Consider the following 72089-nt stretch of genomic DNA (forward strand, 5'->3'; position numbering starts at 1 on the left):
ACAATCTCACATTGACGTCGGCTTCAGTCAGTCTGAGAGTATCGGAGAATTTCTCACCCCAAAGACAATGATGTTATCCCTCGTTCACCTGGGAACCAATGACGTTCAAGCCCTCAAGATGATGCAAAAAATCACACAACAAACCATGTACATTCTCTCGTTAAATGAACTTTATTAATTTTTTACAGGCATTAAACATCTTGTGTTTTTTCACTCAGGTGGTGACGTCGTCGTTTTTACAAATGCTTGCTAAGCCAACTCTTCTCTGTTGTCACTGCTGCTCCTCCACTCTTTCCATCCGGCCTCAAAACTCTCATGCATCCTTGTCAAATTCACTTCATCACGTCATCGGCCAGCTTCGTCATTTCTTTATTCAAGATGTAATCCGTACTGTCACGAACCACACGAGTCATAATCGATCCAAGAATACTATCCTCCACAACCGCAAACACTCTCTTAACATTTTCCGGCAAGTCTTCTTTCGTGGTAAGCTCCACCGTCGTCTTCGTCTTTTTCTCCGATGCCATCTTCTAGGATCTCTCGAAAAATGAGTCGAACTCTACACCTCACAACCTTTTATCCACACCCTAATCATCTCTCATTGGTTCTCGCCTCATTTGGACATGCGCGATGACGTCATCGCCCTCTTCTGCGCATGCGCGTTTTCAATGCGCCATCTTGGATTTTAAATTTTAAAAGAATGTATGGGAATATTCAGGTCACGTGGTATCATCCCTGGCTCCTGATTGGTTACGCCCCCTATAAGCGTCTATTACTACTAATGCCGTCCTTTGTCACATGACATGACATAAAATATTGCATGGAAAGATAGTGTATAACACTAACGATGCTAGAAGGCATGCGTCTTACATGTTGAGTTCTACCATAAGGAAAACTACTCAATATTTGTGCGTGATTCCGTATGCAATGTATCCTTCACCTAATATAGAAGCCATGAACGGTAACTAATCTACGCATGCGTTTAGAGCAAATTAGTTTTGTTCTAAGGAGAATGGTACCACAAGGAGAGCAAGAGGTTACCTGAAACCAATATATAGCTTTGCGATGTTCAAACCCAAGTGACGGCCATGGAATGTGTTTTGCGTAGAGTACACATGTACCTTTCCCACCCCACCCCCACTACTTCCTTACCACTAGACTAGTTAATTAATTGAAATTAATTAAACAAACATTAAAGTTTACACCTTAGCGCCATAGTGTCTTAGTTCTTTAGTGCCAGGCAGCTCCCATAACCATCCCAATAGTGTACTCTGCACTAACTAGTGAGACAATCTCAGATAGTGAAAATATCCCGTTCATTTGGATACTACTAACTCACGAACTGTTTCAAACCTCAAGGCTCATCTCGTTCATTTAACTAAAATCCTCAGCCTAACCCACAGAAAATGTCGAAGTAAACCCAATATATGAATACTTCCTCCTCTTTTATAGAAGAATAAATATGGCCGTTCTGAACTCTATCGGGATCAAATCTTCTCACATACCATTTACCTTTACAACAAGAAATTTGATTGGCTGTCTATAGTAGATCCAATCTGATTGGTATGACATACATACATCTCTCACTCACTCACTCACTGACTCATCCATTGAACCGTCCATAACATACCCGACGCGCCGACTAAGAGGTATTTTTTTTACAAAAAAATAACTCAAAATAGAAAGAAAGGAATAAACCTCTCTGACACGTTGAAAGTCTGATTTAATTAAATGCACTTTAACTTGACGCCACGCAGTCTTCAAAGAACATTTGAACAGTTTTCATATTTTTTACCTTTAAAAATATCGGACTAAAATGAATGTCATCAAATAAAACTATTAAACTGCTACTGCAGAGACGTAAAAACACTCTAGAAATGAAAGCTTCTTTTTGTTTTATATCCTGGGAACAATAACTTGTAAACTCTAATTGAATTTACTCCCATATGAAAAACAAAAGTGTCGAGTTACCATTTGTAACTAAAAATAGCAAACATCTCGTGGGAACAAGCCGCGACGATTCGTCAGCTCTAATTGAATTTACTACCTTGTGAAAAACAAGAGTGTCAAATTACCCATTGTAACTAATAAAATTAAAATATCTCGTTATATTTGCATGCAATAAGAACAAAACGATCGTTACCTGCACTTACTATTATAAACGCTGGAACTGCTTCAAATCTAAATAGTCTCGTCTCCTCTAAAACATGTCCTAAGAACTTGAACCGACGATTCGTGACCTCTAATTGAATTAACTCCTTGTGAAAAACAAAAGTGTCAAGTTACCCTTTGTAATTAAAAATATAAATATCTCGTGCCATTTGCCTACTAACTCATGAACTGCTTCAAAACTCAAGACGCATCCGTTCATAACTAGCCACCATTACACTGAAAATTATGCACTCTAAAACAACCCAATGTACGTATGTAACTGTCACACTCCCCTCCAAACCGGACTAAAAATCACAAACCGGCAACATACACGTCACTCTTTATTTTTCAATTACCAAAGTCCTTGTGTTTATACATACCTTGTGTTTCTCACATACCATTTACCTTTACAACAAGAAATGTGATTGGCTGTTCATAGTAGATCCAATCTGATTGGTGTGACGTACATACATCTCTCACTCACTCACTCACTCACTCACTCACCCATTGACCCGTCCATAACATACCCGACGCGCCGACTAAGAGGTATGTTTTTTTTACAAAAAAATAACTCAAAACTGTCCGAAGATGTTAACTTCTTTTTTGTTTAATATCCTGGAAATAAGAGGCGATAAGTAGTCAGCTCTAATTGAATTTACTCCCATGTAAAAAAACAAGTGTTAAGTTACCATTTTTAACTAAAATTAGCAATATCTTGTTTTGTTTGTTCAAACATTTCATGGGAACAAGTGGTGACGATTCGTCAGCTCTAATTGAATTTACTCCCTTGTGAAAAACAAAAGTGTCAAGTTACCATTTGTAACTGAAAATAGCAAACATCTCGTGGGAACAAGTGGTGACGATTTGTCAGCTCTAATTGAATTTACTCCTTGTGAAAAACAAAAGTATCAAGTTACACTTTGTAACTAAAAATAAAAGTATCTTGTGCCATTTGCCTACTAACTCATGAACCGCTTCAAAACTCAAGACTCATCTCGTTCATAACTAGCTACCATTACACTGAACATTATGCACTCTAAAACAACCCAATGTATGTATCTAACTGTCACACTCCGCTCCAAACCGGACTAAAAATCACAAACCGGCAACATACACGTCAGTCTTTATTTTTCAATTACCAAAGTCCTTGTCAGTTAATACAATAAAACGCCCAAGACTTCATGTACCTCACTAAAGTTATCATGAACGAAAACAATTTCCTTTTTCTCCTACTGCAATTCGTGCTGGCTATTAATGTGAAAAAGCGAAAACCCTGATAACATTGAAGAGAAAAGATTTAGTTTCATTTCAAACGTATCTTCTCATTCCAGGGGTAAACAAGAACCATTATAATTGTAAAATCGTCACAGAATGATATCTTTTTGTTCTGTTGACCAAATTAATTGTAGTCTCTTCGCTTTTCACAGCGAAACTTGTCAATGGATGCTGACATTAACAACACGCCCCGAACGCTTATAACGAACTCTGCAGCAATATTTAGGTTTCAATACAACATGCAAACGATTTGAACCTGGTCGCAACCTCATCAAATTCCCAGTAGTGCATTCCGCTCCCCTAAAATACAATTGTTCTTATCATTCAAATCTTAAACCTAGTAGCAGAGCGGCTAAGACTCATTTAATTGAAAACTTTAGCTAATGGGAAAAGCTCACCCTTCATTGCATGCTCGTAGTTATATGCCAAACACTATGTTTCTTTGACTGATTATCTAATTGCAAATGTTTATCAAACCCGCCCACAAAATCCTCGCCTCAGAAGATGTCGAAATAAGCCCGTACATGAATAATTCCTCCTCTTTTATAGAAGAATAAATATGGCCGTTCTGAAATGTATCGGGATCAAATCTCCTCACATACTATTTACCTTCACAACAAGAAATTTGATTGGCTGTTTATAGTAGATCCAATCTGATTGGTGTGACATACATACATCTCTCACTCACCCATTGACCCGTAACATACCCGACGCGCCGACTAAGAGGTTTTTTTACAAAAAGATAACCCAAAAATTTATCGTGCCATTTGCATACCACTTACTCATGAACTGTTTCAAAACTCAAGGCTCATCTCGTTCATAACTAGCCACCATCACACTGGAACATTATGCACTCTAAAACAACTCAATCCATGTATGTAACTGTCACACTCCGCTCCAAACCGGACTAAAAATCACAAACCGGCAACATACACATTGGTCTTTATTTTTCAATTACCAAAGTCCTTGTGTTTACTACAATAAAACGCTTAAGACTTCATATACCTCACTTAAGTTATCTTGAGCAAAAATAATTTCCTTTTTCTTCAACTACAATTCGTGTTGGTTATTAATGTGAACAAGCGAAAACCCTGATAACATTGAAGAGAAAAGATTTTGTTTCATTAAAACGTATCTTCTCATTCCAGTAGTAAACAAGACTCATTAAAATTGTAAAATCGTCACAAAATATCTTTTTGTTCTGTTGACCAAAAATTAATCGTAGTCTCTTCGCTTTTCACACTGAAACTTATCAATGGATGCTGAAATTAACGACACGCCCGGAACACTCATTACGAACTCTCCAGTAATACTTAGGTTTCAATATACAACACGCAAACGATTTGAACCTGGTCACCTCTTCATATTCCCAGTAGTGCATTCCGTCCGCCTAAGATACAATTGATCCTATCATAGAAACCACTTCAACTTGTTTTTCATTCACATCTTAAAACCTAGTAATAGAGCGGCTCAAGACTCAATTCAAAAACTTATCTAGTGGGAAAAGCTCACCCTTCATTGCATGCTCGTAGTTATATGCCAAACACTATGTTTCTTTGACTGATTATCCAGTTGCAAATGATTATCAAACTCGCCGACATAATCCTCAGCCTAACCCACAGAAAATGTCGAAGTAAACCCAATATATGAATACTTCCTCCTCTTTTATAGAGGCCGGAGAATAAATATGGCCGTTCTGAACTGTATCGGGATCAAATCCTCTCACAAACCATTTACCTTTACAACAAGAAATTTGATTGGCTGTTTATAGTAGATCCAATCTGATTGGTGTGACATACATACCTCTCTCACTCACTCACTCATCCATTGACCCGTCCATAACATACCCCGACGCGCCGACTAAGAGGAATTTTTTTTTACAAAAATCTCGAATGACACCACACTTACATTTGAACAGTTTTCATACTTTTTACCTTTAAAGATATCGGACTAAAATGAATGTCATCAAATAAAACTATCAAACTGCTACTGCAGAGACGTAAAAACACTCTAGAAATGAAAGCTTCTTTTTTGTTTAATATCCTAGGAACAATAGCCGATAACTTGTAAGCTCTAATTGAATTTACTCCCATACTAAAAATAGCAAACATCTGGTGGGAACAAGTGTTGACGATTCGTCAGCTCTAATTGAATTTACTACCTTGTGAAAAACAAGAGTGTCAAATTACCCATTGTAACTAAAAAATAAAAATATCTCGTCATATTTGCATGCAACAAGAACAAAACGATCGTTACCTGCACTTACTATTGTAAGCGTTAGAACTGCTTCAAATCTAAATAGTCTCGTCTCCTCTAAAACATGTCCTAAGAACTAGAACCGACGATTCGTGACCTCTAATTGAATTAACTCCTTGTGAAAAACAAAAGTGTCAAGTTACCCTTTGTAATTAAAAATATAAATATCTCGTGCCATTTGCCTAACTCATGAACTGCTTCAAAACTCACGACGCATCCGTTCATTACTAGCCACCATTACACTGAAAATTATGCACTCTAAAACAACCCAATGTACGTATGTAACTGTCACACTCCCCTCCAAACCGGACTAAAAATCACAAACCGGCAACATACACGTCACTCTTTATTTTTCAATTACCAAAGTCCTTGTGTTTATACATACCTTGTGTTTCTCACATACCATTTACCTTTACAACTAGAAATGTGATTGGCTGTTCATAGTAGATCCAATCTGATTGGTGTGACGTACATACATCGCTCACTCACTCACTCACTCACTCACCCATTGACCCGTCCATAACATACCCGACGCGCCGACTAAGAGGTATTTTTTTTTACAAAAAAATAACTCAAAAATCACGAACAAGCGCTAGATCTTAAGAAAGTGTCAAGTAAATTCAACTGCCTGATCTACGAAATGCTCTTTATAAAGGAGCTGTACTTATATAATATTATGTATATTTCATTCGCTTTTTCTACAACTTGAAAATGATCTCAGGGAGATCGAAACGACGTTTTTTATCGCTAGTTTTTATTCCAAAATGTGTTTCGAAAAAAACTACTTATAAGACTATTACATTTTCAAATGAATATAAGTCAATCATATTGTAAATTATTGCTTGTATTTCATCTTCTGTGCTCCATGAACACATGGCCTGAAAAGGAAAAAGGTGCAGTCAATACTACATGCCTGATGCGTGTTACACTAGACTTCACCCTTGTATAATTCATAGCCTTTTTGTGTACAAATTAAAGATTTCTCCTATTTTGTTTTCTTTTTGTTCTGTTTTCTGGACTCGTACTATCAAAACAACAATTTATGTCTTGTTGACACAGTAGAGCCAGATGCACAGTCCTCTACGCTCATGCATTACAAATAATGAAAAATAGAATTATGAGAGAGCGCGTGTTGGCCCTACTGGTCGAATTGGAATTTGGAGTGTTTTTTGTGGAGGAAAACCGGAGAACCTGGATAAAACACCTCGGAGAAAGGCAAGAACCAACAACAAACTCAAGCCACCTATGGCACCTTAATGGAATCAAACCCGGGCCACATTGGTGGGAGGCGAGCGTTCTCATCATTGCATCAACCCTGCTGCCCAAATTTTGGATGTGTCATATTAATAGCAAAAATAATTGAAAGTATTTAAACAGGGTAGCTAGTTCAAGAATGGACAAGTAACCAGGATAAGACATAATTAAAATTTAAAAACGTTCTCTGGTTAAAATAGTTTAAAACTAGTATACCTAAATGGTAATAATGCTGCCGAAGGGGAGGACGATATTAAGTATGCTAACAGTAACCTTATGAACTGTACTACGTCATCTGCTTGGAACGGTGAAGAATTGATCTCTACAAAAAGCCATATTTGAATCGTTATGAAGGGAAACCAATTTAAATTTTTATGGGGTTGAGTGCTTCGTGGGATTTAATAATAATAATAATAGATAGTGTGTGCAAAATACAAGAGCCCTTTTCTTCATTGGAATTTCTCCCTGGCTCTATTAGTGTTCATAAATATTTGATATTACGCCCCCTCTCTCCCCCCCCCCCCCCCCGTCAAAAAAAAAGGAGGAAAAAAAAAATAATGGCAATTACAAAAAACTCATTTAGCTGAAGATGGTACATAAAGGAGGGGGATATTTTAGTAACCCCTCCCCCATTACAGTGCAAATGTTTTTGCATGGGTCCGGTTCCCCCTTTAAAGCCAACTGTTTGGCACGACCCCCTGTAAAATATCACCAGTCCCTGCTTTCCTCTCTTTAATAAATCTTTAAAATGGACATTTTGTAAACAAGTTGTTTTGTGTGCTGCACCTTCACTGCAAATGTTTTTTGCATGATCCTCCCTTTGAAGGCAAATTTATTGGCACGCCTCCCCCCCGCTCTAAAACATCAGTCTACCCCCGTCCCCCTCAGAAAATGAATGGTCCCTACGAATCAACATTGTGCAATGGACACTTCTGAAAAAACTCTTTAATAAAACTATAAAATAAACATTTTGTTAACAACTATAAACTTTGTAACATCAACATTTCGGTGTTGAAAAATCAAATACCTCTTGAACAGCAACTATCAATGTTGTAAAATCAACTATAAACTATCATTATGAATTTGACATTGCAGTAACATCATATACCCTACCAAACAGTTAATTTTTTATCAGGAGCCATAATCGGGGACGGAGACCGTAAGTCTCGGGATTCGCGCGCACCTATGATATGGGACAATTTTTCTTCTTTTAGAACAAATTGCACATCCTGACGTCATATATCCGCGCGGATTCACGCACATGTCGGGGGCTCTCACGTGGGTGTTGTCACGTTGCGCGATCAAATGGTGAGAGTTGAGAGATTCTCTTGCGTATTTTTCACAGCGATGGCAGGGAATAAGGCAGGGAATACGAACCAGGGCGCTTATATGTAGTTTTATGCTCTGAGCTAACGGAAAAGGTGGGTTTTTCAGGGTCGAAAACAAGACTTCAATCTCGCGCTGGGAATGAATAATAAGATCTGCTCACGCTAGTTGTAAGCTTACGCGTATGTTTCTGCATTTGTTCTGATTTAAGAATATAGCAAGAAAACTCTCTTCTCTGGTATCGAGTTAATTTGTGAGTTTCTCAGACAATGGTTCATCATAACCAAAACCTGTTTTGACGGTTTCTTATTGTTTCTGCTTGTTCAGTCCGGAATATCCCGATAAATTAGGACATCTGTGATGTCACGAAACTCACGTTTCAACCAATGAGAATGCGTGTTTTGATTGGAGTGTTGTGTTTCACAACAAACCAAGAGATTGAAGATGGCGGACAAAGAGAGTCGCGAATACTTTCCAATACCATGAATGCGGGCCTTTAGGAGGATTATATTTATCTCGAATTTAGTTAAATACTGTCCAGATTATAAAATAAAAGGAAAGTTTGTGTTCGCGTTCCATGTCACAGACAATTCTGCCCAGATAACGATTATCCTCGGACCAAAGGAAGCACCACAGAACGCAGTGCGCGCCACGTTTGACGAGCTGCTGTTATCATTCTTTGGAAAGAGACCGTACAATCGGTAAGCATCTTTACTCTGCATTTTTCTAAGCACAGAAATGATCGATATGAGAATTGAGGCTTTCCTCTTATCTAGGGATTATCGGGCCGAAATCGACAGCACGCGCGTGTTCTTATATGCCAGCAAAGATAAATTGTAGATGTCCAAAATGTTATACGTTTTGGCTAAATCGAGGAAATGAAATCATCATTAAAACAGAATTTTCAATAACGCATACGAGTGAGAAATTCTTGTTCTTTTATACAAAATAAACTAAGCTAGAAAAAATGTACCCAAAATTTTAGTGTTGTTGGATGCAGGGATAGTCAAAAATTCTGGTAATATATTTTTTGTAAATCTGAAATTTCTCCATTTTGGTATTTATTTCAAATATTTCTTGTATCTATTTGTTACTGTGCTAAAAGATATCACGTCTGATTTCCACATTTAAATTATGAAAACTTACATATAATTGCTGACTTTCACAAGTTATTTACCCAAAAATATCAAAATATAATTCCTGGACAGGTTGACAAGGGAGCATTCACAATCCATCCACATGTCCCAAGGTTTTATTATATATTTATTTAAAGTATACAAAACAAATTCAGTCTTGAAAGTGAAATCCATTTTATTTTATTCACTCTTTAGGTACTCCCGACCTTGAATTTGCCTCTTAGCAGAATGCAGGACCTGAAACAAAGCACAAACGCTTGGAAGATTATTACATTGCTTACAGATGCCAATATTATTACAAATGTATTTTTCGTTTTAACATATGAATTTATTTTGAATGTAGTTACCACATTAGTCTCACTAAATGAGAGATTGCCCTCAAGTGGTCTGATAACTCTTATGTTTTCTATTTTTTATTACATATTCTTAACCAAACTGATATGTTTCCTGTTCACAACCAATTAATGTTTTGCATTAGTTTCACAATTAGTAATGTTCAACACTCGACACTACATTATAAACTCTCGTACCTTTTCAGTCTTTGCGTTCATAAAAATTATTTTGCAAAAACATTACTTTCTGGTACATTCAAGCTTCATGGGGAAGTGAAAAGAATCATCATCTACTGGGAACAGCTGCAACTTACTTGTTTGCATGGCCCTCGACGTCTGGTAAATGAGCACAAGCAATCTCTCTACCCTTTGTGCCATTCCTTGGGATACTGATAGCATCCATTTACAGGGAATCACTGCAGAACCCCAAGCCTGTCTGCTTCGCTGCCACTTCTGTGCTGCAGGTGGTTTTCAACAGGCTGCTGGCTCTCCAGTGATAAAACTGGGGTGCACATTCGGTGAATCCACCAAAACAGAGACCTCCCAAATTTGTTTAATTTCGTCCGCGTACTTAGCGACGTCTTATTTCCTCTCTTTTCCCTTTGTTTTTTCCCCAAAAATTCGGCAAAGTGCCTCGAGCAGTCGAGTATGCTCTTCCATGTACTTAAGAGAGAGAAATTGAAAACAACTGTCATAAAAATGAAGGAACGATGCTTACTCAGGCCTTGTAACAACAGCGGTTCAGGTACACTTGTAACGCCTCAAATTCAAAGAGAGTTTACAAAATATCGAAGTTGTTTACAACCATGTAATTTGGCATGATAAAACTCTAGCAACACTAGAACCAGTAAAAAATATACACAGCTCAATGAAAAATACGTGAATACTAAAAAATAACGCGTACACTTTACTAACCTTAATATTTGACCACAAAATCGCGTCTACATCGTCGCTTGACACCAAAAAAACTCAATGATTAGAAGACATTCAACGTTCTCCCACTACCAAAATGGCCGCTTATTCTCCTTCTCGACGTTTGGTCGCAAAAAGTCCTGGATAATGCTGGCCAGACTCTATGCGAGACTGGAAACAACATATTTTCTTGGTCCGCATAAAAGGTCCGCCATTTTCCCTGCAAACAATAGCTTGATGACGTCATGACTGTCCTAATTTATCGGGATATTCCGGACTGTTGTTTGGTGAGTTTGGAAAAGTTTTTGAAAGGAAAGTCTGACGCGTACAATTAGCTCATTTGCATAGTGCAGCGCGTGCACTTTCAAGTCAAAGTCGGTGTTTCCAATCGTCAACAAATCTTGACAAAGATTTCTTTCGTTATCTTTTGTGCTGAGATGCTGTAACAAATTTCACGAACGCAAAAAAGGCTACTAACATCATGTGTGTTTCTTCAACATAAGCATAGTGAATTTTGCACCGCGAAAATGAAAATAGACAAGGAGATTTGATAACTCGATCAACAAATCGAAATCGTTATTCCAAGTTGATTAAAGAAAGCGTCATCGTAACTTTGCTGATTATTTCTGCTTTATTCACATATTTTCAGCTTAGCTTTTAACATATTCTCAAACATTTATCAATCTTAATCATATTTAAAAACTATAGAGTTATTGTTTGAGTTCGATGTACGCTTTCACACGACAGTGCGGCAGAAGTACAATTTGTCATGTACAAAACACACATCGGCGGGCGCTCTCATTCATCGACAACAGAGAATTCACTGGATTTTTACACGAATAAAACTGAGCAATATCTACGGACGTTAAGTTATTGGGCCTTGATGAAACATCAAGCGTTGCTTGCAATTCAGGCGAAACTCAAACTGACCAAACTAGTAATTATTTTGTTTCACTTTTCAGTCGCGATAGACTGGCAAATTCCTCGCAAGCGTGTGGCAAGAGGAGCTAGGAAACTATGAAGTCCTGAAGCTCTGCCATATCTAAATATATCCAGCTAGTTTTTCGCTGTGTAATGGAAAAGCTGTTAATCTTCAACATATGTGAAATTTAAAGTGGAGTAATGTACAGCAGCTCATGTAAAAGAAGCATGCGTCGAAACACAACTTGGTCAGCGATATATATAACCTTACAGCGGAACATACCTAAATTCGACACTGTCTTACTTCACTCAAACTGGAGCAGCTTACGACGAAAATACTTAAGCAAAATTCCAACAGACGTAAACGCGTTGAGTTGTGGGCCAAAAACATGAAACATTTCGGGAATTTCGGACGCAGTATGTACGCGCGTGTGCCGCAGGCCATGGCGCAATTTGTCCTAAAAATAGAATTATTGTCCCATATCATGGGGACAACCCCAATACTAGAAATGGCGCGCGCTTACGGTCTCCGTCCGCGATTATGGCTTCTGTTTTTATCAAAAACTTTATACGTTCTAACAGCAACATTTTGTTGTTGAAATAATAATTATATACTATAAAGATCAGATTGTTCTTCAACAGCAACTATAAAATGTTGTAAAATCTACCATAAACTATCATATGATTATGAATTTGACATTGCAGCGACATCATGTACCCTGCCAAACAGTTAATTTTTTATCACAAACTTTATACATGCTAACAGCAACATTTTGTTGTTGACATAATATAGACTATAAAAATCAGATTCTTCTTCAACAGCAACTATAAAATATGTTGTTATGTCTACTATAAACTATCTATTACGAATTTAACATTGCCCTGACATCATGTACCATGTTAAAACTGTCTTTCACCAACTGGAAATGTGTGTTAAGCTATATTGTGCAGTGCATGGTAAGTGTAAAGTACAAACTTAGGCAGTTTCTCTTCAGTTAATACAAATTCTTAATGGTCTAGATAGCAGCAGACATGTAAAGATTCTAAGGAAAACGACCATCTTCAGTTGAATGAATGATTACAAAGCAAGTTGAATAATAAGTAGGCAAAAATGCTAATTAAGACAAATAGTAACAACAGAACGTGAAAAGGTGTAAATTAAAAGGATAATTTTAGATTTACATGGTGTAATTGCTGATTAAGGCAAGGTAGTTCTTTTTGAATATGGATAGCCTCCTTTATCTTGAGTTGAAAGCTGGTAGTGGCGTGATCTAAAATATGAAAGCAGTCTATTGAACACAATGAGCGACAACGTTCAGAATTCTGAAGATGTTTGAAGATGTGAGAGGCCCTATCAACGACTAAGTGCTCACGTACGCGCGTGGAAAAATGTCGGGAGGTTTCGCCGACATAACAGGCATTACAGCCCGCACATGTAAACTTATAAACCACACGTGAACGAAGCCCGCCGGGGATAGGGTCTTTCACACCAAAAAGGTTACCTATCTTAAAGGAAGAAAAAACTAATTTGATGTCTAAATCATTACAATAGCGCTTGAGTAAGTGTCGAATCTTCTTCTGAGTGATGACAGAAAAATGGCCTATGTACGGCAGCTTAAAGTAAAACGTGGGCGAGGTGGTAAGGGGGTAGCCCCGGGGACAATGATTGCTATGGGTCCCAGTGATGTAACGGTTAACCACTTTTTCAATTAAATGGGCAGGGAAAAGGTTCTTTTTGAGAATTTCAGTAAGCTTGGTTATATCCTCGTGTAACCCCAACCAAGTGTTGTTGATCTTGTAGGTCCTGTCAACAAGAGTCCTAATGAGACCTACTTTGTATGAGTAAGAGGTGAAGCTAAAATAATTAGTTAATAACCCAGTAAAGGTTTTCTTACGGTAAACCCTAGTTAGGAAGGAATTAGTGTCACTATTATCAATAAGAACATCTAGAAAGGACAATTTGCGATTAAGTTCTTTTTCCATAGTAAACCTTACGTTGGGGTGCCTAGAGTTCTAGAGTTCATGTAAAAGAAGCATCCTAAATCTACACGCGTACGTGAGCACTTAGCCGTTGATAGGGCCTCTCACATCTTCAAACATCTTCAGAATTCTGAACGTTGTCGCTCATTGTGTTCAATAGACTGCTTTCATATTTTAGATCACGCCACTACCAGCTTTCAACTCAAGATAAAGGAGGCTATCCATATTCAAAAAGAACTACCTTGCCTCAATCAGCAATTACACCATGTAAATCTAAAATTATCCTTTTAATTTACACCTTTTAACGTTCTGTTGTTACTATTTGTCTTAATTAGCATTTTTGCCTACTTATTATTCAACTTGCTTTGTAATCATTCATTCAACTGAAGATGACAGAAGTTCTGTCGAAACATGTCTTTTAAACTTAAAAAATTGGTCGTTTTCCTTAGAAAATTCTTAATGCTATGAATTAGACATTGTAGTGTCATGGCAGGTACAATGCAAAACAGTTAACTGTTTAGCACTTACTGCAAAGGTCCATTAAGCAATATTGTGCAGTGTAGGGTACAGTATAAAATGAACCATATTTCTTATGTGCTAAACAATGTTCATGATTAGTCCTTTTGCTTCACTGAAGTGATGTTGAATTTCTTGTTGAAGAACACTGTTGCTTCTACAGATAATAGGAGTTCGGTTATGTTTTCTTCATTGAAATCACTGGAATCTTCAACAGCATTTGGTTTATAAATGTTTCCTATCCCTGTTGATAGCAACAGTGAATATAAACTAGTAGTATAATTTCCAGAGGTGAATATAAGAATTGGACATTCTGATTGGTCGAAAAGCTCATCATATGACGCTATATTCACCTCGCTAGAGCTTGGTTACTAAGCTCGCCATCTTTGCCTTCTCGGCAAATAAACATGGCGGACAGTTGCTGAATGAAGTTTTCATTTATTCGAAAGACATCACTCCAAGGACAGGATATTTGAAAGGATGGAGAATTTTCAAAATGACTGCTGTCGCCCATGGACCAAAAATCTTTTCAAGAACTCGTATTCAAGGCTTTCAAGAATTGTAAATGCAGTGGTTGCGTCGATCGCCAGCAGGTCAGATCGATTGACCGAAATTTATTTTGCTACTCATTTTTAGGCGATGCTGAAAACTGTAAATGAAGTCAACAACGATAAAACAAAGATGCCGCATGAATTTATTTTTCATAGTGTTTCGCTTGTTTGTTTTACTGCCGAACTCGATGAGTAAATTGATTGACAATCGATGTACATGTAAGCTCATTATTAAAACTACGGTTGCATGCATGTATGCACAAGAACAATTGCATGTGTGTTTTTATGTTTTAGTCCGTTATTTTGTAGTCCTTGATATTCACCTCTGAAAATTATACTAAAACAATGATTATTCGCCTCAGGCTCAGTGAACATTAGCGAATAATTGTTAAAAATAAATTAGAATTAGACATCCTTGTTTGCAGGAAGCGGTATTTTTGTAACAACACGCGAAAGAAAAGAGCAATTTACATGCCCGAGAAGACACCAAAGAACTCACCTCGGTAAAGCATGCAGTTAACCAGGAGATGCAAGTTCAATACCTTGAACTTATATTAGACATTCTGCAAGCAGCAATTTGGTCCTGAAATAAAGAAAAGGCAAATTTTACATAAGTAAAGTCAATAAGGACCTGAAGGATAAAAGAAGTGTAAAAAAACCAGCAAGAAGCGAAAAAAAGAGCAATTTACACCGTAAAGAACGCACCTTCTTTTTGCTTCCTAAAACAGTGCCAAGAAAGCACATGGAAATCCACTGAGCATGTTAAATCGTCCAGTTACGCATTTTCCACTGCGCGTCCTAAATCTTTCATTCGCGCATAACCACAGTTCGTTGCGTTCAGTAAGAAAAAGTGATTGCAAGCCCCTATCAAGTAATCTTCTACTGATTAGAGAGCTGCTTCGCTTGTTCGCTTCAGGCTCACTTACTACGGCAGCAATTATGAGCTTTCGATTGCCAATCTGCTATCTTTGACAAACAAAGAATAGAAACGCGATCATTGAAATATATACAATAAAGCGTGTGAAGTAGAAAAAACTACAATAAGAAGAAAAACTGGCAATCGAAAGCTCGTAATTTTAAACTATTTTAACCAGAGAATGAGAAAAAATGTCAAATCCCCGGGGGTATGCCCGGGAGGATGATAAAAGGTAGAATTGAACCACGCAAAACTTCGGGATCGCCAGTTTAACGTTTGGAATCTCGCTCATTTGGATCGCCTATTTATAATGAGTAATCTTACGTACCGTGGGAGGTCTGCATTGCGATTGTAACACGATACTTCTGTTTATGTCTCGAAAAAAATCGCGACGGCAAATTTCAAATTTTCTCAATTTCTGTTCTGCTTTCAGGATACAGTAAAACCTGCATTAAGTGGACCTCATAATAAGCGGACACCCTCTATTAAGCAGACACCAGCTTGAGCCCCTAAATTTTCTTCCCACATTTATTGTAAAATAAACCTGAATTCAGGGGACACCTCTGTTAAGCGGATGCGGACACCAATATTAAGTCATTTTGTTGCACAAAACCTGCAACAAGCGGACACTTCAAGGGCATTTCACCTCTAAAGGTTCAGCTTAAACTCCTTTAACATTGTTCAGCGATGTCGTTTTAAAGCTAAGTGATTATTCCAGATTGACGCATTGACTGACTGGACATTAAACTGAGGTCTTAAAGAGTTAAGTCATTCAAGGAAATCCCTCTCGCTGAAATTTGTGTTTGTCCAGCGCGGTATCCTAATTACTGACAAGTTACTTCTCCAAACAAGAAATCTGTGTTTTAACGAAAATATCATAATGACAAGAAACCTATTCTATGCAGCCATTTAGAAGCAGTCGCTCCAACCATTCAGTTGAATGACTTGTTAAACCTACTGACATCCTACACACATGCTGATAATCATCTCGTACGTGACCATCCTATCATAACATTTGTACTTCAAAGCGATATCTGAATATATTACTTCCGTTAGGTAAGGAATGATAGATAAATATATATAGTTTTCGCGAATTTCACGATGGGACTGAAAACTCTCGAAATAAAGGACCCTAAGAAAAAGGTTGTCACACAAATTAGAGAAACGTTTTACCTTTTTAACACGATTTTTCCACCAAATCGCGAATTTCTCATGATTATTTATTTATTTATTTATTTATTTTTGCTATGTTTTCTCGAAAATAAGTAAGAGTAATGTACATCAAAGCCCCCTTTAGGGAAGATTTTTTATCTATGAATTTCACCCAAATGGATGCTTTCACCGATTGCTGGATGATATCGCGGAACAAAATCCTCTTTAAAAAATCCAAATGAATTGAAGTAGGATAAAATTTGTGAAAGAAATTGGCACATGTTCGCAAGTTTTCAATCAGTAAATGGTGACATCAAAAAAGATAAAAAATACCAAATTTTCTTATTCTGCAAAATGCTAGTACAGTTCGAGTTTTGGTAGTATTTTCTTTGAGCTAGTTTGTGTTTTGGCCATAGGTTCTGGAGGAAGCTGAACCCGGCTTGCCTTTCACACATGAATAAAATTAGCTTTGTCTACAAAGAAAGACAAATAGATTTGATGTTATCGTCATCGTGCATCTGTTCACTTACAGATTATGGATTATGTCAGAGTTGTCGTTTGATGTGGAAGATATTCAAGAGTAGGGTAGTGACGGAGAGACCATTGAGATTAAAGTCTCAAAAGTGTTGTCCTGTGCTGAACTGAACACGACCGACCCTCGTCCCCTGACCGATATACCGACACTTGAGTGATAGACAACCGACACTTGACCGATAGATAACCGACACTTGTCCGAGAGACAACTGACACTTGACCGAGAGACTACCGCCACCTCACCGACACTCGACAAGCCACATATCGACTGACTTTCGACCACCAGTCGATTGATAGTTTGTCTGTTTATTGACCGACTATTGACCGATATATCGGTGATCTGTTGATATGTTGACCGATGTATCGGTCGATATATCAATGGACACTACCTATCATACACATGATCCAAGCATTGGATACTACCTGTATAATTATATTGTCACACCACGTTCCTGGTTGTTAGTGACATTTGCTGTGTGTACGGTCCGATAATTGACGACACAATGTGAAACATTGGAAAAAAGATCTTGGCCACAAATAACCATCTTGGACGTTCAGTGACCCCCTTCTTAACTTTCCAGAAACAGATTTTATCTACATTTATCTCCACATTGTCCAAAAATGAACAAGAAGATCTTTTAGATCTTATAACCGCGCCTTTAAAATTAATTTAACTGTTTTCTTAGCTCTACAGTCGCAATGCAGTGCACATTCCAAAGCAGCCCTTGATGATTCATTGATTACTATAGACACCACATCACTTGATCAACACAAACTGTATTATTGCACCATCAGTCGTAGCGTTGTGAAATCTCCGATGAAGTAATAGTCTTAATCTGGAACTACAAACACTATTAACAACCGCTTTCTTTTTTATAAATATATCAACAAAAGGAACTCAACCTGATGTGTAAAACTGACAAGAAAAGAAGAAATCATATAACTTCTTTTTTCGCACGACAAAATTCCCAAAAGAGGCCGAGAAAATTAAATAGGGGAAATATCTTAAATATTGACTTTGGAGGACAAAACGAAAAATATCCATTCTTGCATTATATATAATGGCCAACATTTGAGAAAACAAGGGAAAATAAAAGCAAAAGACACAAGTAAAAACCAAGTTGAAAACAAGAAATGAAATAATTTCTTCACCGCGCGACAGAATATTACAGCGCAGAGAAAGAAAGATGAAAGTTGTAAATCAAAAGCACGACACGACTTTTGTAGTCATTTTGTCGGCCGTGGCATTATCAATCGTTCCAAAAGTTGAATTCAACTTTGAAGTAATACTGCACATTATCTTTTTCTCAGCTCGTGAGCGTGCGGAATTCAACAAATCCTGCAATCTGATTGGTTCCTGGAGCAGGCGGAATTTTCTCATCCGGACCGTTACAGCGGGCAGAATCCGTTGAGTTGATCTATTTTCCTGAACGAATTACCAGTAATCGTCAATCTTTCGCTCTTTTTACACTCCTATAGACGATTAATCAACGCAAGTTTATCTCTATTCACCTTTAAATGGCAAGGAAAGTCACTGTAAGTAAATTCAAATGAGTTTTTTGAAGTTGTGAGAGTTTGTTTGGTTGTTTGTAGCTTGGCGCTGTAATGGCGTGCAAACCTGTGTCTCTCCCTACACAATTTTAAGTAAAAAATGAGTCAATTTCAGCCGAGTTTACCTCTCCGATCGTTGCCGTATTAAATAAACAAACGAATAAAGAAATAAATCAATAAATGAACAAGATATAAAATAAATAAAATTTAATAATTTAATAATTAAATAATTCGTATAGCTCTAATATTAGACCCTTTCTTCTGATATTTGGTGGAAAGTATTCCTATATGACTGGTATTAAAGCTACAATGTATTATTTTTATGTTTGGATTAAATCATTCATAGCCGAGAAATTCGGAACTATGAGAACCTTATAATAATAATAATAACTTTATTTAAGTGTCAGGGTAGGTATTTAGCTTACAGAAGCTGATTGGGGACACTACTACGTTACAATAGATTAAGATTTAAAATGTACAGTTAAGAATACGAAATTAAGAATTAATTGGGTACACTAGACTACTTTACAATATATTAAAATTTACAGTATACAATTAAAAAAAAATGCGATAATTTACTATATTGAAGTTTAGGATGAATAAATAAGGATAAATAATTTAAAAACTGTTTCTAAAATTAGCTTCCCATAAAATTAGCGGTTGCAATTTTGTAGGTAGTATATCTGAGTGACTTTGCTGAATAAAATGCCCTGCTATGTTTTCGAAGCCCAAGTACAAACCTAATCGCTGCTCTCCTTCACTCAGCTATACTTATGTTTTCAGTGCTAAACAACGTTAATTTTGACTGTGTCGCTCACTGGACACTTTGCTCTGTTGTTGAACAGTGCTTGAGGGTTCTGTATTGAGAGGGGACCTTGCTAGAGAGGCGCATGTTGAATGGACGTGTGACAGGCCAATCTCCTAGCCAGAGGGGAGGGGTGGTCAAGGTACTCAGAGCTCTCGGACTGTCGTGAGTTCTTTGTAGATACAGTTTTTAAAATACAGTCAAATATATTTACATCTGTATTTAGTAACTTACTGTGAACTATAATAAAAATACATTCATAAGGAAACACACCAATACCAATGCTTTGTTGTGAGGTGCCAGTGTCTACCAATGTTTCGTACTTCATACCTAAACTTGCTGTGTCGAGACCGGAACTCAATAATGACATGAATTGAAATTATTAACCTTGCAGCTGGGGCTAACTTGTATTAACTGTAATTTTACTGTAAATTTAAAAAATTCAAGTACTAAGACACCAACCTTCCACCAAGAAAGTCGAACCCCCTGAGATGGAACTTTAATCCCAAGACATATCAGAGAGAAATATATCATTGCTACTGCAATCACAGCTGGACTGTACTCCAAGAATAATGTAGTGTGGAAACTATCCTGCAACAAGCTCCAGCTAAGTTGACTGACAGTAATTGTGCTACATGATTCGTTGTCAAGCCAGTCTTCAAGAGAGTTGAGGTAGTGTAGAAGATACTAAAACAATGCAAATAGAAAAAGCATTAATTTCAATGGTTGGAATCAGTGGCACTAAAATTACGGGACGGTAAGTTCTTTGGGTGTCACATGAAACTGACTTGATAGATGTAGGTGCACGAAAGGTGTTCTTTAGGAGAACAACGAATATACAACGGCTTTCCTGTATTTTGATTGGCTGTATTTTCTAAATGCTTTTGTTCCTCTACACTGAAAAGTAAAAAGTGCACTTTTCTTGAACTGTGGCAGGCAATTCTTCATCCCAATAGAAATTCTCAGTTGTGGCTCTAGTGATCAGGAAAAGTGAAGCTAAAAGCTTCAGGTGTTTTGCTGGCCCTTTGCTTTTGACGTTTCTGTGGAGGGATTGTTGACATGACCTGAGCACCTATACTTCTGTGGATGTACCTTATACAAATGTGTTGTTTGTTGTGATATTCCAACAGTTTTTGGATTGACAATCTTTTAGTTAATTGGAATACACCGTTCTCCATGTACTTTCTTTTTTAGTTATTTGAACCATGTTTGCAATCTTTGTAAAGGTGCCCAGCAGATGATAGGCTAACTACTCATACGAGGACTTCTGTCGTTTATCTTTGAGGTTTCCACTTTATTCTACCTAACCCAAATGATAATGTCAAATCGCAGCAGTCACGGAAGTGATGCCAATGATAAAATTAATTAATTTCGATTAAGTTATTTTCTCTGGTCTTAGGATGGTATTGGGGGCAATAAAATAAACAGAGCCTTTGTATCCCTCTATTTCCTAACTGCACGACTTTTGGAAACTTCCATTCAATTCACTTCCACCACTTGCTTCTCATAAGGCTTGGCACTGGGTTCAGGATTCTTTGATGGCATGGCATGACCATCACCTGTCATACAAGTTACAGCACTGTACTGTACATAGTTAAACTCAAAGACAAATACCTGATTCCTTTACTCAGTAACTATGATTTGATACACGATGGTAAAAAGACTAAGTGAACATTCAGGTTTTTGCTTAACAATTCAGAAATCAAAGCTTTTAATAAACTTTAATACACAATAAAAATTGTATTGTGGACAGCTTTTTGAATTAATCTTCCATAGTAGGATACCTGATTGATTGTCAAAGGCTACACATACCAACAATGCCAATAGAATCAGAGTCATCACATCTAATGCAGTATTACCTTGTGTGGGTTATTGAAAGCTACATGAAACTGAAGACTTCGTAACATTATCAGCTCACAATTAACCACACTGTCATGTAGTTCCCAGTACAAAGATCCCACTTCCAAAGGTCCTCTTTCTCTATGTAACATCCTGTTAAAAAAATGATAATTAATAACAGCTGTAAAAATGTGTAGCAGCACCATTAATTTTTATCCTGTTAAGATCCCAAGCTTCTGATTCACCAAAAGTTCGCAGGTTATATAAACAATAGCCTTCATTTGGCACGAAAATAGGCTCGGATATTTGTCTGCAGACATTATCTGTTTCAAGAAGCAAACAGATTCCGAGAGCATAGCTTGAGGAAAACTGTGAGCTTCAAGGATCAGGTAATGTCCAAGATCAAATATCCGAGCCTATTTTTGCACCAAATGGAGGCTATTGTGTTTATTATCCTTCAATATTTTTTGCAACACGTGCGGTTTTGAAAATTGGGAATATCCTTGGATACTCCCCAGTTTTAGCTGGGGAATTTCGATCATGTGACGCATCTACACCAATCATGCGTGAGTGAAAATATTTGATGGATTAATAACAAATAGCTTGCTTTAAAGAAAAGCTTGCCTGCCACAAGAATGAGCTTGCAAAAATTAATAGTTTAGTTAAGAGATCATGAAATCCTCGTAATACATCCCATTTCCTGTTTGTGCTTCCTTGTGTTAATGTTTACATGTTTGCAATAATTCTAGTCCCAGGATACATGTATAAATCTTTTCACATCCATACAGCCTTTGACCTTACATGGCTCATTATATAGGTATGTTAGCAATCATTCATAGACTTGCATAAGCCTACAAATACAGTGGCCTCTCAGAGTAATAACTGTTTGGGCCTATTGACCAAGTTGTGGGAGGCGTGGTGGCCTCGTGGTTAGTGGGCTTGTTTCCAGAGCAAGCGGTCTGGTTCAAGCCCTGGCTGGGGACGGTGTTGTGTTCTTGGGCAAGACACTTAACTCTCACAGTGCCCCTCTCCACCCAGGAGTATAAATGGGTACCAGCAAATTGTTGGGGAAACCTAACAAATTGCGGGGGAGTGATCTGTGATGCACTAGCATCCCGTCCAGGGCGAGTAGAAATACTCCCAGCCGCTTCATGCTACAGAAACCGGGATAAGCTCTGGCAGCTATGAGCCATCGGCTTCAAGGCTTCACTTTTATTGACCAAGTGGGATGCCAGATAGGGCAGAATACAGTATTTTGCTTGAGATCGTGGCATATGGACTTCACGACATGACATTCATGGCAAGTGGCAGAGAGTAAAATATTGACTAGAAAACTAATAAACTCATCAGTCAACAAGAAATTTAAGCATTTCATCCCACCAACTTTACTAGACTTAATTTTGTTGGGTTCTATGGCTTTTTCCAGGCGGGCCCACACCAACCCTCTCCACATATCAGTTTGCAGCACAGCTTTCTTTAGGATTCGATCAGGAGGGCTGTCAGATGATATGATAATTACCTGTATGATACATTTATCACATCTCGCAGCCTACAAGGAGATTCCTCAGTTTTGGATGCAAGATACAAAGCAGTGCAGCCTATAACCTAAAGAAAATATGAAATAGTCATAAAATGGCAAAATGCTTAAAATATTGCTAACATAAAAACCTGAAATCCAACTTCTGGGAGATAAACATCGTTTTTCAACTTGCTTTGGATAGATTTCCCAAATTTTTGACAAAAGGACTCATCTTTTAAAAAATATGGTCATACCATTAACCCATATTTGGTACCAGGAGATTTTTGGCAAAAATGTTTTTTTTTTGGACATTTTGGACATTTTCAGTATGGATATCTCCAACCTTCTCAAAAAAAGGCATTTGTAACATGACAGCATGGCTTTCTCTCCACTAGCATCACGTTTTATAACATTTTTTCTTGGGCATACACACAAATGAAATTTTTGAGAAAGTGATCCACATCTTAAGGTTTTTGTATTTTTTTGTTTTCTGGCCTTTTCTTTTTCTTCTTTTCTTATCTTTTGCTGCGGTTGTCGAACTTCTACTGGGCTTACTTCTGATAAAGCATCATCGAGACAGGAAATTCCTACCATGGAGTAGCCAATTGTAGATAAGGGAAATTTTCCCAGAGTTTTTCACTCAAAATTTCTAAGCATTTTCGAGCATATTTCACGCTCGATTGACCCAATCACTCTGAACTGGGCATCATTGGAAATATCTTTTCATTCTGGAGAATTGAGTGTAAGTGATGCCAATTTTGGTCAAAGGAGATGATGTTAGAAGTGGAAGGAAGGTCAGTGCTTGTCAAGGGTGGTTACTGGTGGCACAGGAATCAGTGGGTTAATTAACTCTGCAAAAAAGGTGAATGCAACTTAACCAAACCATTGCTCGCATGTGTGCTCTTTTATTAAGTTTTTAGAAGTGGAGTGAGAATACGTTTGTGAAACGAAACAAGTATAGTTTAACCTGTAGTTGTAGTCAGGCATAGTACTAAAATCTTAAAAGTTGTTGTCACTGACTTAAAAATCTTATAATAGACGTTTCGGCTAAAATACTATAACCTTCTTCAGTGATGAAATGAATGTTAATGGCATCTAAATGTAAATGAGGTGTTTATAAGAATGTGAGGAACTCACTAGGGATTAATTTAGCATTTTGTAAATGTCTGGAATATGCGGGTGGTCATTAATTGAGTTCGGTTCGCGAATGGAATGCCACGCTTCCAAGAACAATCTAAGCGACCACAAGGGACAGCGGTCTATGACCTTGACATTATTAAAATCAAATTTGTGGTTGTTTTTCATACAGTGTTGTGCCAAAAGAGAGTTCTTGTCACATGTGAGGACGGCTCTTTTATGTTCTTTTGTTCTGGATCTCAGTGCTCTGGATGTTTGACCGATGTAAAGTTTTTCACAGTTTTTACAATTGATTTTATACACGACACCAGTTGACAGGTCTTGATCAAATTTGTCCTTCGGTTTCTTCAGGATTGAACCAACCGTCTTGACAGGTTTATGAGCAACATTTATGTCGAATTGTCCCAAAGTTCTTGCAATTTTTTCAGAGATTCCTTGAAAATATGGCAAAGTAACAAAGCCTCTGTGGCTTTGAAGCTGATTATTTTGGGGCTGATTTAATGCTTTAGGTGTTTGGACAAATCAAAGATCAAAAATCAATCCATGATCCCGGTGCGCAACAACTCGAGAACAAATTGTACTACAAACTCCGAAGCACTGATGCCACACCAGCTACTTTCCATGGATTACCAAAGATACATAAACCTGAGGTCCCACTGAGACCCATCACCAGGTCCATCAACTGCCCCACCTATCAGGCTTCCAAATACCTAGCTTCTATTTTGTCTCCGTTACAACGCAACCAATTCACTGTTACGAACAGCAATGACTTCGTGAGAAAAATCTCTAATTGCACAATCGAACCGCATGAAATCATAGTGTCTTTTGATGTTGTATATCGCTTTTCACATCTATCCCCACGGCACTGGCACTCGAGGTGACTAGGACTAGACTTGAGTCCGACTCGACCATCCCCGAAAGAACCAATATGTCCGTGGACAACATCATGAAGTTGCTTGAATTTGTGCTTGACAACAACTACTCTGTCTTTGGTGGCGTTTTCTACAAACAAATATTCGGCTGTCCCATGGGTTCACCTGTAAGCGCCATCTTGGCAAATTTGGTGATGGAACATGTCGAAGAGAGAGCATTAAGTACTGCACCACACCCCCCTAAGTGGTGGTACAGATATGTCGACGATAGCCATGTTTGCCTCGCCCGTGAGCATCTCACTGAATTTCACTCCCATCTTAACTCGATCAACCAGCACATCAAATTCACAGTCGAAGAAGAGAGTGATAGATCCATCGCATTCCTCGACATGAAGACAACTAGAAATACTGATGGATCAATTAAAACCAGTGTTTACAGAAAAGCAACCCATACCGACAAGTATCTCCATTTCAACTCTCACCACCCTTTGCAACACAAACGCTCAGTGGCCAGAACCCTTCTTGACAGAGCAAAGAATATTCCATCGACTGACGAAGACAAAAAATCTGAAGTACAACACATGGTGGATGCACTCAAAACCAATGGTTACACGGACCAATTCTTAAAAAGCTGCCAAAGAACCAAACCACCTAAAGCATTAAATCAGCCCCAAAATAATCAGCTTCAAAGCCACAGAGGCTTTGTTACTTTGCCATATTTTCAAGGAATCTCTGAAAAAATTGCAAGAACTTTGGGACAATTCGACGTAAATGTTGCTCATAAACCCGTCAAGACGGTTGGTTCGATCCTGAAGAAACCGAAGGACAAATTTGATCAAGACCTGTCAACTGGTGTCGTGTATAAAATCAATTGTAAAAACTGTGAAAAACTTTACATCGGTCAAACATCCAGAGCACTGAGATCCAGAACAAAAGAACATAAAAGAGCCGTCCTCACATGTGACAAGAACTCTCTTTTGGTGCAACACTGTATGAAAAACAACCACGAATTTGATTTTAATAATGTCAAGGTCATAGACTGCTGTCCCTTGTGGTCGCTTAGATTGTTCTTGGAAGCGTGGCATTCCATTTGCGAACCGAACTCAGTTAATGACCACGCGCATATTCCAGACATTTACAAAATGCTAAATTAATCCCTAGCGAGTTCCTCACATTCTTATAAACATCTCATTTACATTTAGACACCATTAACATTCATTTCATCACTGAAGAAGGTTATAGTATTTTAGCCGAAACGTCTATTTTAAGATTTTTAAGTCAGTGACAACAACTTTTAAGATTTTATAGTTTAACCTCTTAATTTTTATCATACTTTATAATTTGTCTGCCAAGTGCTCCAAACTGTAAACTACAAGCGAGGTATCATTATTGTTTTGGTTAAACCAACCATAGCCATTTAAAGACAACTTCTATCAGATTCAGTAATGACATTCAGAGTGGGAAACCAATATTGCCATCATTATTTAGCTCTTATTAACCGAGCAGGAGGTCTGTATGGGAGAATCTTGACTGAGGTTGTGAGTACAGACCGAACGCAGTGAGGTCTGCACACACGACCGAGGTCAAGATTCTCCCATACAGACCGACTAAGCTCAGTTAATAAGATGTTTATTATATGGCAAGCAAGAGAAATTTAATTCGTTTAATGTAACTGGTTTGTACTAGACGTCGACATTTTGCTTGCCAACAGCGATGAGCTGAACTTAATTCTGCTGAAGTCTGCTTGTACTCTTTACTTTTCTTTTCTTTTCTTATCAGACTTTTTAACACTGCCATAAATGAATATTGTTAGTAGAAAATAGTCAATATTTTTCCATTTTACTTTACACCTTTTTCACCGCAAAACATTACCAGTCTAGATGCCGGTCTAGATGGAAAATCTAGACCACTTTCAATATCGATTTCAGCCTATGAAATTCCTGAATTCAGTAGTTCCCAGTCCTTGCGAAACACAACCATATAATAAACGTGTATATTAAGTGTAGTAATGTAAAAATGGCTTGAGCCCTTGGGAAACCAATGTACACTACTTTATCTGCACCTGACAATCTCTTATTGTGTTACTACTACTGGAAAGTGGAAGCAAAGAAAAATGATTTACAGCTGAATCGTAGTCACTTTTAAGGTATTGCTTGTAGAATCGATGATACAGATTACACGCAGAAGCACAGGCCACTGGGGGTAGCTTTAGTCTGTGACCTGAAAAAAAAAAATTGTTCATATATTTTAATATAACAGAAATAGAAACTGATGTTTACAATCTATTCTACCCAGGGGTAAAACAAAAGGGACACATTGCACAGCCATCTATCTGTTGAAGTCTAAAAACAAGTCAAGTCATTTGACCATGCGCACGATGTTGGTGTACAGAGCCGTTACAAAATATGTAACGCTAAAAAACACGGTGGAGTGTAAAATCTAAGGACAGCTTTGACAATCTGACGACATCGAATGAAAGTAAATTATATGTGCATTTATCTCCTAATGAGAAAATCCCAGAATATCTACTTACTTTCACTTGAAAACAAAATGAAAACACCATACAGGAAATTGACGATAAAAACAGGAGTGAATGAGTTTGAAATTTTTGACATCCTTTCCGTTGCCGTTAAAATTTTGAGACAAAAGTCTTGAAATCGAGGTGCACATGAGTTGCAGAATCAAGTCGAATAGGTATTTTTCACAGAAAGTCAACACAATCAAAGATAAAAGTGATTTTCTAGCATTACATTCATATTTTTGAACCAAAGTTTTGGTTCGAATTTCAACGTTAAACATAAGCGTTTTGTCCAGCTTGTGAAAACGTTCGCATCGTTCATTTCATTTCCATCGTTTGGATCGTTTCTATTGTTTGCAATGTTTCTATCACGTGTTTCGTTTTTATCGCATGTTCGTATCGTTTCTATCATTCATTTGATTTCTATTTTTAGTATCGTTTAGAACCCGGGTTTTGAACTATCTTTGGCGTTGTTGTTCTTGCGTCTGTTACTTGGTGTCTTGCCACATAAATCTCGACTACAGCTTCAATTGATGCACAGTTCAGGCACAGGTAGGCACAGTTTAGGCGCAACGAATGCACATTTTACATAGGTTAAGAATCTTCCAACGCACAGATCATTTAAAATGTTCATCAACAATTGTTCAAGGATGGGTTTAGAATTATTTCACTGAAAGCATTAGCAAGCCTGCTCAGTTCCCAATGCACTGTAAAAACGTGCAAAATGTTTGAAGGAAATTTACAATGCTTGTAAACGGTACTTGGAAGACTGTTGGAGTATCACTTTTGTTCCTATAAAACTGGACCAGAACCACGCTGCTCTTACTAAATTTATTGCGTGATGAGCCAGTGCTATGTGAGGTTTGAACTCAGTGAACTTGAGATCAGCTGAAAGTCTTGTGGCTTTCAGTGGCAGCATTAAATCAGTCATGTCATGTCAATTTCTGTTACATTAAGGCATGTTTAACATGACAAGTTTTAAACTACAAACAAAACTTTCTGTGCCTTCCTAAAAAACCTAGACGGATCCCAGACGAAACAATTGTGTTGACTCTTTTTGTTGACTTTTGATAAAATACAATTATTACAGGCTGGCCAATCAGAATCGTTGGTTCCCACGGCTAATAAAATTCCAGGTTGAATGAATCAGAAAGGTTACCACTGATTTATCCATTTTTTTTTATTTAACAGCTTTAACAGTTGATATATCTTAATTTTTGTGACGTTATTTATAGGTAATCAAGCAATTGATCTTAACTTCAGCGGAAGACAAGATCTTTCAATTTTGACGTGCATTTTCTTGTCTGCACGAAACAACCTGTCAGAAGTTTTCAAAACACTACAAAATTGGTTGCAACAAACAGATGATCATTTTGTTTACCAAGCCAGTTTTTCGCATGAAGAGTCCCTGGAAATCCCTCGCGATGTCAACCGATCACGTACATGTAGGTCTTTAAATAAAAAAACTTAAGGTGCGCAATTATACGTTCGAAATGAAACGAACGATAGAAGGAAAACGAACGATAGAAACGGAACGCTTGACACGCTTTAATACCGGGAAACCAAACGAACGTTAGACACATTGTAAACACTGCAAACGCTTTAAACACTGCAAACTCTGCACCGTTTGAGATTGAAAATGTAACACCGCCTACGAGAATTTCAGTGAGTCACGTTAATTTTTCTGCTTGTTACTCGCTAACACGGCAAGAGAGCGTCGACAAAATCTGGATCGGACCGGACCGGATCACGGATCGGATCACGGACCGGATCACGGACCGGATCACGGATCGGATCACGGATCGGATCACGGATCGGATCAAGGAAAAAAATTCGAAATTCAAAATTCAAGATTCAAAATTCAAAATTTTGTTGAGCAAATTACACTAGAATGACTACTGTGAGCAGAACGTTTTATTTGATTCAGGTGTGATATTCCTTTATTCTTTTATAATATCAAGCCAACTGGGAGCTGGTCACAGATTAATTTTTTTCAGGCTGTTGGGTTTTCATTGCGATGATCAAACATGTCTTCATATCTTTCTCCGCAGTTCAGAGAAATGATATTTTGTATATTCGCTTGCATCAAAGGTAAACTGTCATAAAACAAGTCAGCATGGTAATAATAGGAGGAACGTATGAATCGAAACACAAAAACTAAAAACACTAAAAACTAAACACCTGATGATTTTAAACAATTTCCGTTTCTAAGACAAGTCTATACTTTTACAAGATGTGAGTTTGGAATACGATATTTCGTACTGGAATAAAACGAAACAGACCATTTGTATTTCAAGGAAATATAGCTGTTTTACAAAAAAATATAGGAATAACATCGATAGTGTAAACGATAACGCAACCGAGAATAAACGACATTTTAGGAGTTACGTCACGATTTTTAAAGTCATTTTTAGGGTCGTAAAGAATTGCCTTTATGTGGAATAAAACCTTAAAATGGTCATGTTCTAGGATAGAAAGCACTTAAGAGGCAACAACAAATCAAAACGGAATGAGGATCGTTAAGGATGGCAAAGATTAACGAGGACTGCAAATGAAGAACTTGAAAAACTAGGCTAGTTTTTTCAAGATGCGCAAATCGTGACGTAGCTCCTTTAAAGCAAGTCATGTCCTTAAGGTTTCGTACGTAAACTTTCTCATTAACTCTAACGCTAACTGTAACGCTCACATCTGACACGAAAAAGTAGCCAAGAATTAGCTACTGATAATAACAACAATTTCAAAAACGAGAATTGGAGGTTCACGCAAGCTTCAAGCCAACTAACGTTCAAATATAACTACATCTGCCTGGTCATTACAATTTAAATTCGTCGTAAATTAGGCGCTTATGTGGCTTTTTAAATGACCTCTTGTCATTCTCTGTAATTAACATGTCATTGCGTCAAATTCGGGATTCTTATTTTTATTTAACATATTTTAGTTTTCCACTTTTATTTTTTATTTTTTATTAACTTGTAAACGATTTGATTTTTTTTCTTTAAAAGGTTTTTTTTTCTTTGATCCGATCCGTGATCCGATCCGTGATCCGGTCCGTGATCCGGTCCGTGATCCGGTCCGTGATCCGATCCGTGTTCCGGTCCGGTCCGGTCCGGTCCTGGTTTAGTCGACGCCGGCAAGAGAGGGGAGATTCAAACAACACCACCACAAGCTGATATAACAGAGAATCTATGACTACGATTATTTTCATTCACATTCAATTCAAGTAAAAGTCGGACATTTGTAAATGATTACAGGCTGGCCGACTGTACACCAACAATTGAATGGCCATTTCACAAGTTGACTTTTTTTGCCTAAATCAAAATCTTGCCAAAATATCATGATTGCAATCATTATTGACTTATCATCCAACCGAACCTCAACAAAGTCCATTTCACACTGCGAAAAACATGAGTTTTATTCTTCCCTCAGCCAAATAGAAAACATTCCTATAATAAGCAAAGGAGAAAAATAATACAATAAATAGTAGAGGGAGCCGCCAGCAATCGAGTATATTAATAGGAATCCGAGACACACTGAATACAGATTACAAGCCAGAGAATATAGGATCAAACAGCTCTTAGAGCCTACTTCTGAATGGAAAGGCCTTTCCCTGATTCAATTCTCATTGATGTAAGTCATTTGAAATTCAAGAACTGAAACAAACTGTATTCCTTGCCTTGTTTCTATGCGTTGTTGATCATGACAGGTGATGTCACACTTCGCCGCTGAAGAGCTTGAAACAAGGAGCGTGATGCTTGATGGTTAGGTAGCTTGCGTACCTAGCCTGCGAGCAGGCTCACCTTGGAGTCACACGCGCTAGCAGAGAGCAAAGCGATCCAGTGGAAAGGAGTCTAGTGAAGAGGCGCCAAGAAAGTGAGCCTGCCTTGACCTCTGTAATTTTTTCATTTCTGCTTCGCCTGAGCGAAGTGAAATACCATTGGCCCGAAAAGCGGGAAAGGCAAGAAAACTGTCAATCTATTATGAGGAATGATTAGATCCCCATGGAGTGGGTAATTTACCGCATGTTCTCACAATAAAAAAATAAGTTGTCCACATTTGGAGTTAGAGGAAGAGTTGAGTGCGCATGTTACTGATGTTTTAACAAAGTTCCAGTCTATTTCTGGTTAAAATTTAAACTAAAAAGGGAGCAGGAAATAGCAGTTGAGAGTATATGTTAATGAATCAAGACGTACTTGTTGTGTTGCCAACTGCATATGGGAAGAGTTAAATATTACAACCGTATGTGATTGCAAGTGGGCAATGAAACAAAACGAAGGCGTTTGCCCGTTTACCAGCGTCATCAAAGACTGCACTGCCAAAACAAGATCACTTGGAATGAAGTGTGTGTCCTTGCTAGTTATATTGACGTTTTTCTACGGCAAAACTTTATCAACAACGGATATCGCCTCTGCATGTTGTTATGAAAAAGATTTACAATTTTCCTGGGAAATCTAGCTGCCAAAGTTCATACTTCCAGTGAAACATAGTTGGCTTATTTTTTCTGCAGTCTCCGCGGTGGAAATGAAAAATTTTGCGGAGATCAGGGCAGGCTCACTTTCTCGTCTCACAGCTTCGCCACTCGATTTCGTGCTTGTGGTTACACCGCGTGGGCTTGTGTTGTGCTCCAGTGTGAGCCTGCTGGCAAGCTATTGCATACCAAACGTTAGTAGCAAGCGTTCTTGTACAAACACTCAGCATTCTGGCCATACAAAAATTGGGGCTATAGCCAAAAATACTGACAAAGCTACCTTTGACTCCAACTCCGTCTTTTTTTTTGCTCTTGCCCTTAGTTTTACGCAAGCAGAGTTAAGTCGTTCGCACTTTACCTCAGAAACGCTTGCTATACGGGTTAGACTGCGAGCAGTCTCTTTCTTTTCCTAGCTTGCGAGAGGCTAAGTTTACCTATTGAGTGGCGAGCGGTGAAGCCCTAACTTGCATTTTTGAGTGCTATACATACCCCGTGTTTTCACAAGAGATTTTTATCTAGGTTTTATTTTAACTTTTCGGTAGTTAAATTTTTAATCATGTAAAGGCAGTAGTAAACCTATGGTAAACACCAGCAAAATCAAAAGTTGAACAGTTGAATGCCTAATCAAGCATGGTTTAGCTCAGTAACTGACAGTAACTCAGGAAAAGCAGACATTGTTGCAACATCTTGGCAGCAAGTGCTCACTCGTTCAGTGCGTAAAGAAGAGAAAACTAGACAAAGATTCCTCTTAACAAAGCAGAATTCAATTCAACAGGCAAAAGGGCTACATTAACTAATATTTAGGCAAAGAAATCCTGGACTGCTGTTTTCCTTCATCGTCAAGTGCTGTAAGCGTTTCCTTTCTATTAGCAGCTCGGTAGCTCAGCTGGTGCAAAAAGAAGAACCATTGTTTGAAAAAAAAAAAAACCTTAATTCAGGTCTTTGGAGAAGACAAGCAAATGTTTGAATTATTATTTAAAGTAGCCCTTAGTAAGAAGAAGTACTGCAGTTGCTAAACATTTACGCAGCCTGGGAGAGAGTGTCACAAGATGTTCTGTGAGATATGACAGATATCAGAATTTTCTTTCCACTATTTATCTACAAACCTTTATAGTTTAGGAGAGTTTTCGCTTGTCATCACAACTTTTGCGCAGTGTTCGCTAACTGTGAGTTGACAAAGACCTTCGTTCAGCATTGGACTATTCCATTAGCAAAATCAGAAACTTTATACTTTCCAAATATAGTTTCTGTTATGGCATTACAAATCCTGCTTTCAGAGAAAAGCTCAAACCGTCCATTGTTTGCTGCCTACTATTACATGTAGTTCTGTGTAAACAGCTTCTCTAATAACTGCGGTTAAGTTACAGAACCTCAGTTAGCAGTAACCGTAGTACACCTCTCTCGTGAAAACATGGCAATAGGCCCACAGCATAATGGGTGCCCACTCTGATGGGCATCTCACCATAGTCAAGAAGGAACTCTTGCAGACAAGGCATTTATCGTATCACAGCTTACTACTGTTATGAAATTCTTTATTTTTTAATGGTCTTAATCCATTGGCAGTCAAAAGAATTGAAAAAATTGTTTTTTTCCCTTTTCGATGCTTTTAAAGTATTTATATTTAACCAAAGCTGTAACAAGAAGCTCTAGCAAGCTGGGACTTTCATTATTAACTTTTTTGTTACAAAGAAAATTAAGTAAAACTGCTTTTTGAACCAAAAAACGATTCAGTATTTTTAAAAAAATGTGACATTCCACGTGCTATATGCGTTACATCTATAACATGATTTGTGTCAGGTTTTAAAAGGTCAAGTGCAATAATGCGAAATAAATTCCTAATGCTTAGACGATCTGTTCCTTAAGCTTGGAGAAATAATCAAATACAAGTTTTACTTTTTCTCTTTTCTGTTGCATCAGCCCATTCTTACTATCCAGTTGTATTTTGTTTTGTGGTTTACATGTTCAGTGCTTGATGCCTCTTTTACTGGATTTTTTTCCCTCTAAGCATACTTGTTTCAAGAAACACGAACAACGATACATATTACATTGTCCGCTTTAATCCGACAGCTTAAAATACATCTGAGTTCTAAATAAAGCTGTTACAAATTTAATTAAATGGTAATGCGTAGGACTATTGACTCATTCGAACACAAATCTATTCTACTTTTCTACATTCAGTATATGTAATGCCTACCGCAATCTGACTTTCTAAGCAACAGAAGTATTTGCTTCAAAACACCACCATTAAAACAACAACACATACATTATTGTCAGCTTCAATCCAACATCTCAATATCCTGTATTTGCCACAACAAATACTCTTTAACAAACAAAGTTTAAAACCTTAGCAATCTGTTATCAAGACTTTGTTTACTTGCTTATTAAAGAACAACACAAACAAATAACAGTACATACACTATTGACATTTCATTTCAGATCAAAACCAGAGGGCGGCAAAGGTAAAAAAACACTATGCTCAATATACCCCTGAAGGTTACCTAGTTCAGTATATAAATTATTGGTGACTTCAATTCGTTTCAGTTCACCAGAAGGTGGCAAAGGTTTAAACAGATTTACGCATATACAAGTGAAGGGTAGCAGGGATAGCACATTTGAAAAACAAAGGCCATTATTAATATTTTATTATTCACATCAGAGATCTGATGGCAAATCTGCAAAGTTTCAAATGATAAAGCGATGTACACTGTCAATTTGCTGCAAAGTTAACAGTTCCCACCCAGAACAACACTTCTGAATGCTGATGAATTTGGTATTCAGAAGCAAAAATGTTATGCACTATTTTACACAATATTATTTATCATAAGGAAGAATAGCCTCGAGTAAACTGGTCGGTGTCAAGTGGTGTGATATTCACAAGGAGTGGTATATAAAGGTCTGATTACCCCAATGGGAACTAATAATACAAAACAACCTAATTAAACTCCTAAAAGAAAGGCTTTTGACAAAAAAACTGACCCCCTATAAAATCAAACGGAAAAAGAAAACTTCAAAAAGCCCAGAACTATCAATGGGGCCGATTCAAGTTCAGCTGAAATTAACCTGAAATTTCCAAGATGGTGGATGCATCACAGATTTCTGACTGAACCAGTGTTGATTTTATAGCTATATACATAGGGGTCAGTGTTTTGTTGAAACCCCAAAAGAAATACAGTTGTAGAAACTCTAAAATGCTAGTAAAATTCTTCCGAGAGTTTTCTTCAGAAAAAACATTGTTGAGTATAAAAAGAAGAGCTGTCAAATTGATGTTTAACCAAAAACAAGAATTGGAACCTCCTGAGCTGTTTCCTACCTATAAGGTGGGGTCTGGGGCATATTGCGCTGCAAGTTAACTTTGAAAAATTAAAGCATCTTAGATGTGTTTTCAGCTTTTCAGTCTCCTGTGGTACGTTTTTAGTTTCATCCATTGTTTAGGCTACTGGCCTCTAAAGTGGCAAAAGATTTAAAAGTATAGGTCATGTAATTTTGATATTAGCTCAGAGGAAAGAGAATAGTGCATGGCCGCATGCAGATATGGAATTTTGATTAGAGTGTTCACCTCGACATCTCATGAGTGAGTGCAGCGAACAAGTGAGATATAAAGTTTTAGTTTTTTCTCAAGCATCTGAGCAGGCCGGAATCCCAAATCCTCGAATTTGATTAGCTAATCATACGCACGTGACCAGTCCAGCTTTTTATGATACAGTCCACAGGCCAGATTTTTTCCCTGCTGCCTAAATTTTGCTCCTAAAAGTTAACGGTGATCATCAATCTTTTGCCTTTTTTACAAATCATCATCATTTCTGTTCACTTTAAAATGGCAAGGAAAGTCACTGTAAGTAAATTCAATTGAGTGTTTTGAAGTTGTGAGAGTTTGCTTGGTTGTTTGTAGCTTGGCGCTGTAATAGCACGTAATCCTGTGTTTCTCTCGCCGTAAAATTTGAATCAATTTCAGTCGAGTTTACCTCTCTGATCATTGCTGTCTTTAAGAAAATTTCTGTGGAATACACTTAATGAATTTCTTCGCTTTCTGCTATTCAATTTACAGTAGAAAAGTCTGATTTCAAGTGACTTTAAAAGCAATGACTGACAGAAATTGTTTTTGTAAAACTTCAAACTTCGCACAAAATTTCACACCACAAAAACAATTTTGGAGAACTTAACTGGTGAAATAAATGCAACTAACACAAAGTAGTTCGAAAAAAATCTGTTCTTTAATACATCTTTCTTTGTCTACTATCCGAGTTACTTGCTCGTTGCCAAGATTTTTTACAAATCGTTAGTAGATGGTGCACAAGCCAATTAAATGACAAGAGCTGCATAACAAACCCATTTGTAATTTGTAAAACCAATTTACTGCAGGAAAAAAAATAAACGAGTTATTTGCCGGCTTAGGGTTGGTCTGTATAGTGAAAAACTGTGATCTCAGGATTGAAAATGCTGTGCGAGGCCACAGGCCTCCGGCAGCATTTACAAGACCTCGGTCACAGTTTTTCACTACAGGGACCTCCCAGCCGGCAAACAACATATATGAACACAAGAAGAGATATTCCATATCTACAAGCAACCATGTGGGAGGCGCGATGGCCTCATGGTTAGTGCGCTCGTCTCCGGATCGAGCGGTCCGGGTTTGGGCCCTGGCCAGGGACATTGTGTTGTGTTCTTGGGCAAGACACTTTACTCTCACAGTGCCTCTCTCCACCCAGGTGTATAAATGGGTACCGGCGAACTTAATGCTGGGGGTAACCCTGCGATGGACCAGCATCCCATCCAGGGGGGAGTAGAAATACTCCTAGTCACTTCATGCTACAGAAACTGGGATAAGCTCTGGCCTGATGGGCCACTTGGCTCGCATGCAGACTTTACCTTACCTACCTTACAAGCAACCATGTATTATTTTCTTTACTAAATAAATATAGTAATAACAACATGTTAAGCACTTTTCCAAAGATTTCCAATCACTTTCCAAAGACTTCCCAAAAATTGCCTGAAGGCCACCCAGTTTCCAGTCATTTTCTGAAAATTTCCTAAGATTTTCGAAGATGACCAAAAATCAGTTTAAGGGTCAAACATGATATAAAACACTATGTCATCAATATCATCACAGTGAAATTATCGTAATTTCACATGTATTCAATTATGACCTTTCTCAGGCCTGGACATTTTTGTAACACTGTAGTTTATAAAAAAGTTTTGTCTTCCTTTTTAACCCATTGACTCCCAGAGCTTTTTGCCAAAAATGCATTTTTTGGACATTTTGGAGATTTTCAGGCTGGATATGGGCCAAATTAGCTCCAGTCTACTCAAAAATGCATTTTCAACATGACAGCATGCCTTTCTTTCCGCAAAATTTGGATTTCAGGTTTTTTTGTTAACCCATTGACTCCTGTGCTGCCTGTAACTGGCTGTGACTTGCCTTGGCCTTTGTTCCACATTTGACTTCACCACCTTTGACCAGAATTAGCATCATCTATACTCAACTTCCGCAGGAGGAAAAGATCTTTCCAATGATACTCAGATAATTTTCCTTTTACATTGTATTGCCATTACAATTATTGAGAACTAATTGTAATATTGTTCAGGCTATTCAGAGTGGTATTCAGGCTAACTAGACACAGAGTATTACACTTTGAAACATTTTAAGGCTGCTAATTTTCAGTGTCAACTCAGGAAGATGTCGCACTGATTTTCACTCATGCTGTTTGCTGTCTGTCAAATCACCATGCTATTGCACATTTCTCTATATCATGAATTCAAAAAATGTGCGATTGTTTTCCGGCAATTTTCCGAAGCATGCTGGCATTACAATAACAATAAACTATTTGTCATCGAACATGGTGATTTTCCGCTTGCACTCACCACCTTACCCTTGGTGTGGCTGCATTAACGCATGTGACATATATTTTATTATTATTGTAGTGCTAGCTCTGCAAATTTTAGCATGCTTCGGGAAAATTGTCGGAAAAAAAATCACGCATTTTATGAATTCATGATATACAGAAATGTACAAACACAGTGTTACTCTTGTCAACAATGTGAGATTATCTAATACACCTGTAACAAAATACCTCTTGAATACCTCTTTGTGTAGGGGACAAAGAATCGTTATGCAACATATGCATGAAGTATTTAAAAAAGAATAAGGTTCCACCATTTGCTGCTGTTAATAGATGCAGTTTCCAATAATACCAGAACATTTTGAATTAACCCATTAAGATGCCGGCCGTAACCAGCCGTGACGAGCCTTGGCCTTTGTTCCACTTCTGACATCATCACCCTTGACCAAAATTGGCATCATCTATGCTCAACTTCTGCAGGGAGAAAAGATCTTTCCAATGATACCCAGATCAGAGTGATCAGCTCAATGGAGCCTGAAATATGCACGAAAATGCTCAAAAAGTTGAGTGAAAAACTCAGAGCAAAATTTTCTGCAACTACACGTGGCTACTCCATGGTAAATATTGCCAGTCTCGAAGATCCTTTCTCAGAATTTTTTGAACTGGAAGCAAGCCCAGTAGAAGGACAATCACTGTAGCAAAAAGAAAAGAAAAGGAGAAAAAGGAAAGGTGAAAAAAAAATTTAAAAAATCAAAAAGCCTAAAGACGTAGGTCACTTTCTGGTCCAAAAACTCAAAACTTTGATTTCTGCACATGCCCGAGCAAAAATGTGGTAAAATGCGATGCTAACGGAAAGAAGGGCATGCTGTCATGTTGCAAATGCCTTTTTGACTAGATTGGAGCTAATTTGGCCCATATCCAGCCTGAAAATCTACTAAATGTCCAAAAAATGCGGTTTTGGCAAAAAACTCCAGGAGTCAATGGGTTAAACATGTTAGAATGGAGATTAATTGCTCCAAGGTTAGCATTTCAAAAACTAATGAAGGCTACAAGAGGAAAGCAATTGAAAATAACAGGTAATGTTTTAAATATACTTGTACCAGCAGATGTCTGTAGTACTGTGAATTTGTTACCTAGGTTAGAAAATGAAACTGGGACAATTAAAGTCAAGTTGGACTGTAGATTTCATGACTACAAAAGTTCTGCATTGTCTTTAAATGTAAGGCCACATAAAGTAATTCAGGCTGCCTTCTGATCTTTGTATAGAACAACTTATCTTTCTGTTGATGTTACTATAAATCAAATTATATTCTTTACTTCAAATAAAAATGTTGTGTTAGTAGTTCAGATTAACTTTTACAAAGAAACATCAAAAACATTTGTTGATGTTAATGTACCACCTAAGTATGTCAGACTAACTGTTACAAATAAGAAACATTTTCATAACCTTTCTTCTTGTTCATGTTGATAATATACCACTTAAGTGAGATGTTAACTTTCTGTTGTTACTGTAAATTAAATATTTTTTACTTCCAATAAAAATGTTATGTTTAGTTCAGTTCCATAGTCTTCTAATGTTTCGTTATAATTATGTAAGAAGTATGTATCCTCCCTTGCAGAAATACATCAATACCACAATAACCTGCTTTGTTCTTCAATGAGATGAATAATATGCAACAAAAAGTGTCTTTTCAACTCACTATTCTTGCTACTAGGCAAATTGTTATCTTGACAAACCTTTCCCAAACACTTCATTTTCCCGATGCACTCTTTTTATCTCTTCCCTTACATACAGTGAAAAACAGATCGCAAAACAGCCACTAAGTAAGGATTTCTATGCCTTCGAAAAGATAATGCATTCTAAGATACAATAAAAGAATGGAAAAGAGGATTTCTTGACGCAGTTCTGTAGCCATTTTACCCAAAATAAAAGAAACATTCACCAACAAAAGGCAGTCAACACATGTATGCATTGTGTACCTATTTTCAAAAAAGAAACAGCTTTTTGAGTTATTTTTTTGTAAAAAAAAATACCTCTTAGTCGGCACGTCGGGGCATGTTATGGATGGGTCAATGGATGAGTGAGTGAGTGAGTGAGTGAGAGATGTATGTATGTCACACCAATCAGATTGGATCTACTATAAACAGCCAATCAAATTTCTTGTTGTAAAGGTAAATAGTATATGACAAGATTTGATCCCGATACAGTTTAGAATGGCCATATTTATTCTTCTATAAAAGAGGAGGAAGTATTCATATATTGGGCTTACTTAGACATTTTCTGTGGGTTAGGCTGAGGAGTTTAGTTATGAACGAAATCAGCCTTGAGTTTTGAAACAGTTCATGAGCTAGTAGTATGCAAATGGAACAAGATATTTTTATTTTTAGTTACAAAGGTAACTTGATACTTTTGTTTTTCACAAGAAGTAAATTCAATTAGAGGTCACAAATAGTCGCTTCTAGTTCTTAGGACATGTTTTAGAGGAGATGTGACTCTAGATTTGAAACAGTTCTAATGTTTACAATAGTAAGTGCAGGTAACGATTGTTTTGTTCTTGTTGCATGCAAATATGAGATATTTTTATTTTTTAGTAACAAAGGGTAATTTGACACTCTTGTTTTTCGCAAGGGATTAAATTCAATTAGAGCTAACGAATCGTCGCGACTTGTTCCCACGAGATGTTTGCTATTTTTAGTTACAAATGGTGACTTAACACTTTTGTTTTTTATAGGGGAGTAAATTTAAGTAGAGCTGACAAGTTATCGGCTATTGTTCCCAGGAAATTAAACAGAAAAATATGCTTTCATTTCTGGATGGTTTTTACGTCTCTGCAGTAGTAGTTTAATATTTTTATTTGATGGGCATTTTATGACATTCTGTTAAAGGTAGAATTATGAAAACTGTTCAAATATTCTTTGAAGACTGCGTAGCACCAAATTAAAGTGCAATTTAATTAAGTCAGACTTCCAACATGTCAGAGAGTTTTTTCGCTTTCTTTCAATTTTCGGTGAAGTAGTGCTGTTGCGTTGTGTTGAGTAAAAAGGGTAAACTTATGACTTGTATAAAATGCAAAAAGTTCTCTTAACTTGAGTATTTTTGAACAAAAATTACTCTTGAGGGTTGGAAGGGCTATGTGATCGGTGAGCGAGTTATGCATGTGCACATGTCACATAAATCACAGTGTGCGTTGTATCAAAGAACAAATCAAATTGCCTGTTAGAAAATAAGATGGTATCTATATTAATCTGGAGACATGTCAGATTGCTGTAGTTTGTTCGGTGAAACATTTTATGGCTTACTATTTAATTATCTTACCATTACTCATGTAACATCGTAGGTACAGCATAAATTCCCAGTTTCTTTCTTGCTGTACATCGCAACCGAAAAAACTTGTCAAATTAACCCAATCATTACTGTAAACATTTTCATGAATGCTGCTATCTCCGAGACTTCACAAAAAATAACTCTTGCACGCCTTGCGTGCCTATGTTTTTCTTCCTCCTGCTTCTTGTACCTGTTCAATGCCTCAACAAGACTTTTTTGTATCTTATCTTTCGCCCAGTCACGTAAAATACATGTATTATCTAAATTAACAAAACTTTCCGACATTTTGAAACACAGAGGGAAAACCTTTGTAATGATGACGTCAGTCGTTCGTCTGTCCTCTAATAGATCATAGGCGAGAACCAATCAAAATGTGAGAATAACTTGGGTTATTATATAAAGGGAAATATAAGACGCTAATTTCGGGAGTGTCCGCTAAATAGAGGGTGTCCACTTAGAGGTTTCACTATACTAAGGTACAATTGCAACCTTTTGTGTTGTTTCTTATTTCGCTTGCCATCGGGTTTGTTTGAAACTCTCCGGACGTTTTTCCATATCGCGACTTGGGCCTGGTTGTTCAAAGCCTGATTAAGGACAGTGCCTACTAAATACAAAGGTTTTTGCGCCAGGTTAGGACCTTGCGGAAAAAGTAGATCTTTGCAAGAGCTATCGGAATCCACAAAGAAAAAAGAGCGTAGCCGCGCATGTTTTCAAGATAATTAGCCTTGAATCTCAACAAAAATGCTGACATCAGCATTTTTCTGAAAATAGAAGGAGAGGATATTTCTTCTCAGCTTTCTTTTGAATTCGCTTTTACATACAGAAAAGCAAACATATTTATAAAGATCTGAAAACTACATGGTAAATGGTAACGTAAAAACCATTTTTGGTATGTTTTTAACAACAAAATCGTTGCAACAGCACTTTAAGCGTCTCTGACAGCCTTCCTCTGTTTCAGCTAAAATACAGTCTAAATATCTTTTGCTCACAACCAGAAACTAATCACCTGCTGAATAGGCTTGCCACTTCCATTTCATAACATAAAATATAGGGGTAACCACGCGTTTTTTAAAGTTATTGATCCTTTTTTAAACTTTTTACGGTGCCTGTTACATTTTTTCCTGTCACCTCCCCAGTAAGTAAAACATTTGCGTATCTCGCACTTGTTTTGCCCCCGCACTACGCCATCTGCAGGTACATGTTTACAGTTGGATTTCAGTACAATTTTCGAGAGATAACGGCTAGTTTTTCAGCTGGAAGATGTTAACAGTTAGTGGTTAGCGATATGCTGCTGTTCTGGTGTTCCTGGTTTAAGAACAGGTTCATTAAACTTGATTTGGTCAGAGTAGGAAAATTTTGCTTTCAATTTAGTCAGGTACTTGGTAGCGTAGTTGATTGCGTCATGTCAACCCAGTGCGCGCGTGGCGTTTAAACCATGCCTTGCGTGATGCGCAGAACGTGTGCGCACTAACAAAAGTAGGCACCATCCTTAAGCTAATCCAGGATAATTTAGCAAGAATTTTCATTTCAGTTTTATAGTTTTTCCGTGAGGTTTTCTGTTTTATATCATTTATCCTTCAGCTTTGAGCTTGCGTAATCTCGAACCACACAAAACATAAGCAGTGAAAAACATTTTTACACAACAAAAATTGATACTTCGGTTAACTTTTAATCCTGGGATAGCGTTAACCAGCTTTTTTTAACCAGGATTTTTGACAGCAGTATGCACAGGTCACGTAGGAATGAAAAATTTACTGATATCAGGGTCACATTTGCGCAACTGGCCAGCGCACTTTGCTTGCTGACTTATTCTACCGGTACATACCTGCTTCCATGATGAACTTTGTAATTCTAAAATGCTCTTTGAAAGCGGCGTTGAAAGACAACCATAGAGTGGGCGCTGCTTGCCCTTTACTACTATCCAGAGCCATACTCCTACTTAGAACGGCACACCTCTCTCAGACACTTTTCCCGATCTCGATCCCGCCAGCTACGCCAGTAATTTTGTACAGCAGTTATATCAAAGTGCTGATTGTCGAACTACTGTATTCTTCGTGTTGCGCAGGTGGCGCACCAGTTTCAATACTCCATCCTCGTACCCAGCGTCTTCGTTTCCTTTGACCAGCGGTCGCTTGTTTCGTCAAGCCAGCATGCGCAGTAAGGAACGAAGACTCGAGGTACGGCATCATTCTCGTCCCCAGAGCCTCCGTTTCTTTTGTTTTAAGACGAGTAGCACTGGGGACGAGAATGGTCAAGAAAGCGAAGGGTCTGGCGTCGCGCACTACCTTACAGGCTGCCATACTCATATTGTAGAGATCACGATGAAGGAACTTTTTCAGAGTTTGGGACGATATAAGTTCTACGCAAAAGCTGGAAAAAACTGGTAAGTATTTTCCATTTAATAAATAAGTTAATGACTTCGTTTTAATCGTGAGCAACCAGATATATTGTATCGAGCAGGTCCATTTTCTTTCTCCGAGTGTTTCTCCGAGGGAAGAAACGAGAGAACCATTGCTTGATCGAAAGTTTGCAACCACTCGATTTCTTACCGTATATGCTGTCCGAACAGAATAAAATGAGGGTGTTAGTCCCACACGACCACTACAGTTCATGACGTTTGTTCATTTGTTGTTTTCTGTTGATTATCAATTTTCTGATCTATTTTGCTTCACACTTGTTTCTATAAGGGCACTGTATCAAATGCTGTATTTCATACGTCAGGAGCAATGATAAATTCCATACAGCTGCTTGCTGTTTTCTTTATGAGCTTTAACAAGGCAAAATAAGTTTTGAAGGTTGCCCGCCTAGATTAGCACTTGCTATGTGCAGGTCAAATAACATGTACTGTAATTTTAAAATGAAAGAAAAACAAAGATTATATTTGTTGTTGTTAAAGTGATACATATTCCAAATCAAATTGCATCTAAATTTACCGTTCTACAGCAACCAATGCCTGGACTGGTATAGATTATAAGTTTCATATTTATATTTACTGTACCTGAGAATGCTGCAAAACAGTCAAAATCTATAATCAAATGAGGGGTACACACATTCAACACTGTTTTGTTCAATAGTGATACTAACTATATGCACATTTGCCCTACTAAAAGCTTCTGAAAGAGTGGAAGAAAAAGCTGTTCACAGAAGACAGAAAAAGCTACCCTAAATAAGAGATTAATGTGATTTTCCTTTCCCTTGTGTACTGTGAACCATTCTGCATCAACAAGATAATACAGTCAACTCTATCTTGACAGACATATCTATAAGATAGGCAAACCTACAAGACGAACAAGCTGAGCTGGACAAGGGGACACTTGAGAAGTTCTTTTTTGGGTGAAATATTCTTCAAAATGGAAATGTACTGTCAAATGTTGCAGCAACTTAAGATTTGGGAACACAAAATGTGTATCACTTACCGAAATTCATGACTCCTTGTTTAACACCAGTTGCTTATTTGACAGCTCCTATCTTGATGGTCTAATACAAGTTATTAATTCAGCTTTATTATCATAATTTTTAAGCGCACAAAAGAACATGTTTTAATAGCCAGAACAACAATTTCAGACTGACACCAATTTCAGACTAACAAAAACATGCCTGTAGATTTGAACCCCTTATTCGTGTAACCTGCTATGTTGTTTTTTTGTTCTGTTTTTTCTTCCTAATGGCAGCAGCTTGTTAAGCTCAGCTGTTGTTTACACATGTAAAAGTTGTATATGCTTTTTGCTTCTAACCAAAATCTATTACATGTGCTTAGCTTTCCAACAGTACAAACTACACTTTTCACAAAAATCTTAGGTACGCATACAGAATGTTGTTAATGACGTTGATTTCACTTTATGTCTTAAAGTCACTGTGTATTATTTTCACAATAAGAACACAGTTTCAAGGGCTACAGTATGTGCATGAAAACAAGAAGTATAGTTTGGTATTCAACTTTCATTCCAATCACTTCATTCCAATGAGTATGAAACTAAAGATATCTTAGAGGCCTGCATGGTGACCAAGTGTGAAAAGTTAGGTGCCAGTGAAAAAGATCTCTAGAGTTGCATTGGCGACCCCAGCAGTTGCAATGTTGAGCTCTGTTTTACTATGATTATCAGTTGAGTAAGGCGGGACAAAAGTTTGGTCACCAAGTTTTAACGTAAAAATCGTGTTTTTGTCATGAGCAACTGGCTCCGCATCCATTGACAACTTGTCGGCCTTTGACGTCATTGGCAGCAAAGCGCGCGAAATTGTAGGCGACGCGACAGGCAACCAACGGCTGTTGATATTGTTACCAACGGAAACGAGGTACGTTGCCCGTGACAACACCATAATTTTAAGGCCAAAACTTCGTAACCAAACTTCCATGTGCCTTACTCAACTGAAAATCGTAGTAAAAGTTAAATCAGTTGTTTTCATCTTTTTCTTAAAGCTTTCACGGTGCCTGTTACATTTTTGCTGTCATCTCCCCAGTAAGTCAAACATTCGTGTCACTCATACTTGTTAAAATATGTAGCTTGAATATTTCGTCATAAACTGCATTAAGGTTTGCAAATTCTTGGAAGTTATTAGCAAAAAATACAACACGAGTTTAATGTGCAAATTTACATGCAAATATAATTTGATGCCTTGTTGTTATTATATCCACTCGAGTACTTGAGTAAGAGAGTTCCTGTTTGTGTTAAAAGTTAAATAGCCCGAAAAGGTCATAAGAATCTCTGAAACCAATAAGAAAGCTGTTATATTTAAATATTTAAGCAAATCCTAAAGTATTGTGTGGAATTTTCCGGGTTTTGGAGAAATGTGCAATATCGTGTGGGTTTCACCAAATTGTGCAGTTCCCACACCCCCACTCACTGTCAGAAGGCCTGTCTTGAAAAGCAAGTCACATGACCAACTGTTTCAAGAGGCCTATTACTGTTGTCACATTACATTGACCCTCTGTAATCTGGACACATCTCTTGGACACACAGTTGGGGTCAGTTCTGAGTGTCCCTCTTAGAGAAAGTTGACTTTATTTTCATCACACCAAAGTCACGGCAGGTCCACGTTTAAGTTTATTAAGTATTTGATTAAGTTTTTCCATCTAGAGTTTGAAGGTAATTAAGTTACACTCAGACTGGTTGGCCTGAGTACAATCTCCTCCTTTGGCACTGTGGGTTGGAATGGTACAAGTGGTCAGTTATTGAGTTAGAAGGTGAAAGATCAAGCATGCTGCATTACTTGTGAAATTCAGGATCAGAGAGTTTGAAATAAAACATACGCAGATGACAAACTATGATTGTTTTTACAAGGAAATATATGAATGATCATATATTAGAACAGAGGAAGAGGAAGATTGGTGGTGGTGTTCATAGAACATGTGGATGAGAAGGTCAACCAATCATCCCTTAGTAGGAGATGGTGTTTGCCTGATATCACTGCTAATGCCTGGTGCATGCATGATCAGTGGGTTAATGCCTTGTCCCTAAATCCTGTCTCTTTTTTTATTTTCTTATTTGCAAAACACATAATTGCTTACTTTACTTTCAGGGCCAATTACTTTCATCACTAACAATACTTTGTAACACATAACTTACATTAATTATATTACTTCAGTTTCCACATTAACTCACTCACTCACTCACTTAGTTACCCACACACTCACCTACATAAATTACACAGTAAAGTCACTCCCATTTTAGCCTGATATATTCTATGTCACCCAACTACGTCTCAGTATCTACATTGCCCATTTCTTCTAAATATATCTTAGTTATTACTTTTTGTTCAAATGTATTTCTCTGTCTGGTACTTTTAACTAATTTTTCTTTGAATTTAAAACCTCGTATATCTGGAAGTTCCTTATTTCTTCTACACCCCCATAAGTAATTTTTTCCTAAAAGGAACAGGTAATAAAGTAAGGGGCGTTCTGGTGTTAGAACAGTGATTAAAATATCCTTCAAATTAAGATGTATAGATCTGCTGTTTTGTCAAAGATAAGCAATATGATTACAAATCTTTCCAGAAAGAAAATTGAGTATGAGTAATCATAAAAGAAATGCTGTGTTGTTTCTGGTTCACGTTGGTGCTTTGCGTTTAGTTTACGTATTATATGTTCAGCCATATTGGTTTACAACTATTACTGCAATTTATAGGATTCCAACAGCAGGAGCATGGACAGCTGGACTGGGAGTTGCTTTTTTGTTTCTTACTGACTGGAAGGTGGTTACCCAAAGAATTCCATTTATTAAGGACAAATATGATCATGAAATTCCCAAGTGAGGGTGAGCTTCCTTGCTGTACTCAACATGGTGTAAAACTTAATCACTTCTTTCACAGCATTATGTCAATTAATTTTTTTATTTCCCACTACAGGGCAGCAAGATTTTCAATGACATTTCTCATGTTGATGTTAAAAAGGTCAAAAATTGTATCTTTAAAGAAGGAGATGTTTACCACTAAGCAACTTGTCATGTTGTAAAGGGTATTACCTTGTTAAGTATCACTGATTTTCAAAATAAATGATACATTTTTATTTTAATGGCGATCTGTGGAACTGATACTGAATTGCTGGAAGTTAATGAATGAAAATATGATACATAACTCTGTTGCCAGAAAAAAGCTTTCGACTGATTGATTTCAATACCGTTCACTGAATTTGCGAGCCAGAAGAAGTCATTTGATTAATGACAACTATTTTTGATGACAACCTTTCTACGGTTTCTAACCGATACCTTCATGTAAACTATACCTTCACCTGCTTGGATTAAATGATATCGCCTGCATGACCGCTATTTTGTACACCTAATGTCTGAATGACTTTTGTACTTAACAACTGAATTATGAGCTCGAAATTTCTATGATATTGCACGTAGAACTTCAGAGCGAATAATCTAATTGTTTTAGTGTAAACCTACTCAAAGAAGTGACCGTCATTTTGCTGGAACAGAATAGATTGCGTAGCCAATAAGAGAACTTGGGTTCTATGTGGGATATTACTCAATAATGACGGCGGGATGTTTTCTGGCGGTGGTAACGGTTAGCTTCAATGAAGATGAATCTTTGAACTTTCAGTTCGGGCGAGCAGACTTTTAGTCAACGCGTTAGCTTGCAAAACAGGTGGGTTCGCGGGGCAGAGCGCAAAACGCGATACAAGAGCGCGAAGCGCGAGTCAAAAAAATCCGCCCGTAGTCACACCATTGTTTATACTCTTCCAACCATTGCTTTAAGCCACGTTGTTGCTTTAAGCCACGTGACATCAGACGTGAGAACAACGTAGATTGGGGTGACAAGCCCACGAGGCTGGGCTTCCCGGAAACCGGCTACGGCTAGTGACATTTCTACATCTGCCATTCTCTTTTGAATTTCAGTGTTTTCGACCTTCTAATTTGCTCCTCACTTGTTTCTGAAGGCCACGTTATGTTGCTGTGATACCAGGAAGACTGTGCAAATTTTTGGACGGTCGGTTGCAGCTATTATCTGTCGTTTTGTAGAGTTTGACACCTCCGTAATTTGCCATGTACTTTACATTCAGTTAGTTTTGCCTCATTTGTATTTTAGGATATAGTTTATCTCTTTAGTTATTCGTTCTGCAAGGACCAAGTCATGTTGATTACTTGCATTCTATATTGTGATGCTGGGCCCGGTTGTTAGATTAAGACTGTGTTGTAAAAGTTATGTGGCTTGTTACCAAGTATCATATTTAGCTTTGTCCGGCGTCGACAGAAACTGCTTTAGCTTTACTTTGGGAATCTCAGAAAGTCGTTCTGTGTCGTCAAAGTTATGTGTCTTGCATCAATTTGTTTGAGCTGTTCTGGCACCATGTAGATGTTATGATAATGATGATGATAATAATAGTAATGATAATGGTAATGGTAATAATTGTTTATTCGCAATTTCAAAGAAAGAGTGAAAAGGAGATAAAAGAGGTTACCCTTTCTAGTTTATCTCCTTGCAATAATTAAGTATATGATCAATTGAAAACTTAAGTAATTTAAAGAAATGCGCTGGTACTCTGTCTCCATCACTTAGCTCTGGCTCCATCACTTCGCGAGAACTGCATGTACCGTTCTGTCTCACTAACTTCCGTAGGGTGCAAAGTGTGTGAAATAATAGTAGTTGGACAGCATCTTGTTCAGTTCTGCATATCTAACGAGATCTTCATTCCAGGGCAATTTGGCTTCCTGAAAGGGAAATCTTGTCTGTCGCAGCTATTACAATGATCTTCGTTTCATGATTGGGCCGGTGAGAGAAACAAAGGTTTGACAACTGATGTCATTTTTTTTCAGACTTTTCAAAATCTTTTGACTCACGCGGTGCCACATGAACGCCTTTTTACCAAGATTCAAGCATAAGGTATCCGAGGACCCTGCACTCTTGTCTTGGCTTAGATGCTTCCTAACCAATCGATACCAGCGAGTCGTTCCGCGAGAACACTACTCGACATGGACTTCCGTTTTGTCCGGTGTACCCCAGGGAACGGCGTTGGGACCCATTCTATTTCTCATTATATTAAGGATATCTCAGGAAACATTTCGTCATACACAAAACTCTTTTTTTACAATAACTGTCTAATTTCTTGCGCGCTGATTGGCTCATTTTTATCGTCAATAAGAGTACAGACGGATTAAATTTTAATTTATGCAAGCTTTCAAGTTCAACTTTCAGCTGTCTGAACTGTCAACTTTTTAACCAATGAGATTTTATGGACTTTTTTAAGTAGCCAATCAAAAAGCGAGAAAACTATTGACAATGTTCGCGTCATTTTCAATAAAATTCACTTATCTTTATTTACGGCAAGTTTACGGTGTCTTTTGTCCTCATGTATTCCCGGCATTTGACCATTTTGAGGTCTTGTTATGGTAATAAAACAATTTGACGTCAGCTTTTTTATGCGTCTGTCCTCTTAATGATGATAAATTTCGTCATAACATTGTCAAAGTTTACTGCGGAACCACTCGCCTGCGGCTCGTGGTTCCACAGCCACTTTGACAATGTTAGGACGCAATTTATCATCAATAAGAGGACAGACGCATAAAAAACTGACATCAATTTGTTAAGCAGATGATATGAAGGCGTATAGGGGCGCTTACCATTTGTCAGAATGAACCGGTTGGGATGACCGTCGAATAAAGGGTAAGGGTTTTCCCAAAATCAGCAAACCAACCGAACGAGATGACGCTTACCATTTGCAATTCGATTTCTCGTAATTGTTTTCGGCTGATGAGACTGGAAACTGGAACATTTACCAAGTGGTAAGGAAATTTCCGCCGTTCCGTTCCGAACGGAAAAAGAGGACTACCTCTGGAGGTACAGTGGAACCTCGATTTAACGAAGTCGCTGGGGACCGGCCAAATTTGTTCGTTAAGGTAATTCCTCTGAAATAAAAGTGACAATAGATTTTTGTTCAAACTTTGTCCACTGAATATTTGTCATATGATAACTTCAATTTTGAAATAAAAAAGGGGGGTGCCCATGCTCTTTAAGGAGCAGTGAGACATTGAAAATGCCCCATTTTGGCATTATTTAATGCTTATTATAAGAACGCATTCCCAGCAATTGTAAAATCTTTGTGAACCCAGACTCATAAGAACACGCATTAACCTACAGTCAATACATTGTGTCGGACACAAACATTTTAAGTATGATTCAGACAGAAAGCTAAATCCTTGATTAAAAATTTGAACCAAATTTCTTTACGTGGTTACCGCCTGCAAAATAGAAAAGACCACAGTGTATCTGCTATTTTTCTTATTTATTCAATTTTCAGCAATAGAAATTAGATCAGTCTTTTCTCACGCAAAGCTTATGATTAGTTGATTACAATGACTGGAAAAAAAAAATTGGGGTGCCCGTGCTCGTTGGTGAACTAGAGCCATTTTTTCAACTGACAGAACTCGATATCAAGGCAAATCCGTCATGTTTTCGATATGCGCGTGCACGAGCGCGCGCTAATGACGCCATAAATTATGCGCAGTAAGGATGCGCAATGCAAACGTGAGGAATGACCTTAAATCAACGGTTTGTTATATCGAAAACCTCGATATAACGAATTTGAGGGGAAACGACCAAAATCTTCGTTATATCGAGGTCATAGTTAATGATTGATTTGTAACACAGGCGACTTCTGTCACGCAATTCAATTCAATTTTCGTCACCCGGAAGTGCCGCGTTTTGAGATGCAATTTAATAAGCATGGTGGCTTTCAGTATCAATTATTTTCACTTTTGAGAAGAAACGCAGCTTTTGTTTACAAAAGAACGACACTTTCTGAGAAGGGATTTAAAAATGTTGCAGCATAGCGGTTATACAGAAAATTGTCTATGTAATCAAGGAAACGGGCTTTAGTGTTGTTATGTTGCACTACCCAACATTTCCGGATTTCAAAGAAGATAGAGCAGAGGTTAATTATGTCGAAATACTATAGTGCCAATGTCTGTGACATATAATAAGCCGTTGACTGAAAGTTTGCTGTCTCCTTTCCATAAGGATTACAAGGCTTTGTTGACTGTTGATCTGTTCAGCTTTTATCTTCTGTCGCGTGTTGACATTGTAATTCGTTATATCGAGGTAGATTTACGTTTGGGCTTCCGGATTATGTTCGTTATATCGAAGAATGCGTTATATCGAGGTTCGTTATATCGAGGTTCTATTCCATACATTTTACTTTGGCCGGGACGTAGAATATCGTTCGTTATATCGAAGACCTCGTTAAATAGAGGTTCGTTAAATCGAGGTTCCACTGTAGTCTACAATTTCCGAATGGATTTTCCAGAAAATTACTGTTCCATTTGTCTTTCAACCGAAATTTCCGGAATTTTTTGCTAAATGGTAAGCACCCCAGCTTACTGACGGATAGTAAGGATGATATGGAAGAACTACAGAAAGATCTTACTCGTATGGAATCTTGGAGCCATGAATTTCAATTGAAATATAACTCTAAATGCGATGATACTGATAAGTGCGAAGTGATGCGTATTTTGAAAAAGAATGATAATTCAAGCTCTCAATATCATTAATGTAACCAGTTGAAAGCTGTATCTGAAGTCGAGGACTTTTGAAATAACAGTTACTTCAAACCTGTCATGGAGCTCGGCTTGCAAGTCAACAAATGTTCACGTGTATTGAGGTTACTTGAAACATTTTGGCGTCAATAAATTGAATCGTTTTTTATTGGTTCTCGCTCAATCTTTCATGCCAATCATTTCAAGGGGTTGGTCATAAACGATGGTGTGACTACAAGCGTTCTTCGTTTGCGCCCTGCCCCGCAAATCCGCCTGTTCTGAAGGTCACAGCCAGCCTTAGGTGCAGAGTTTCCTTTGCTTTTTCGAATTCTCTCAAACATTCATTTGTGTTGTCGCTCATTAGTAACGCAGATAATATATATTTTTTTTTACACAGAAACAAAATAGTGTTCAGGTACAATAAGATATGTTAGTTGTGTTGGCTGTACTGTAAACGTAGTCGTTACGTCATTTCAAAGGAATAGACACTTATAGAAGCCCACAACGGATTTCTGATACTTATTAATGTAGATTTACCGTTAGTGACAGCAGGGGCCCGTTTCTCGAAGCTCCCGAAAAGTTTCCCCACCCGGAAAGCCATAGCAAAATCTCATATCTTGTGATTACAGGAATGGTTTATTCACACATTCATAGTATGAGCAGAGGTTCCCTTTATGCAAGAAGTTTCAGGCGTATACACCTCCGTGTTTTACGATACAAATTAACTAAAAATGGTTTTACGGGCCCGAAAGGTCTCCAGGGCTTTTGAGAAACGGGCCTCAGATCCGGTGGAGGTTATCCCGCCATCTTTTAGGGTATTTAAAAGACTCATTTTAGAATTGGTACCGGTATCCGCCCTTGGCCTGGTATAGCTTATTATTTTTTTTACTAATTTACGGTATGGTGACCCCTTCACCACTCTTAATGCGATTATTGTTAAGAGTGTTTAAGTAAAATAAAAAGTACAACGAAAACATTTACTACGTCAAGGAACTAGTGGATACTGAGCCGCCAACAGAGTGCTTGCGGCATGTAGAAAAAGGGAATTGTTCGATAACACCTGTTATTTAAAACTGGATCATTGGATGAAGCAGTTCAAGAGTTTTTATTGGCTTAGCCATCATGTATATTTAACAATTATTCCACGAGCGCGCGTCGGATATGAGTTGGCTATAACCATCTCATATCCAACAAAACGGCGCGAGTGGAATAATTGTTTTATTAAAAACGCCCCGATAATATAGCAAACTAAACTAAAATAATAATAAAAACGCTTCAAGAAATCACGCGTACGCTTACCATATTTGCAGAGCATGGTATTTAAGAATTGGTTCATGCTTAGCGTGCGTGTATCGAGTTATGGATGCACGCGGGAAGTCTGGAGAGCACGAAAGAAGTGTAAGAGTTGTTCCAGGCGACAGCGGAGAGTAACTCTAGGTTCTTGAGTGCTCTCGAAAGTGCATCCATAACTCGGTATACGCACAGCTAAAACATGAACCAATTCTTTTATGACATGGCGACAACAACTTGGGCGGTAAAACATGTTTTAATTGTGATTGACTACAAAGTTCTCGCAATGCACGGTGAAGGAAAACAAAGGTCATCAGGATCCTAACACGCCACAATCAGTTGAGCAACGGTTGAGCGAAAACGCTTAACCTGGTTTCCAAAATTGTCAATGAAAAATTTGTTTCTTCGAATTAATTGTAATGAAAATGTAGGCAGACAAAGTGCACAAGCAGTGATAAACACTGTTTTCATTACAAATGTTCATTATTGGTTAGGTCGATCTCAAACATTCGAAAGAAAACTGTTTACACGACAAAATTCTTCGGACTTTGGCAAACGTTTTTGGATTCAAAGTTTCCACTTTAAATTGCGGATTCAAAATCCCTGGGGAGACACGACCAAACCGGGGTTGTTTTATTTCAGATTTGTTCACTTGTGTGTAAATAGCAAAATCAATCCGGTAATGAAAACCCCGGGGGTACTCCTAGAAAAGTTGGGTTGGGGTGTGCGGCCCACTTCCCAAAACCCTTACCCTATTGATAACCAAAATCTGCGATTTTTGATACCCTATTTATGACCTTTGCGGCTGGCACAGTTGCCCTAAACATAAGTTATGAAAGGCTTTTGTTGATGGTCTCATCGATAATGATGAAAAAGTAGCTTCTTCTACGAAACATACCCAATTCAAGACTAGAGTGCAAAAATGACCAAAATGGCCTAAATCGATACCCTATTTATGACCAAAACGGTTGAAAGACCATACCCTTTGGGGCCGCACATACCTATATAGCACATATATGGGAGTACCTCCCCCCCCCCCCCCCCTTCTCCCAACCGGGACTAAAACGTTCTACACGGATTCTTCACGAATCCGGAACAATTTCCTCTACTGTAAACCTAGACCCAGTCTCATGTTTATTGTGCCTTAGAATTAGGGCGCTCTGCTCAAGTGATCACGTTGCAGGGTTGTTATTTCAGCCTAGGAAAGATGGGTTTTCGGACTTCCTGGGAGATTTTTACCGTTTGCTGGAAAATACTTGTTCCATCAAAGGGTGTTACGATTTGTCAAGAGAGGTAACTCTCGTCCCTTTCACCTCTCTTGGCTCCAGGAACTCGGAGCCGTCTAATGTCTAGTCGGGACACAAACCATGGTCTTTCATATCCAACAACACTGTACAACATCGGCTGAACTTAAGCCATTCTAAACTCACAACTTGGCAATGTTCAGAACAATTTTTTGAAAATTACTGGTTCTATCTGTTTGTAATTACATGTAACACACATTAAATGGAGTTCTCTGAAACCAAGCAGCACTCGTGATATCAATAAAAGGGGTAAAGTGAAGCAGCGAATAGAATGTTAGCTTTCTAAATATGTAGCGTCGACTACACGATAGAAAAACTGAACATTTTAAGGCCCTTGCTAAAAGCGGTCACCTCAGCCATTGCGGATCACGTTACTTCCACGGGTCATAATATTAAATGGGACAATTTTGATATCTTAGCAACTGGTAGGTCAGATATACATTGTAACATTAAGGAAACATTGTTAATTCGTGATTTAAAGCCAGCCTTGAATGGAAACGTTGGCAGTGGAAAACTTTTTCTTTACTAGCATTTTGTATTGTTATTATTATTATGGTAATTTTTTTTTTTTTCTCTACCGCAGACTCATCTGTTTGTTACTATTAGTCTTGTTACATATTATTAGATACCAGTCTTTTTCTTTTTGTTCGCGTTTAAATTTCGATTGTAATCTAGTTAACGGTCACTTCTGAAGATGTATGTTGTACATACGAAACGTCAAGGAAATTAACTTTGTTTAACATGCGTTTTGGTTCCATGTTTATCACCGCGGTTTGTGTTTTGTTTCTTCTAAAGCTACGATGGCCAAGGAAAAAGAGTTTTTACAAATATCTGTTTGTTAGAGGATACCTGATGATAAAACCCTACGAAACAAACAAAAATCAGCCCGGACAGATTCGTTCTTTGCTTTTTAATGCTAGGATGAACTGTGCGATGCACACATGTCCAACTTCCTTCCTGCTCGGAAAGAAGCCGTCTGCCTACAGCGAAGACTCAGACAACCACTCCGCCACTATGATAGCTTTATTTTGCTGGCGTGTATTATTTCCTCCTATTTTAAAAGTCAACCCAATATGTATTTCTATGAGCTAACTGTATTGTTTAAACAAATTTCTTACGGTTTCTCTCCAGGGGAAACCACCCCTTCATTTTTTTTTAATAAACTGACTTATTTAGACTTTTGAAGGAACAGTCGTTTTGCCCGTGGTTAACTTCTACATGCAAATAAAGAACTCGCCGACAACGAAAAGCTCAACTGTAAATAACATAAGTCATGTGCTTTTAATCGAAATTCTACTTGCGTGCATATAACAGAAAAATACAATCTTGATGGCGCCCTTAATGCGATTTCTCTCACTGTTTCAACCACAAATAAAATCAATTTAAATCATTGTCACACCCAAAAAGTAATGAATGTAACGCCAGGCAATCAAATACGCAATTTATTTTCCGTCAATTGGGGGAGTATATAAGTCACGTTCACCGAAAATAAGCTTAACGATATTTCATCAGAGTTTGTTCTTTCACATTCTTTTATTGTTTCTTGGTGTAAAGAGGTCTACTGAAAAATAATACAATGAAGTATTGAAGCTTCAGTGTCAATGCGTCATAAATACTTTGATGTAATCCCAGAAGAATTTGCTTTCAAGGTCCTCCATTTTCCTTTTGATGTTTAAGTCACTTTTCAATGTCTAAAAAAGACTTAAGGACTACAAAACGTACCGCCGGCTAATTAATCTTGTGGGCAGAACAATCCATGGTCCAAATGTAAATAAATGCAATCAACGGATTCCTATAGTTGCTTTCAAAGAAAGGGCAAGTGGTGTTTGCTTATTTAGGCGGAACATCGGTTGAAATCTCAGCAACAGAAAAGTAAACAAATATTGTAAGGAACTAGCAGCTTAAACGGAAATATGTACAAGGTTCAAGTCGTAACCCTTAAGGACTGTTTACACGGAAAATCCCGAGAGTTGCTAGGGGAAAGGGCAAAATATTTAGCCCACTCGAATATTGATTGATTTTAAAACACTGAACTGCATTTAAGACTTTCTAGAAGGAACCTTTTGTAAAGAAACAATAACAACTAAGTCCTATTGAAATGACTTGACCGAATGTAGATGAAAGATCACAATTTATTGTGCATTGTTGTATCTTAGCTCCGAGTTGTCGTGAATTACAATTTTGCGTGGGTTGATACTGGTATGTACGGTTGAAGGACTGTCGGCGGAAAAAGAGATTAATTACTTTACTAACTTCCCAGACCTACCTATAATAGCACAAAACCTCAGTCAATGCTTAGCTAGACGACACCGGTTAATTCGGGAATTATTATGCAAATAGCTCTAAACGTGCAGGTATTCGCTTTTGAAGGTATAAATTGTTAATCCATCCATACAAACGAGTAGGATTTACACTGCGAAATCATTTTCATTGCGTCGATCGGTTGCACTGTTTTGTCATCATTTCCCAGGTTAGAGGAATATTTGTTGCAAGCTCTTGCACAAGAGGTATCAGCCAAAACAGCTTTTGAGGAATATCTTCCGAGAAACTTCAGCCCTAGGACGCCGATACAGCTGTTTCGTTCCATTTGCAAGGGATTCTTAATTAGGTCTTGCTAAGCGGACCTTCACACAATAGAATTGACAGTTTGCCAAAACAACACTGAGAAAATACGGTTGTGCCAGAGGGACAATTTATGCAAAACAGCTGATACATTCAAAACAGCGTAAACAGTAAATAATTAATGTCATCAACAGCCAATGAGGTGTTGATATGATAATCGGGAGCCCCATGTGACGTCAATATAATTGGCGCCACTTCGAATCCTTTTGTTTGCAAAGAAGCGGTGTAAAGCTTGGGCCTTAGGATGAACACAACTCACATAAAACATTTACTCTGCTTCTCAAGAATCTTTTCAAGACTTAAAAGAGGAAACGAAATAAAAACTTTGTCTAAGGTTAAAATGCGAAAATCGGAAATCACTTCCTAAAGTATTGTTGTTTGGTGTTAATTTCACGCACGACATCATTGTAAGACTGCTGAACTGAACATTGTGGAAATTGCTCCTGCTGCTCTGCTCTTGCAAACTAGGTGGCAACACTTTTGATTGGAATCAGGTGTTCCAAGGAGCGCTTTCTGCATCTTATGAGCGAGGCGGGGAAACATGTTCTCTGTCAACATTAGTGAGTTTGTGTAGCATGAAAGGAAAAACTCACAAGGTGAATCTGAGCATTCGAGCACTTAATGGCTTCCAGCATTTCAAAGACACGTTCCGTGTGTTTACTGAGGTCATTAAAATTTAAATACGAAAGGGTGGAAGGCGATATATGATAAACAAAACTCTAAATTTATGTATGTCAAGGAACACATATTTCACGCGTATTCGTTGTTGAATCTTGCAAAGTACTTCATGCACAACAAAACTTCCTGACGCTTTTATAGAGATTTATAAGTAACCTTTTTTGTCTCACAATGGCTTGTTTATTTGTATAAGATGCCAAGGTATGTCAACGCAATCAATGACAGAATTGCTCTACTAAAACTTCTCATTCCATTTTTATTAAAACAATTCTAATACAACTACGTGACGATGCAAAAATCTCTTTCAGGAGCCTACCAGCAAATGACGTAGACGATAAAAAATATCCATTGATTGTAAGGCTTCCCAATCACACTTACTGCCACATCTCTCAATTTTGTGGACTTCTATGAGCTCACTTTATCCAAGAAAACGGATTATAGACTCAATTTTAATAGCAAAAAATAAAATTTACACTTTATTCTCTGTATAATTCCATATAGTATTATGTAGAGTGCCATAAAATAAAAATACTTTAAACTCTCAATTCTTAACCAAGATTTTCTGTGAGCATTTGCAGCTAAATATACAGAAGAACTATAATCTTGGTCGACTTCTCTTAGCAATATTAAAATAGTAAATAGAACTATGGTGCAACACAATATTATATAGAAATTATGACTATTTATACAAATATCATATAATTTTAGAGCATAGAATTCCTTAGAAGGCTGTATCAAAAAAGTTATCGATATGACATAAAATAGTTCACATAAATATACCTATGCGTTTGTGCTGGGTAGAGGAATCTAACCCGTTTTAATGTTTCATATATAGCATGTACTTTCATTTACTGATTTCCGATAATTTTGTTCTGACGGATTATAAACTTAGAAACTAATTTTTGATATAAGATTCAAAGTGAGTTGGCTCCAAACACGACCAAGCGTGTTTTTATTTCTTTAGATAATTTTAACCCAGCAATGTGGTATCTTTACATAACTTAGTCTTTCTTATTTGTACTAATCTTAAATTAGCAAAAAATCTAGCTTTACATAACGTTATCACTTAACAAAAGTATAGAATAAAAGCATTCTTGAAAAAATTTCAACTAAATATACATAGAGACAAATTCTCTCTGAATTAATTCAAATACACTCCATAGATTACTTCAAAATGTTTATAGCATTACATGACATTTCAATTCGTTGTTTAAATTCACTGAACTTCGTCGTAAAGTATGATCATATTGCGGCTCATACGAGTTCAGTTCCTACGAAAATATACGAAGGACTTGGTCGATATTCTTTTGGCAAACAGGACACGAATTATTCTCATCTTTGATGCGGTTTGCGCACTCCATGCAAAATAAGTTATGGCCACAAGGAACGAGCGCCGCCACAACTTCACTCTCACAACAAATGACGCAATCTTTCTTTTTCATATCTTTATTGAGCGGACTTGTGTTGTTGTTATTTGCTTCTTCGGTAGCGCTAAAACCAATCGTACTTACCACGTTTGTTTCACTTGTGCTGATCGTTCCATTAGAGCTAGTGGCTGGAATCGATGATACACTGGATGCAGTAACTTGGGTGGTAAAAGGAGTGAACGCCGACAGTGGAGAAAAGTTTCCCGTCAGTGGATCGCTCTTCATCCGTCTCGCAGCACTATGTGGACTTGCAGGTCGGCCGATCGCCGAGTTTAAAGCTTGGCTATTTAAACTGGAACTACGAGTAAACGGTGCTTGCTCGTTCATGGATCGAGTAGACGGCACGTTCCCCCAAATAGACGGCGATGGTGGTGCGGGTGCAGGATCAAATCCTGAGCCGGTGGAGCTCCCTTCTGATCCAACTTCGCGATCTGTCGGCGAGGGCAGATCGTTGAAAAAGAAACCGTTCGCAGAAAATGGACTGTTGATCGGATTAAAGCCGCCATCGTTAATACTGGAACTCTTGCTGCTGGGGTAGCCATAGAATGAATCTGAGCTTGTACGTTGAGGTAATCCCAGCGAGCTGCTGCTTTCTCTAAATGCAGAGAAGCTCGACGACACACTGGAATATATAGAGCTTGGAGCAAAGTCGTTAAATGAGCCTTGCAATCCATCACCGATGAAAACATCGTCGGTTGTATCCATTCTACCACCGGTACGCATAGTAATATGGTTGTCGATTTCTTTTCGCGCACTTTCGACGTTGTCAGGCATGCCAGTGACTTCAAACACTGGTTCCTTGTCCCTGGATGGCGTAACGATGTAGGTGTTCGTTTGCTGCTGGATTCGCTTAATTGTGGCTCCTTTTGGGCCCACAACAAGACCAACAACTCTATAAGGTACGCGAACGTGGATAGTAGTTTGTCCTGGAGTTGTAGGGCTTGGTGGCCCAGGTGCAAGTGAATTCAGGCTGTTATTTTTTCGTTGAGCTCGAATTTGAGAGAAGTGTTCTGCAGCCGAAATGATTTCTCGTTTTGCAAGAGCTACATCCTCTTTTCTCCCCGTTACTACGAAAACAGGATCCTCACCACGCACAGGTGTTTTGATGTAAGTGTTCGTCTTCGCTCGCAAAGCCTTGATTTTGCAACCTGAAAATGGAACCAAACACAAAAACACGTCAAATACACGCGGTTTCCACAAGTCAGCTAGCTAATTTGATTACATACTCGCCAACGACTCCAAAACTTACCCTGCCTTCCAACTATTTCGGCTACATGCTCAGAACTGGGTACAGGAACGCACTCCGTCATGTTCATACTTTTCTTATTGCGAATATCGTCAAACGCGTTCGAAGTTTGATCGTCGTCATTCGTCAGACCGAGCATGGAGAGCTCGAGGGCGATTTGCAGAGCTCTCTGATCTGCGTCTATTTGCCCGTTTGTGGAGCGGTCCATTTCGACAAGAAGTGAGCTCGGCATAAGGAAAGAGTTGCTCCGAGAGCCGTCAGCTATAATTCCGTAATTCTGCCGTGGTTGTGTTGCGAGGTTCGAACCACCTCTAGATCGTTCTAGTTTTCCTTCAAGTGAAAGCCGGAATAGACGTCATTTGGTTTTGACCTCAAGTCAGGCCATAATGCACCACTCATTAGCAACATCTGCTACACGTGGGGCTCTTGGTTTGCGCTGATTGGTTGGAATTCGCGGGAGGTGCAGCGTCTTGTCAATTTCAGCCGCTGCTTGTCAAAAATGTGTCAGAGTGTTGATTGGGAGAGTTTTAAACGCCATCACGCCTCTAAACTTGGGGTTGGAATGTTATTTCCTGATTCAAATAGAACTAACATCGCTACAAACACACCCTACTGGTTTACTCTGCATTTTTCTACACAACTAATCGGCCAAATTGCGTCTATCAAAGTGTCATTTGAAAACAGGGGATATTTTGACGGAAGTGTATTATGCAAAATCTTCTCTCACTTTGTTGTCACCTTGTGTGTAGCACACCCAATATGCAAAATAAGAACGTTGTTATGATCTCGCGTTGTCACATCTGCTAAACGATGCAAAATAAGAAAAGGATAACTATCGTACAAAGCTCACAAGTTCTCTCTCGATTCTCACGAGGAAAGACTTTTAAGACGGGAAAGTTGTTGTTTGTAGACCAAAGAGTGGATGACGCTTTCTATACTGCTGCAGGTGAACGAAAACTGGCGATTTCAAACAATAATTTCACAGTATTTAGCATATGAATTTCGGACGAGAGAGGCCACCCGTCAACTTGTAATATTCCAAATGCTTTATGACCTCTCAAACAACACAGAAAAAATTTATTCAACACAAGCCTTATTGTTCCACGTAACGCCGGAAGATCGTCTCGCTACTTTTTATCGTAGAAGCGCATTTTATGATTTTTTTCGATATGCATGATCGCCTAAGCTAAACAAAGGCGGTAGCTTCAACATGTGCGTTTCTCTGTTTGTAAACCTTTAGCTGAAATCTATCACTTTGAGAAAAAATAGACATGCAATGTACAAGACTATTGGGGAGTAATTTATATGGTGATCCTAGGCGGCGAGGCCAGCATTTCGTGAAACCTAACTGTGTTAAAGTAAAAAATATACGACTCCAGTGTTTACATGAGAAAAGAGCTGTCATATCTTATTCATGGTTCTATTATTAGGCTATCGAATCTGTCGGTGAGTTTAGATATTGACTGAAGCAACTCATGCATAAAGTTAGGTTGTGCTGGGAGGAGATCAAGATCCCTTGATGTTTTCGTTGTCCTGAAGGTGCTTACTAATGAACATCAAGAAGTGCTTTTTGTTCTTTGTAGTCTATTTTTGAAGAGACTTAAACTTTGAAGTTTCTTGTGCACGGATTGCAGAATATCTTTGGAGAAAAATCTTTTTTTTTATGTAATCAAAAACCACAAAAACTTCACCAAACATCGCACTAACTGTTGTGGTTGGTGGAAATGGCCACAGATCAATCAATAGCAAAATCCTTATCTGTGAAGTCTCCAATCGGAGTCCCTTAATTAAACAGATTCTCTAACACATAAAAACAAAACACTTCATAGTTTACAACGCTATAAATTAATCTAGTTCTGCCAGGTACAAAATATGTTTGCATTGATGAGGCTAAAAAGTGAATTGAACACTCCCTTCAGTCTTCGCTGTACTTAAACTACAATTATTTTGTTTGCAAAGTCTGTTAAACTAAGTTATGTTATCGGCTGCAGCATGTTTTAGGACTGGAAATATCCTTAAGTGCAATCGACTCTCGTTCCTCTCAGGTTCAATAGCTTTTATTCTTTAATAGGTCGCCTTTTGTGCGGCTGGCTTTGATGTCTCATTTGGCATGTTCACTGGTTATTACTATCACATTACTATTATGAGTGCGACGTTAATTGTATGCGAATAAGAGATTTACATGTAAGTGGAGGAGGCGTGACTTGTGTGTAAGACGTCGTGTTTAGAACGCATTGTTTCTAGAAAACCACAGTAACCATCAACAAGGTAATTAATAAAGAAAATAAAAAAAAAAAATTGGATAGAAATGGAAAGCGATAGGTAAGAACCTTACCTTGTGGGTATTTCAACTTCTAAATTGTAGTAAAGTGAAAAAGATAGTTTGCAGCCTGGATAAGTGTAATTATCCGCTCAAACGCAAAGAACTAGTGTGATCGACTCTCTCGAGTGACATACGCTTCGTCAAGGTTAAGCATTTCTTTACTCTTTTGTTCGTATTTGCAATGCCTTACAGCTTATTATCTAAAAGAACTTTGATTGTTTTCTTGTGCATTCAGTTTGCTTAAAGGCGTTTCCTTTGGACCATCCAATCTAATGCCTTACATAGTTAGACGTTTATCATGGGGACCCTCCGGTGAGGTGACCGATATCTGTTATGTTGCTGCCACGGTATAAAGTATACAGAAAGTTATCGCGGAATAAATAATCTTCGTCTACACTAGCAAAAGATTAAACACAATGGTGTCCACATTACATGAACGTTGATGAAGTCTCATCGTAATTGACTACACCAACCCAACAGCCTGAGGGTTTGCTTTTAATGGCCAATTAATAATCCAGCTTCTCATTGAAATTGTCAAAATGAGCACATCACTGAATATAAAGCTTAATTAGCGCAGTTCTTGAGGTTGCGCTGGTATTTCTAATGACAACCCCCGCAAGGGAAATTCGTGACATTTGCGCACAGCCGAAACTTCCGTCTCGATTTGCTTCACTTCTGGTACGCGGAGCCAAGGTCATTATTTGACGGTTGATATTAGTTTCCTAGTTGTTATATTGGACTTTCCACGTGTATGATCATTGAAGCCATTGACGTCAGTTGGTATGTCTGATGCCGCCTTTACACGCCAGATACAGGCCTGCTACAAAAATGAAAGCAAAAATATCTCACGTGATGAAAAGAACAAACAAAGAGATAGAAGGAGAGAGAAAAAAGCGACAAAAACAGTAGATTGTTTTAATTTGACTAATGCAATTTACAATTGTAAGTAGAATAAACAAATGCTGTGCTGGTATGGCATTCTCGATTTGTTGTTTCTCGCCGCTTACTGGTATGGCCACTATGATTATTCCGCTGTTGACAGGCCATGTTGGCATTCCTTACTTCTTTGTTTCGGAAAAAAAGCTTTCCTTTTATCAACTCAGAATCCAGTACTTGATCAACAAAGAAAAAGAATCTCCAGACAAACGAAGCCGAATAAATAAGGCTCCTGAACAAATACTAAAACGTTTACTGATTGAACTTCAGAGACTGTCAAGTTCGCGAAATCCCATAGCCAGATCACATTGACTCACGTCTTAAAAAATGGAGCTAAATTAAAATAATAATAATAATCATAATCATAATCATAATAACAATAACAACAACAACAACAATAATAATAATAATAATAATAATAATAATATCAGTAGTAATAATAACATTGGAGCTTTCGGGCTTGTCAAGAAGGGAACAGAAAACTACATCGGCAAGATCCCAGGCAATATTAGAATAACAGAGCTACAGAAGACCGTCCTCCTTGGAACTGCTCACATACTTAGGAGGACTCTATGCATCAAGTAAACCAGCAGACTTATGACTGCCCTAGGCTCACGGATTGAACTCGGCACCATAAGTTAAAAGCGGCAAGACTTTAAGGACTTATAACAATAATAATAATAATAGTAATAGCAATAGCAATAGTAATAGTAATAGTAATAGTAATAGCAATAGCAATAGCAATAGCAATAGCAATAGCAATAGCAATAGCAATAGTAATAGTAATAGTAATAGTAATAGCAATAGCAATAGTAATAGTAATACTGTACACATTTAAATAATAATAATAATAATAATAATAATAATAATAATAATAATAATAATAATAAAAACGATTCATTAATTAAAATGGAATGTTATTTATATATGCCCGAAAAACGGTTGGATGTATTCACTTGTCAATAAATTATCAAATTACACCGATTTTCTACAATGTTCAACATTTTCTTTTCAATTACGGAAATCAGTTCTGTTTTCGTTTGACCAAAGCGAAACCAAGTCCGCAGCAGCAAAGCGCTTTGGTGTCTTTGATAATCGAAGATTAAAATTTTTTTCCAACTAAGAATCAAGCGTTTTCCTAATCTTAATTATAAGCCAGAAGATACAATCATATAGAAAAACAACAGCAACAACAAAACAGACATTTTATCTCAACAAACTGAATACTTACCGCCGAAGTTCAATTATAAACTGGGAGGATTTTTTTTAACTCTAACGGACTCACTCGTTCCGTAAATCTCTTTGAGATGACGTGATCACCTTTAAACCGGGTTTTATCAGATAGTAATTTCCAACCCCAGGCTTAAAAATGTTACTTCATGGCCAGTTACATAATCTTACTGACCTGCCTCAGCGAGCCTCACAGATTAAAATGCCAATTTTCACAACAAATTCCGCGGTTAAGACTGGGAAATGAAAATGGTAATGTTTTGGCTTGTTTTTGCTGTTGTTTTCACATGTCTAGATCTCTTTTCGTGCCCAGAAATCACGCCACCATTCTCGGCTCTTTAAACAGGCTTGTTTCCATGTTTCTGACTTTTACTCGTTTCGCACTTGTTTTTATTCTAAATAAGTTAAACTGAGGAATGAAATATCTGGAAACCCTGGGTTGTTGGCATATTGAGCATACTTCCTCATCACTGTACCAAAAGGCATTTCTAACGACGTCAGTAAGCATTTTTACGATAACTGCAAAAATTCTCACGCGCTCATTGGCTGATTTTCATTGTCAATAAGCGGACATGCGATGCGTCAACGAGCGAGAGCGGACAATTTGACAATTTGTTATCGTAAAAAACAAAATTCTAGACGTCGGTTTTTAATGCGTCTTTAATGCGTCTTACTGACAATGAATTTCGCCATAACATTGTCAAAGTAGTCTGCGGATCCACAGCTTCTTCAATATTGTGACGAACAATTCATGATCAATAACAGGACAGACGCTTGAAAAACTGACTTCAATTTGTTAAATAATAGATTTGTTATGTATTATGCGCCCATTGTTTCTGCGTATCCTCTCTGCGCACGTAGGTCATGTCGCAACGTCACGCCACGTTATCAGGGCGCGTGGCCTTTTTCCTCCTTGGCGTCATACATCAAGCGCGCGCTAAGGAAGAAATATATAGAGGATATTACACGGTGGGGAGAAGATATGAATTTTTTTGTTCGAGTGGCAAGAACAATATCTTACTCGTTCGCTGCGCTCACTCGTGAGATATTGTTCTTTTTATTATATAGACATACTGATGACAGCGTTTTTGACGATTTTCCGAAGATTTCCGACCACTTTCCGAAGATTTCCGAAGATTCGGCAAAACTTGTCCGATGGTCACACGAACGTTGCCGAACATTTTCCGAAAATTTCCGAAGATTTCCAAAGATTGCCGAAGACTTTCGAGGAAGACCCAAAGATGTTTCGATCATAAACCGACGAATTTAGTGAAATCATCTATATCTTCACTAGTGAGGATATGAAAAATACGCCACTCGAGTCCCGGATGTGGTTTCGTACGAATTTTACGAGTGGTGTATTTTCTAGTAAAACACTCGTGTCTATGTAGTAAAAGCAAATACAGGGCTTGGTACAGTTTGCGTTAAAGATGATTTCCAGTCCGTACTGCACACTCTCTCGAGTTTGTTTACGTTTTCTATTTCGATTCATGTAAGACATCACAAAATGTAACGTTTCGCAACTACTTATATGAAGCAAATTCAAAGTTTCGTGTCAACCGCCATTATGGATGCGAAGCTTTAATTTATTCTGCGTTCTTTCTCATATCACTTGATGAAACAGCTTCGCCGATGTAAAAATCAATGAAGCTGTTGGAAAAAGAATTTGAGAGGCCTCAAAGATAAGGTATGTGGTTCGTAACAAATAACATCGATTCGCTTTCCATGTGCGTTCCTTTGGGGTAATCTGGATCAGGATCAGTGATCCAAGATCTGTCTGGATCACGGTGCATCAAAGGAACTGATGAATCCATTCAGGTCATGGATTCATTGGTTTTTTTGATATACCATGATCTAAACAGATCTTGGATCACTGATCCTGATCCAGATCACCCCAAAGGAACGCACCCTATAAACATTAGGGTGCCGAGACTGCGCAGGAGGGACTGAAAATCGTCATTAACTCCACCTGCAGTTTACTCTCTTAAATGGTCGGTGGCTTCCTCTTTTCTTTTCCTTTACTGATTTTCTCCATTTTGACAAGAAACCAAAAAACATCTTTACGCGAGAAGGTACAAATATTTCGCCTTTGCTGCTCTCGTGTCACCGAACTTTTTTTCAAGACTAAATTTATTCTAAATTTATATTTCCAAGGCCCATTCTGTGTGGCAAGTTTTAAAAATATACGAGTCTTCGGGCGAGTCAATAAAATAGTATCAAGCTTAACATGATATAACTTGTTTATTACTTATTTGATAAACCAAACTTAGTTTAATTAATCATTTCTTCAATGGCCGTTTTCGCGCTAGTGACGGATAATCCGTCTAAGACGGGTTATCCGTCCAGCACGGAATAGACGGATAATCGGACGGATAAAAATAGACGGATTATCCGTCTAAAATGAACACTGTTCCGTTTCCACACTAAGACGGATTATCCGTCTCTAGTGTGAAATCGGCCGATACAGAAATTTGGTACCCAGTACTTGGATAATTAATTAACGCAAGATATAACTTAGATGTTGTTATTTTTATAACCAGTTATCAGAGCAGCTTGTTTGTGTCTTTTCATTTGATAACTAATCCCAGACCACTTGCCTCACATTTGTGTTTAATTGTCTTTCACAGAACGTGCTTGGTCGAATCTACCAGCGTTAGCGGATAAACGCTACTGCCCCACGTGATCAATTTCAAAGAATCCAGATCAGTGCTGAACTAACTATTGACAACTATTCGCTATTGTTCGCCACTATTCGAGACTATTTACCTGTTCGTACTGCAAGTGAATATATGAAAGATCATATAGTTGAACTGCGAAGAAAGATATGAAGACATGATTGATCATCGCAGTTATATACACAACTTATGCAGTTTTGAAATTTTAAGGTAATTCCTTAGTATTGCATTGCGCATCCCTACTGCGCACGATTTTCGCGTCATTAGCGTGCGCACATGAGCGCGTGCGCGTACAAAACATAAGAGATTTCCCTCAAACTAAGCTCGATAGCGAAATAAATGCTCCTTTTCTCCTAAACGAGCACGGTGACGCCCGAATTTTTTTTTCAGGTATTTGCTAAGAACAGTCAAATAAAGAACATATTTGAAGAAGAAAAAAGGTTTGATAGTAGAACATGATTTTTTTTTTGGGGAAATAGTTCCATACTGGGTGTATTTTGGCCAAGGCGAGGACTTCAAGCTAACCAGGGAAATGTCCGAAAAAGTGCAATGTTCCCACAGTCAGGCAATCAAAAACGGCTTCAATGAAGCAATACTGCTTATGTGAATAAAAGAAGCCTTACTCTCAAGATAAAATTTTGTGTCTCTCAAGTAACCAAGACTTAATTCTGTGTGAAGGTGATTCGAATTTATAACGCCCAACCAGTAAAAATAGCCATTTTAAGAGCCTGCTGACGCGTAGACAAGCATGGACCCCATTTTTTTTTGTATTTTTTTTAGTGTTCATATCATGAATGTTAATTATGCTAAGTTTCAAAAAAAGTTTGATAGTAGAACAATTTCAAGGAAATTACCTTAATTTTAAAAAGCCTGAAAAAAAATTCAGGCCTTAACGGGATTGGAACCCATGACCTCTGCGATACTGGTGCAGTGCTCTACCAACTGAGCTATCGAGTCAACTGAAAGCTGATTATATTGTGAGTTTGTTATATACCCGTAGATGGTGAAGAATGCAAGTGAATATATGAAATATCATATATTTGAACTGCGGAGAAAGATATGAAGACATGATTGATCATCGCAGTTATATACACAACTTAAGCAGTTGTGAAATAAAACCTTAAAAAAAATTCAGGCCTGTACGGGATTCGAACCCATGACCTCTGTGATACCGGTGCAGTGCTCTACCAACTGAGCTATCAAGCCAACTGGGAGCTGATTATATTGTGAGTTCGTAATATACCCGTAGATGGTGAAGAATGCAAGTGAATCACTTGCATTCTTCACCATCTACGGTCAGTGTTCAGGTCTGAATTTTTTTTCAGGCTTTAATTTCACAACTGCCTAAGTTGTGTATATAACTGCGATGATCAATCATGTCTTCATACTATTCGCTCTTCGGGTTTTCCAGATACCCGAAATTACAGGGCAGAAATCCTGATCCGGCAATTACAAGTGCAGTTGAACCTCTCCACAACGGCCACCTTGGGGACAGAGGAAAGTGGCCATTGTAGGGACGTGGCCGTTATATGGAGAGGTAGGGGTATAATAAGACATTGTTTCGGGGTACAACATTTTTATCTTAAAAAATGCTTATTGTAGGAGGTAAATAACTTACACAATCAAAATTTTATCGATAAAACAGAATTCAAACAAAAATAGAGACAACGACGCCCGGTATGAATTAATTTTCGTCGCCTTTTACAATAAACTAGTGAGACAATCTCAGATAGTGCAGAGTACAATTGATAGCTCTGGCACGGTAGTCCCATAAGTACTCACCCCCGCTCGGTTCACTTCCGGTTTGTATCCACCTTAGTAGTCTGCTAGGGCTTTTCCCATTAGCAGTGTGTACGTTTCAAGGTTGTATTTTCATTCAAGGTCCGAAAATTACGTACAATTACTGTTTGTCACGACAGCTTTTAAATTTTATTCTGGTGTTTTACGATGATTTTCGTTCATTTTAAATTCAACAACACGTTGAACAAACGCGACAATTTAGCTCTTCGCGCCAACTTTGTAACTTGATACTTTTTCCTGGCAAAGGTATACGTATGTAACATGAAACTCTTGTTTTCGCCGAAACACACGGAAGATAAGCTTGTTTTGGGGGGATAAATGAAAGAGAGTTAAATATCTGACGAAGAAATGGAAGAGAAACGATTTTCTTTTTTCTCAAAACGCACATTTTCGTATCACAGATGAACAAAAACTAATTTAATTATCAGATAGTCACGGAATACCACTTTCTTTTTCTGTCGCCACCTTTGTTGTTAACAATAAAACAATTCAAAATTAATACACAATATTGATTGATACCACTGGGAAGCGTTTCAATGAGAAGTATTGTGGGTAATTCTAACAGATACGTTTCACTTTTGCACTAAAAAGGGACAAGTGGCGCTACCTGACATTACACGACACACAAAAAAGCGCGTGGAAACATAGTATAGTACACTTACGATGCTAGAACGTATGCCTCTTACATGTTGGGTTCTACCATAAGGAAAACAACTCAACATTTGTGTTATCCCGTATGCAATGTATCTTCCACCATGTATAGTATGTATCTTCCACGATGTATGGAAGACACGAACGCTAATTAATCTGCGCATGCGTTTAGAGCAAATTGGTTTTGTTCCAAAGAGAATAGTACCACAAGGAGAGCAAGGGGTTACTTGAAGCAAATATATAGCTTTACGATTTTTATTCCTAACTGACGTAGACGTAACATGTTTTACGTAGGGTACACGTGTACCTTTCCCACCTCACCCCCACTACTCCCTTGTCTCTAGACCAATCAATTAATTGAAATTAATTAATTAAACAAACATTAAAGTTTCAACCTCAGCACATTAGGGCCATAGGGGCATAGCGTCTTAGCGCCATAACGCCTTAGTGTCTTATCGCCAGGCAGACCCCAAAACCATCCCAATAGTGCACTCTGCATTAAAAATGGGGCTTTGCGTACACCGTTGGTCGGTCGTTGATTAACTGGCCGTTGTCAAGCGGCTATTTTGGCAGCTGGGACACGATTCAGTGGCCGTTGCCGTTGTGGATAGGTGGCCGTTGTGGAGAGGTTAAAATAAGAGTGAGCGGATCAGTTTTACATCTGTATTAATTATCAAACTAAATAGAAGTATCGAGTAAACAGCGTAAACCGTCAAACTGGCTTTTATTTCCCAACAATCTGGCTCGGAGTCCAGGCATCCTGTTGATTTTATAATTTAATCCGTGTCTCTCAGTTCAGCAGCGTAAATTTCAGTGGTAGCCATTAGAAACGGCGATAGTATAATTATGGCGTAAGTAAATTTGGAGACCTTTCTATTAAACAATTAGATTATGAGCTCGAGATTTCTATCACGCATACAAATCGAGAGCGAATAATCTAATTGTTTTAGTATAAATCTACTAGTCGTTCAAAACTTTATCTAAAGCCTCTTCACAGACACTTCGAAAACGCCAAGAAGCGGCCGTCATTTTGTTAACAAGGGCACACCGCTACGCTACTATCTATCACAGAATAGATAGTGAGTAGCGTAGCCCACCAGAGAACGGCATTCGTGATAGAACGCTAGTGCATTTAGACTAATTAAACAATAGAGTGTTTCTGTCGAGGAACTATCGGCTGATAGTTTCCCTGCGGAAATTTGATGTTCTTAAAACAAATATGCTAGTTTTAAGAATATCAAATTTCCAAGGAGCAACTATCAGACCGATAGTTCCGAGACAAAAACACTCTATTGTCTTTATTGTTCACCACTAAATTTTCTACCGCGCGCCAGTTCAAAGATTATGTTGAATCATTTTCAACTTTTTAAGTAAAGGCCGTGAAAGCCAAATGTGAAATGTGAAAAAGAAACAAACAAAAAATCTCTTGATACAATTTCAATTGTTTATTTTCTATAAGCCCGCTTGTTTACAGAAATATTTTCACAGACGAGTACAGCATAACTATCCATCCGGGTATTTTCCACGGACGGGCACTATATGGGCCGATAGTGTCTCTCCGCGGATGAACACTATCGCGTCACGTGATCGATTTAAACCGATAAGAATAGGAGAAAATTTAGTGGTGAACTATAATTAAAATTAGTAGAATTCCACCTGAACACTAATGCAAATGCTGCAATCTGATTGACTGAGCCATTGCACACTGTCAGCCATCAGTGTGCAGTGGCTGGAGGTCGTCATCGAAAGAGTGACGTGTTTTTCGTTTCCCAAAGTTTTGGAGGAATATTTTGATGCAAATGGTTAACTAAAATTCCTGAGATGACTAAAAGAAGGACATTTACGGTTTCCAGACTTTAA

General features: G+C 37.9%; 5 protein-coding genes across 9 annotated transcripts in view; 1 reads left to right on the forward strand and 4 right to left on the reverse strand.

Annotated features, from left to right (window-relative positions):
* LOC149108179 (uncharacterized) overlaps positions 1 to 228 on the reverse strand; it is a 3846-nt gene extending 3618 nt beyond the window's left edge. Inside the window, exon 1 of the mRNA XM_089296051.1 lies at positions 1 to 228. This exon is cut by the window's left edge and continues 3618 nt beyond it. The gene's annotated coding sequence lies outside the window, so the exon portion shown is untranslated.
* Positions 229 to 6015: 5787 nt separating this feature from the next.
* On the reverse strand, positions 6016 to 43200 carry LOC110046734 (cyclin-Q-like). 5 transcript variants are annotated; one of them, XM_020752430.2, is made up of 7 exons: positions 42903 to 43199; positions 27058 to 27155; positions 22927 to 23012; positions 21428 to 21560; positions 20031 to 20255; positions 15110 to 15193; positions 6016 to 14303 (listed from the first exon to the last, which is right to left on the reverse strand). In XM_020752430.2, the coding sequence occupies exons 1-6, from the start codon at positions 43006 to 43008 to the stop codon at positions 15146 to 15148; spliced, it is 696 nt and encodes a 231-aa protein (XP_020608089.2). In that variant the 5' UTR covers positions 43009 to 43199; the 3' UTR covers positions 6016 to 14303; positions 15110 to 15145. The 5 variants fall into 5 exon arrangements, with proteins under 5 accessions (XP_020608089.2, XP_089152173.1, XP_020608088.2 ...); XM_089296047.1 differs by lacking the exon at positions 15110 to 15193 and adding an exon at positions 27469 to 38444 and having other exon boundaries at positions 6016 to 6560; positions 42903 to 43198; XM_020752429.2 differs by having other exon boundaries at positions 6016 to 15193.
* Positions 43201 to 43212: 12 nt separating this feature from the next.
* On the forward strand, positions 43213 to 47308 carry LOC110046735 (uncharacterized). Its single transcript, XM_089296053.1, has 3 exons — positions 43213 to 43460; positions 45495 to 45534; positions 47200 to 47308. Exons 1-3 carry the CDS (start codon positions 43228 to 43230, stop codon positions 47257 to 47259), a joined length of 333 nt encoding a protein of 110 aa, XP_089152179.1. The 5' UTR covers positions 43213 to 43227; the 3' UTR covers positions 47260 to 47308.
* A 10869-nt stretch (positions 47309 to 58177) lies between these two features.
* LOC110046753 (RNA-binding protein MEX3B-like) lies at positions 58178 to 60978 on the reverse strand. Its single transcript, XM_020752459.2, has 2 exons — positions 60618 to 60978; positions 58178 to 60516 (listed from the first exon to the last, which is right to left on the reverse strand). The coding sequence occupies exons 1-2, from the start codon at positions 60844 to 60846 to the stop codon at positions 59213 to 59215; spliced, it is 1533 nt and encodes a 510-aa protein (XP_020608118.1). The 5' UTR covers positions 60847 to 60978; the 3' UTR covers positions 58178 to 59212.
* A 9958-nt stretch (positions 60979 to 70936) lies between these two features.
* Positions 70937 to 72089, reverse strand: part of LOC110046715 (conserved oligomeric Golgi complex subunit 1-like) — a 99442-nt gene continuing 98289 nt past the window's right edge. The window contains exon 28 of the mRNA XM_089296032.1: positions 70937 to 72089. This exon is cut by the window's right edge and continues 2407 nt beyond it. The gene's annotated coding sequence lies outside the window, so the exon portion shown is untranslated.

This window comes from Orbicella faveolata, unplaced genomic scaffold (assembly GCF_042242905.1).
Source record: "Orbicella faveolata isolate gen_17 unplaced genomic scaffold, um_ofav_v1 contig_26, whole genome shotgun sequence".
NCBI lineage: Eukaryota > Metazoa > Cnidaria > Anthozoa > Scleractinia > Merulinidae > Orbicella > Orbicella faveolata.

Excerpts from the sequence above, each read along its gene's own strand:
- LOC110046735 (XM_089296053.1), top strand. The coding sequence starts at position 43,228 with ATGCGCAGTAAGGAACGAAGACTCGAGGTACGGCATCATTCTCGTCCC. Across the intron at positions 43,461-45,494 it reads GCAAAAGCTGGAAAAAACTG|CTTTCACGGTGCCTGTTACA; the intron begins GTAAGTATTTTC and ends TTTTTCTTAAAG. Across the intron at positions 45,535-47,199 it reads TTTTTGCTGTCATCTCCCCA|GATTCCAACAGCAGGAGCAT; the intron begins GTAAGTCAAACA and ends TGCAATTTATAG.
- LOC110046734 (XM_020752428.2), bottom strand. The coding sequence starts at position 43,008 with ATGGCTCTGGATAGTAGTAAAGGGCAAGCAGCGCCCACTCTATGGTTG. Across the intron at positions 21,561-22,926 it reads GTGATAAATGTATCATACAG|GATGTTACATAGAGAAAGAG; the intron begins GTAATTATCATA and ends TTTTTTTAACAG. Across the intron at positions 20,256-21,427 it reads CTTTCAATAACCCACACAAG|TATCTTCTACACTACCTCAA; the intron begins GTAATACTGCAT and ends GCATTGTTTTAG.
- LOC110046753 (XM_020752459.2), bottom strand. The coding sequence starts at position 60,846 with ATGCCGAGCTCACTTCTTGTCGAAATGGACCGCTCCACAAACGGGCAA. Across the intron at positions 60,517-60,617 it reads CGAAATAGTTGGAAGGCAGG|GTTGCAAAATCAAGGCTTTG; the intron begins GTAAGTTTTGGA and ends TTCCATTTTCAG.